The sequence below is a fragment of the Lytechinus pictus genome, chromosome 12, assembly GCF_037042905.1.
Source record: "Lytechinus pictus isolate F3 Inbred chromosome 12, Lp3.0, whole genome shotgun sequence".
NCBI classification, from domain to species: Eukaryota; Metazoa; Echinodermata; class Echinoidea; order Temnopleuroida; family Toxopneustidae; genus Lytechinus; species Lytechinus pictus.
In genome coordinates, this window is record NC_087256.1 from 21,625,213 (window position 1) to 21,697,301 (window position 72,089).

At 36.5% G+C, this 72,089-nt stretch overlaps 1 protein-coding gene and 1 long non-coding RNA gene across 2 annotated transcripts in view; both read left to right on the forward strand.

The window, feature by feature from the left end:
• Positions 1-20,664: 20,664 nt before the first annotated feature.
• LOC135156118 (transcription factor COE3-like) lies at positions 20,665-46,585 on the forward strand. Its single transcript, XM_064107423.1, has 4 exons — positions 20,665-24,580; positions 30,473-30,629; positions 38,732-38,795; positions 45,408-46,585. The coding sequence occupies exons 1-4, from the start codon at positions 24,447-24,449 to the stop codon at positions 45,467-45,469; spliced, it is 417 nt and encodes a 138-aa protein (XP_063963493.1). The 5' UTR covers positions 20,665-24,446; the 3' UTR covers positions 45,470-46,585.
• A 10,839-nt stretch (positions 46,586-57,424) lies between these two features.
• Positions 57,425-72,089, forward strand: part of LOC129273023 (uncharacterized) — a 17,132-nt gene continuing 2,467 nt past the window's right edge. The window contains exons 1-2 of the long non-coding RNA XR_008585788.2: positions 57,425-57,563; positions 66,700-66,773. This is a non-coding gene — a long non-coding RNA (uncharacterized LOC129273023). The remainder of the gene's footprint in view (positions 57,564-66,699; positions 66,774-72,089) is intronic.

Consider the following 72,089-nt stretch of genomic DNA (forward strand, 5'->3'; position numbering starts at 1 on the left):
GTAATTCAACATGTTCAGGAAGAAATAAAACTTTGTTTCACAGGACAAAGAGGAGAAAATTATAATATTTCATATTCCATATAATAAAATACAAAAGAAAAAGTGAGTGGGTGATGTCATCAGTTCCCTCATTTGCATACCGACCGGGATGTGCATATAACTATTATGTGAAATTAAGCGTGGCTTCAAAATGTCATAACTTTCTTATTTTACATCCGATTTTGATGAAATTTTCAGTGTTATGCTCATCGGATTTTCTCTTTTTATTCAAATTAACTTTTTGTTCGGGTGGACTTGTCCTTTAATAAATGAAATGAAATGAAATAGTCTCAAGTTTGAAAAAAAGGCGGAAAAATGTGTTGTATGTATGTAAATTACATAGCATTATGTAAAATGCAAATAAAAGGGATATGGGAAATTTTAAAAATGCCCCCTGACAGAATTTGCGTAAAAAATAGGGGATGATACGATTTAAAGATTGCAATAAAAAGAGAGAAAGAACTTGGCTTTGAAAAACGAATAAAAAGAGACAGGGAATGCAGCAAAAGGGAATGAGGGGGGGGGGGAGGGGCAGAGAAGGGGAGACACAGAGAGGAATAGCTGTGAGCCTGTGGAGAGAGAGTGTTTGAAATAGAAGTGTTTTTTACATTTATGAAGTCATACACAAGTTGTATCTTAAACATGTATTACAGCGAATGGCGACAAAGTCGGAGTCCATTTTCTGCCAAATGTTCTATTTTTTTCATGTATATAGTATATCGTATTACAGTGATTTAGAAACGATAGTTAATCTATCAACCCCACACCTCTAATTCTTGATATTTATAATTTTTAACCAACATTAATTGCAACCAATTTTATAGGCCGTGGAATTATAATTCATTATTAAGAAAATAATATTGTGTTATCTCAAGTGGATGTGAACATGGTGAAAATGTCTAAAAACAACATTTTTGTAGGATAATTGCCCAATCGTAACCTATAGTTCGTTTCCAGAATATCTAGTTAATAGCCGTTTCGAAAGCTTCGCAGCGATCACATCATCACGTATATCTTCAGCTTTCTCGTTTTCATAATCATTTTAATGAAGGCGTTGAGGCGAGGAGCACTTTAAAAGACATCGCATATTTTCTCCGTTTCTGCTTGCATGTCATGATGTATAACCCCATTTGCAACTCCTCCGCAGGTTCTCCAGCCGACATTAAGGCAGCCTAATTTCGTCATATTATTCCAGACTTTCTGGAGTTATCTTCGTTTGCCAAAGGATGCTTCGGGAAAAGGGTGGAGGGATGCTTTTAGGAAGAAATATAGCGACATATGGCGAACGTTCGCTCCCGTAACAGCAGGCCCGCGTGCGCACGCGTGTATAACACTGCGCGCTTTTTAAGATCACCATTTCACATAGCTACGTACTCCGTGCTATCTGACTATGAAGGATTACAATGATCGAAGCAGACGATTTTCGACCGAAGACAAAACAAGCATCTAGCGCGGGCTGAGCGACCGCGGCCTAAAACTCTCTCGTATAGTTGGGAGTACGCCTAAAAAACATAAAATGTGAAGCGAGTTGATTTTCGTGTAAAAATATTGATGACAGGGTGAGGTGGTCTCTTTAGTATTTGACCCCGCTTCTGAGGGACAGATATTATAATGGGCGTCATTTACAGGCGGTGAAGAGAATAAGGAAAATTTGTGTAAGTAATGACTGTAATTCAGAGTACCAACCTAAAAAGTGCATACAAAAGTTCTGGATAATTTTAATACAAGATAGCCATATTTTCAAATAGTTCAGAAGTCATTAACTGCACAATTTGCCACAGTTTGTGGAAAGGACCCTGGAAACTACTTTTTTTAACGGGGGTGCTCATTTAAATTTGACAAGCAAAAAAAAAATAATAATAATAATAAATGAATAAAGAAAAAGTAAGAATGTTTCACTGCAAAGTATAAATTCTTTTGGTTACATTTCTCTTTTTTTAACACCTACCAATTCCAGGGGTTGTTGCCTATGGAGGATAATAAACGCAGCACCCCCGCTTCCCGGGGCCATGCTTGTGGAAAATAGTTTTTGGAGTTGTTAATCCTATATCTTAAATTATGATGTTGACTTTGATAGCTGATATATATATGTAGCTGTTTCATATTCATGTTAATACATGCACTTCATTGAAAGAGATATTGCGGCACAGAGTCATGTTTTAAGTTTAACCACCCATTTTACAATTGTCATGTCCATTGCCCAGCTAATAGACTGACCTAATTTCACCCTTACGACAGACTTTGGTTATTCAAATATAGCTGTTTGATCAACACACATAGCTTCATTACAAGGTCCTTAATTTCGAGAAGGGGAATCGAAATAACACCACATATCCGATGTTAAAACGAGGAGCGCTTCTTTTGCATGTGCATGCACAAGAAATGAAATAAAAAAGAGTGATCGTGATCGTGATCGCGTTAACTTTCGCACCTCGCTCCCATTTATTACTGCACGCAACAGGCACGAGCGCTTCAGCTTTTCCGGTTTTATGTGTCTGCGTACCGCATCGCGAGGCATACCAACTCAGTCATCAACGCTCTGTTCGACGCCAAAATCACGGCCGAAGCGATCAGCTTTGGATGTGTGCGTCCACTAAAACCCGCCACACTTGTTAAGGTGAGTGGATTGATAGATAGTTGTGATGATGATGATGATGATGAAAAAGGATGTGATGGCAATGTTGTCCGCTGGTGTACTACTGGAAAAGAGGAAGAGAGAGAGACTATTTCCCAATTTCAAGCGCTTTCAAGAGCTGGTTTGAAGCCTTTTGAATGGAAAAGTGTAATGAGGATATATTTGAACATCGAAACTCGAAAAAGCAATGGATATCGGTTATTAGAACACGCGTAACTCTTACATTGCTTTGGCGCCAATTTGAGAGCAAGGGTATGAAACATCGACGGAGGCACGTTTCTATATAATTTTTATCTGTAGATTTTAATTTCTCAATTTTCGAAAGAACTCTGTGCTCGATATTGCAATATGATTTGGGTAGAAAATATTCGGGTGCGATATGGACGCCCTCACGAAGTTATGTTTAACGGACATGACTACGCTGAACAAATGATATTTCCTGTTATTGATTTTTCCTTATGAGCTGAGGCTTGGGAGTAATCATATCTTCGATTTGGACGAGGCGGGAAAGAAATGAAAATCGACATCCCTTTTTTTAAATACCACAAATTGGAATCGAATGCGATGTCAGGGATCGAGGACGGCGTTTAATGAAACGGAAATGACTGAGCAAAGAGAGCAGAATACACAAAATCACAGAAAATGAACAAAATGAAGAAAATTTAGCACCAGAGAGGTGTAAAAAAATCATAGAATTGACAATAATCTTGGTTAATTATAAAGTAATAACATATTCCTTGCACACCTGACTAGTGGGCTGATAATAATGTATATTAAGAGAGATAATAAAAGTGTTGTTATGATCTTTAAAAAAAATATTATTCTAAGTTAAATCATTATAATTTGTATTCATATTGTATATAATAGAGTGTAACTATAATCTATGGAGACAATATATACATTGAATCAAGTTGAAGAAAGTCGATGAAAAACAAACATGTTTGGCCTCCCTTCTCCCATGTCTCTTTATTTACTTATTCTTTACTACTTCTATACTCTTTCTCCCCTTTCCCTTTTCTTCCTCTAATTATGTTTTTTTCTCAATCTCTCTCTCATTTTCTATCTCTATCCCTCCTTCTCTTCATTACCTATCTGTCCCTGTCTCTTGTTCCCTTCATCTGTATGTTATACTATGTTCTTATCACATTAGCTCATTCTCTTGATTTCTTTCTCAACATTTTCCTCCTTTGCTTTCTTTAAAGATACCATACTCCCGCCTTGTATCACTCGCGTTACAGTATCGTATAATTCTTTCAACCTCTATTCTCCTACGCATTTTATTCATTTCCAATCCACCACGCATTCATACAATTTCCAACTATCCCCCCCAAAAAAATCTCCACCTCTGCCACTTTCCCCATCCCCTATACATTTAGTAACCTATTTCCCAGCGTCGGGGAGCGACAACACTGGGAATACAATATTCAATATTCGATTCAGAGAAAAATTAATGCTGAATCCCCCCCCCCCCCCCATACACACAAAAGTGCATCTCAAGGTGCGAAACCCAATCTTTACTTTCGATGACCAGTGAAACATGTACTCTGTTTTGTCGACTTTAGTCGTGAAATATATTTGATTTCAGTCAGGCCCCTTTCCAAGACCCGAATTGTATTTAATTTTGCCTTTTTTGTCCGCCCTTTGCAATTTCTGCAAGTGCCGGTATTGTCCCCTTTTAGACGTGTCTGTTGGTATTGACAATTACCTTCGTAACCCAGTTTCATTCTGTACAAAAAAAGTTACAAATGTCAAATCCAAAACAAGGACAATAAACGATATTGGTTAACTTTTCCCATTCGTTCGTTATCTAAAATCGTTGTGTACATGTAACTGAAGGGGGGAGAAGTGACCGCGAAAATTCATATAAATGGCTACAATAGTCGGATGAGCTAGAATGGGAGAAAATGGCAGAGAACAGGAAAGTTCAGGTACCTTTGAAAGACGGAAGACTACACTCTTTTTGGTGTGAGGTTTCATATCACATGAACAATATTCTTTTGTGGAACTTCCCCCCCCCCCCGCACCCAATAAAGAGGATGTTGAGATGATCTCTATCAGTGAATGTATGCACGTCGAAAGGGAGAAATGCTTCTTACTTTGAATTGAACATGGTGAAAATTATAAAAATGGTAAAATATCGGAACTATAATATACATGAATATCAGGAATAAGATTTTGTTTTGAAGGCAACAATTTGTTATGAAATTTCATCAATCGATTATTTATTTCGCTTGGCTGAAATATATGAGACTCTACACCCTGTTGTATGCATAATGCTTTCCGATCAGGTGTATATAGCAGAAGGATTGCGCTTTGGATATATAAGCGCGTTTTTGTTTTCATTTTATGGCACCGATGACCATTTAACATTGACGAATCGAACAGTCGACAGAAAATGGAGAATAAGTAGAAAGAAAGGTTGATGATCAATGAGACGGAAAATGGATGACCAAAAAAAAAGTTAAAGTAATTATACTTCAACTTTTTTTGTCATTGTTTTTTATCTTGTGCATTTATTTTTAATAGGAGGCTGCACCCTACAAGGTTCGCTTTTATAGCAGCCCCCTCCATTCCCGACCTGTTTGTATGATAATCTTGACTATATATCTCTTTTTTTGCGTAGAAATTTGATATATGTTTTATTGCTTATATCTCTATATCAAGCTGTACGAAACCTTATTGTAAATGCTGGAGATGGAAATAAACGAAATGAAATGAAAAAAATTAAGCAATATATGTAAAGAAAGGGAGAAAGAGAAAGAGAGAGAGAGGAAGTGGGGAGAGGGAAGATAGAGAGAAGAGAGAAAGGGGAAGGCAGGGAGAAAGAAAAAAAATGACAGAGAATAACAGAAATCTAAAAGAAGAATAGGTTAAAGACATTTTAGAGATGACGATTTGACAGCGATGGTGATAGTGATGACAGTGCATTACAAATACTTGATCATACCGTTAGCTTTACGATCCATGTGTCACATCCTCTGCGAATGACCTGACAAATTGCAAACAATTAACGGTAATACTTTCAGACTGGCAACAACTTCTTAATTCTGCTACATGACCTCTCTATTCATCTGCCGCGAACCGCAGACACTTCGTTTCCATGGCAACGTCATATTCACAATTCACACCGAATCACCTACATTGACCATTAGCTTATCCACCGTTTAATCCGTCGCTAAAATTTGTTATCATCTCGCGAGCAACTTTCAGAATTAAGGATATTCTGCATGCCGAATTAAAATTCAGAGAGAGAGAGAGTAGAAAGGAAGCAACACAAAGCAAATTATATGTGCGGGGGGGGGGGGGGGTTGCGAGTGTAGATGTGCGAGTTTGAGTATGTGAGCGAGTAAGATATAAAAATAAAAAAAATCATTTTCATGTGCCCCTCCTCCAAAAAAATAAAAATAAAACAATTAAAAAAACATGGGGTTTGTCCTTTACAGACTGAATAAAATACCGATTAAAGAAGAATGTTATCATTAATATGTAAATGCGCAAAGGTTTTTTGGTTTTTCTGTTTACTCGGAGGGGGGGGGGGCAATCCTGTCCTGTAGACTGCTATACAAAATTAGACGTTCAATGAAGGGGGGGGGGGGCACGTCCTCCTTCCCTCGAGATCGCCACCCAAGAGGTAAATCTGGAAGTGCGTGAAGTAAAAGAGTGCGTGGGAGAAGATAAACACACACATACACACACCCACCCTCATACACACACTCACACACGAAGAGGGTGGATTGGTGGAAATACACAAATCAGGAAGGAGATTAGCATGATAAAGAAATATATGTAAACTGAGTAATTTCATTTAAAAACAACAAACTCTTAACTTTAATTTCCTCCATTTATACTCACCTTTCTCTCTCCATCCCTCCCCCTCTATTTCTATCTCTCTGTCTCTCTACCTTTTCGAAAATAATTTTGACGAAGGCAAACAGAGAAAAAGCTTGACAAACTTGTGTTGGGTTTTTTCCCCATTTAAGAATTATATTTTTGCCAATAGGGCCCCGGTAGCTTCTGAAACGTTGGACGAAAATTTTCCTTTTCTGTTCTATACCTCACAGAGGGGCACATCAATCTACGAAATGAATATCACCATCATGGCTACCAAGTCAACAAGTAATCAAACGAGATTGTGATAATGAAAATTAGTGTATGGCTCAGAGAAATTTGGAGAGAGGGAGAATAGAGAAAGAAGTTCACGGCTAGCTCGGGGTTCTAATAAATACCACAATCCGCTAGTACCGATACAAAAGGGTTATACATTTCTACACACAAATCCTCACTCATCAGCTCATGTACTTTGCTTTGAGTAAAGTAGCAGTTAAAAGTGGATCGACAGGAAACGGTTTTCTTTTCTTTTTAATGTTACACTTATTTCGATTTCGTTTGAAAAGAAAGCTATGAATAGCGTTAATAAACTTCGCAGCGGTTTTTGAGCTTGAAGGCTTGATTTTCCCCCATCTCCTTCAAACTTGCTCTTTCTAGCTTTAATCCAATAAACATTGCATTAGAGTAATTACCCGTCTTGGGGAGAAATGGCGGACTATTGTTCGAGCCTTAGCAATTACTTGATACGCCACACTTATACGGAAGTATTCCCGTCCTTCTTTCATTCACCTACCTTCTTTTTCTTTTTGTCATTGTTAACCATCTTGATTTCTTTCGATTTTTGTTCATTCATTTATCGCCTTTGTCTATCACCCCTCAACAGAACTGTATATATTTTATAAATATATATATATATATATATATATATATATATATATATATATATATATATATGATCATTGCTCCTCTTCTCTCTCTTTCTCTCTCCTCCACAACAAGTCATTATTCTCCTCATATCCTATTAGTGTAGATTGTGCTTTGGTATTTTTGGTGTGCTTTGAAAAATCAATAAAGCATTTACCACTTTTTTGTAGTTTGTTCTGTGTTTTTTCTCTGGTTTACCTCTCTTTAAGTATTTTAATTTGTCTTTCTGTATTATCGTATATGTAATAATAGAGAAAGAAACTTGTAATTATTATCTCTCTATATTTATCTCCCCTCTCATGCTCTTTTCCCTTCCTGTCTCTCTATCTATCTATCTATCTATCTATCTATCTATCTATCTATCTATCTATCTATCTATCTATCTATCTATCTATCTATATATCTATCTATATGTCTGTCTGTCTGTCTATCTGTATGTCTATCCATCTATCTATCTATATATCTGTATATCTATCTATCCATCTATCTATCTATCTATCTATCTATCTATCTATCTATCTATCTATCTATCTATCTAAGTATCTGTCTGTCTATCCATCCATCTATCTATCTATCTATCTATCTATCTATCTATCTATCTATCTATCTATCTGTTTATCTATCTATCTATCTATCTATATATCTATCTATCTGTATGTCTGTCTATCCATCTATCTATCTATCTATCTATCTATCTATCTATCTATCTATCTATCTATCTATCCATCTATCTGTCTATCCATCTATCTATCTATATATCTATCTATCTATCTATCTATCTGTTTATCTATCTATCTCTATCTCTATCTCTCTATTCTTGTATTTTTGTCTCCCCCTCTCAATAAAACATATAATATCTATGTCTACCGTACACTAAGCAAAACACTTGTAATATCTCTCTTTGATACTTGTCTAAATCGCTCTGGTTCTCGCTACTCCTCTCGTTTTACGTTTAATCGGTAACAAAGTGTTCATGAAGATGACATTAATGGAAAATGAAAGTGTTATGCCGCGCGCAAAGCCGCGCTAATCTCTATTTTGCCTCTCCGTGTACCGCTGCGAGGAATGGAAGAATTTCAGTTAGCTTTTCTCTCCATTCCTGATTTGCTACTATGGACCCCCTAGCACGAAACGTCTACTTAACTCTCAATTACTTAATATCCATCGAATTGGATACACACGTTTGCAGGCGAAATAGGCAGAAAATAAGGAGATTTCCTCTCGGTTTTTTCTGCGATATTTGCCCAGCATTCATCGAAACCTAAAAACGGTTTTCAATATTCAGTATCAAACCTGACAAAATATTACAATAAGCGATATGAATTATATGCTTCCTAAAAGCTAAATATTGTTCTACTTTTATTTATGATAAGTAATAAAAAAAAGTGGGCATGCTGAGCCAGTTTCGGTCAAAAAGAAGGCATCACTTGTGAAATTATTGATATGGGGATTCTGATCCACACCAACATTTAACAGACAAAGTTATATGTTACAATTGGCGTTCAGTTGGGAAAAATCTCATATGAAATTTACAAAAAAGTAAATTCAGACCTGTTTCAGTAAAATTAGAGACACGGAAAATATATGTAACGTATTCTACGCAAAACTATATTAATTTGCATTTTTGCTATTTATATTAATGATTGTAAATAGCGCCATGCCTGACGGATGTGTGCGCTTTAATTATTATCATTATTATTATTATTATTACTATTGTTATTAATATATTAATACAGCGCTCAGTACTTGCCCTTTTAAACGTTTTGCACGTTATTATGATTACCCTACCATTGGATCCATTACTGTTCCACACATGAAGTGCACCATCTCCACTCCCCGGGGAGCAACCTATACCAGTGCACACATTATAATCTAACCCTATTGGATACCCATTGAAAACCTGGGTGAAGAGTAACTAACGTGGATAAGTGCTTTGCGAAGTGACAGCGCCGGGTGCATGCATGGGATTCGAACCGTCAACCCTAAGACTGAGAGCCAATCGACTGAACCACTACACCACGAAACTTCTAGTAGTAACAGAATTAAAGCTCTGAGGATGCTCCTGCTTCTGATTATCTGGTGGCCAGACAATCACTCTTTAGAAATGTTCCCATCTATGCTATTGCTTTATATGATGCTTTGATATTGTTAAAATGACATCACTACGTCTTGTCCGTGTTTGATGGAAGACCCTGGCGGAAAATAATAATGACAAAAAAGTGTCCATCCCAGTGTAATACATCGTAGCTTCATGGCGAGAACACTGTGCAGTGTGACGACAATGTGGATTTTTGCCGGTTTTCACGGTGTTGATAATTTGGAAGCAGTATATTTACAGTTTCACAGTGAGAACGCACTGTGGTCACAGTGTCACAGTCACTTCACACTGTATTCACACGGTGGGACACTGTATTTTTATCAATCTATTCACGTAAGTTCAGCATCTTTGAATGAGACCGCACAAACAGTTTGCTTCTTTCAAGAGCAGTAAAATAACTTCACAACCTCTACCAAGGTGTCCCACATGGATACTTATTAGACCCACCTATCTTCATTACCATGTCAATGACATCTTAAACTTAATCAACAATTCAAGTGCATTAAAAGCACATAGAAACCATGATAAATTTTTCAGATTTACACAGAAGAGATTCACTGAGTAAATGTATTCAAACATAAACAACTTAATTTGACAACTGATTAGGTTTTCAAGCATTTGATTTAGTAGTTGTCTTATCCTATTGTTTATAGACAGTGGCGGACCGTGACCCGGAGGAGACAAAGCATTGCAGGGGCACAGAATTGTTCACAAACAATACAGTGCCCCTCCAATGCTTTGTCTCATCCGTGTCACGGTCCGCCACTGTTTATAGATATTCATTAGAAGAAACACTATTAAACAGGAGCATTGCCACGTTTTAACAAAACTTTAACAATTGTATAATAAATAAAAAATAGTCGCAATATCTTACAACTGAAAAAAAGAAGACGGACTTTAAGTATCATCATATGCACCCATGTTGCATTCGATTTCGTTCACCGATTTATCATGACTATGCAACGAGGCTGCATCTTTGCCAATTCTCATCCAATTTAGATGAAACCTCTGTTCTACTCATTAATGGTCTCAATTTCATTCAAATATGTATCAGATTTCAAGATTGTTTACTTTTGTTGCACCTCCGAAAAGGTTTATTGTTATGGAGAAGTTACTTTAAATAATCCCATCATCGAAACATAATGTTTGAAAATAGCGTTTATTATTGAGATAAAGCGTTCCATGCACAACTTGGTGATATGCAAATGAGACAGTCGATGGTGTCCCTCACTCACTATTTCTGTTGTTTTTTATTGTTTGAATTATACAACATTTCATTTTTTACAGATTTGACAATAAGGACCAACTTCACTGAACCATTTAGTATTAGACAATGCTAATTCCACATGTTCAGGGAGGAATTATTCTTTGTTTCACTTGATAATGAGGAGAAGATTACAATATTTCATAATTCATAAAATAAAATACAAAAGAAATAGTAAGTGGGTGACGTCATCGGTCTCCTCATTTGCATACCGACCAGGATGTGCATATAACTGTTTTGTGTGAAATTAGGCGAAATTTTAAAATGTCATAACTTTCTTATTTTACATCCGATTTTGATCAGTGCTATGCTTTGTTGGGTTTTTTCACTTTTTATTCAAATCAACTTCTGGTTGGGGTGGACTTGTCCTTTAAGAATATATATATAAATGAATAACTGCTCTTCTGGGAAGAAGGGCTATGACTCTTCGGTCACTCATTATCATGTTGGTTTGACGATTTATTTACTGTAATTGTTTCAACTGATATGCTAGTCCTGGCTAGTATTTTATATAAACTTGCCCTGTTCTTTTTTTCCCCCTTCATTGTTTAGATACATTTTTTTCATGTATTTATGTCTATGTCACGGTGCACTCATCACAAGCTGTGCTTTCTGAGTTGCTACCTCCATTGTTTTGTTCAAGTTCTATGTATTAATGTATTAATGCATTTATCGTTGGAAATAAATGTAATTTCATCTCATCTCATCTCTTAAGTTGGTAAAACGCTATAGTAATAAATAACCTGTATTTGATTTATGCTGCAGCGATCAAGAGATTGAGGTTTTCTCCTCTTTTCTCGCTCTTTTTATTCAGTGATCATAAATGTATTAAATGTGTTTCCTTGCACTATTACATAGGTGAAATTTACCCGAAATTTGAATTGTGTGTTTTTTATGTGAAATGGAATGAAACAAACTTAATATTCACTGGCCTTGCCTTTTCATAACGCAGATTGACATTTATATAGGTAACCTCATCTATGAATTCGCCATATTATCCCTCCCTTCCCTTTCGAAATAATCATTACAAGCGAGAAAGGAAAAATAAAAGAAATCGGAAGAGTTTCATTGCTAAATTCTCACTTATTCACATTCGCCACTATTTTCATACTCCACATTCATGCATTCATGCTGTAGACAGCGCTACCCGTCTCGCTCCCTACCTTGCCTAGCGCCCACACACTCCTGCTCAACTCGACGACTCTCGTCGAAAACCCAGCTGCTTAACATAGCCCTTCTTCGCCATGCATCGCAGCCCGAGTCTCCCGCGGGACGAAAACCCGATCCTCGTTCGTCGCAACTCAGCGCATTCCCTGTGCGCTCCCTGATCGCCGTGATGTTATTATTATTGCTCAACTCTGCATCTTTTCGTCAAGAATGCTCACATATTTTACCAGCTTATATATTTTTTTCTGTGCCGTTTTCAACAGAGGTGACATCAATTGCTCTTGATGGGGGCAATGAGTCGTTTAAAAAAAATGTTCACTTGCGTTAAAATGGGACACAAATCGACATCGTATTAAGAGAAAGCGTAATAGTTTAAGATTAATAATTTTTAGGTATTTTTCATCACACATGCTTAAATTGAATTTCTTATCATAGATTTCTTGGCAATTCTTCTTAAAATACTGTGATATCAAATCAATAGTGAAATTAAAACCTTATTATCATGGTTTAGAAAGTGAAGTAATGAGCTAAGAGAAAAGTAAGCATGCATGAAGGTGATAATATCAACGAGTAAGAGGGTTAAAATACGAATGTTATTTCATAAAACATAAAAAATGCTATGGAATGAGCCCAAAAGTTAACAAATCACTGTTTAACAATCTATGAGTAGATAAAGCGATCCAAAAACGTTAATCACAACGATATGGGCATGATTATTGACTTTTAGTAAAAATGAAAATAAAATGACTGTGAGCAAAATCCATTCAAGTTTAATTCAAAATCGTGATATTATAATAGTTTTACAACTTTGTTTAATATTTTAGAATCATTTTTTTCGGGTAGTACTTTTTTTCTTTTTCCTTATTTCGTTTGTATGATATAAAAAACCGAATATTCCTCTTGCAATGAGTTCATTATATTTGTAAACTGTTTTCACAAATTGTATGAAATTAATCGTTGAGATATATCATATCACTGCTCAAGAACATGCAGTCAATTTAAAGAAAACTTAACGAAATAGGAGTAATCATATTTTTTAGAGTCATGCATGTATTTTAAAGTTGAGAAACTGAAGTCCTTGGCGGACACACAAGTAGGTCAATGCGAAAGATTTTGATTTGCTTTCACACTGTAAAAAATATTGGGTAAAATTTTAACCAGCACGAGGGTAGTTATGTGTCCAACCAATTTTGGGCAGTATTTTAGCAATGTGGGAAGTATATTGTCCAGTAAATTTAAAGAATATGCAGCAATTACTTTAAAATGGGCACAATTTTCATCACACTGGATAAATAAAAATGTCCAATGTTGGTTGGACACATAATTACCCTCATGGAGCATTTTTTACCCAATATTTTGTAGAGTGCTTGTGCTCTGACGAGCTCATATGCTACACTAAGACGTTAGATCTGAAGCATTGATTCTATCTCAATATTTTTTCATTTGATTTTTGTAGGAAAGTAAGTGGCATCCCTTAAATCATTCGAGTAATTGAAAACCAAGACGATATAAATATCAACCTGATCAATTAAGGTGCAACTAAACGTTTTTTTATTAATTTGAAATTCACCAATCATCGTTGTCAAAGTGAATTTAAAAAATCCTAAATATTACATTTTTGTTTTCAAAGTGAACATCAGGCTGTCCTTACACTATTAGAACATAATTTGAAAAATGCTCATGTAACAATTTATCAGGTAGCCCTTACTATCAGAGAGAGAGAGTCGGGGAAATTAAGAATCATATTGAATGTATTTTCCGCATTTGTCCTCTGCAAATTGATTAACTATTCCCCGAATTTGGGAATTAAATGTATATTTTCATTTGCAATTTCATCAAAATCATATCGATGCTTATCTGAAGATCGATTTAATGGTCACTTAACATGAAATACATAAAAGAAGAAATAATCAGAAAACTTAACAACTGTTCTATACATCAAATGGAATTTATAATTATTTCCAAAAGGAGTTTCATTATATAAATGCAGTCAGTAAATTTCATGCATCATTATCCTAAATAATAAAAGAAAATGACAAATTTTCGGTACATATGCGACTTTCCTATCTCCTTCCTTACACTAAGCCGCGTTTTGATAACGTATACATTCATATCATTCACGAGCGTCTTCAAAGTAAGATTCTTTGCCTCGCCCCCAAATCAAAAAATAAATAAAAAAATGACCCCACATGACTGTATGATTGGTCATCAATTTGACCCCTTTTCATGACTTTATAATGTCACAAGGTCAACAATTACTCGGGTGTTTTTAATTCTTCCGCCATCTTCCACAGTCCTTGCGAGCTCGAACTATTAAAAAGCGCCCGCCGACCAACTGCAATGAGAGAATTTTGTCTTGTCATGATGTGTTCCCTCCGAAAATAGGGTCAATTTTAGCACCCCAATTAGCGGATCCTCCCATCACCTTCTGTCAGGGTGCTCGGATTAATTTGTATCACCTTCTTGTTTGAAGAGGCGAGGCTAAATGAAGTCATTGACACAGGTAACTGTTACAAGATGGGGAAATTGTGATCGGTGTTTACGGTGGGTGTGGGTGGGAGATAGAGTGAGAGGGAGAAAAGGGGGTTGTGGGAGGAAGAGGGGTGATGTTGAAGGGGAGAGGGGAAAAAAGGGGGAATGGGAGTGAGAGCTTTTGTGTATGTCCAGGTATGACGGTGTGGGTGCTATGGAAGATTAGTTGATCGTGGTGATTGCTGTGGTGGGTGTGCGTGGGTGGGAGATAGAAAGAGAGGGATAGAGAGAGGAGGAGAAGGAGTGGATAATAAATGGGGGTGGGAGCTTGGGTGTGTTTGAGTGTGTTGGGTGATAGTTCGATACGGTGGGGGTGTGTGTGTGGGGTGGGTGTGAAATAAAGAGAGGGTGGTTGTGTGTGGGTGAGAGAAAGAGAGGGGAGAGGAGTGGATGTGATGGAGAAGAAGGCCTAAAGGTGAGGGCGAGGGGGGTGGGCGGGAGAAAAGAATGAATAGTGCAAAAGCTTGTGTTGGGTGTGTGTGGGTGTGGAAAGAGAGGATGATCATGGTGAAATGTAGGAGTGAGGGGGGGGGGAATAAATATAAAGGAAGGAATACTGAGGGAGAGAGAGGGAATGGAGTGTGGTATTGGCGGTAGTGTGTATAATATTTGTGCGTGTGTGTGTGTGGGTGTATGTATAGGAGTGAGGGTAACCTCAGGTGTGCGTGCGATTGTATGCTGCGTGCGAGTGTGGGAAGAGAGAAATAAGGGGGAAATAGCGCGGGTGTGGGAAAGAGAGGTAGGAGTTGAGACAATCGGGAAAGAGTTGTCGGATAGAAATGATAGAGTGTATGTATTGGGGGTGGGGTGAGGGTTGAGCCACTAGTTGAGTTTACACGCTGTAGTGGGTGTGTGTGCCATTTTATGTGTAAGAGTTTTTTCAGGGTGAGTAAAAGGGGGAAGGGTGTATGTGTTGAGGGTGTGTATAATAAGCCTATGAAAGTATGAAGGTGTATGGTTGGTGTGGGTGAGGGGAGGGGGGCGTGCAACAAGTGTCAAATCAAATAAGTGAGAAAAGAGAATGGGAATAGCCAAATATTATTGTATGTGACTGAAAGAGCTAGAAATGAGGACAAAACAAAGAAAAAGAGAAGTGAAGTGGTGAGACCAGGATGACAGGCAATAATAAAAATGGCGGAAGGATGATGATGACACACAGAATTGTGTCAAAGCCTTGCGTTGGTTGGCTGGAGTTGGAACCCGCAGAAAGTACATTTCGATGGTTATCGGCAAGAGCTATCGAACGTAAGCTGAAATGCGGTTTAGCTTCGTAACATTTCAGTTATAATTCGACATTGGGCGGTTCAACTTGGAATTGCTTTAACCAATAAAAAACGATTTTCTGCACATTCACTGAACAATACGATTAAAAGTAATTAAACTTCTCCTCGTGATGTGTACACGAACACACCCATTATTCCACATAAACCAATCAAACAGTTCGTTCCCTCATGAAACATGAAAAACCTAACATTCATACTTGCAAACTTAAAATGGTTGAATATTGAGTTATTTTGTAAATTATAGAAATCCTTAAAATAGTTTGATGATTTCGTGTATTATATCACTTCTCTCCTTTTCTCTTTCTTAAGTTCTCAATCCAGATAAATAGGACAATCACACCTGTAGAACAATTTTTTTCAGGCTAAAAGGAATAAAAATATTACAGTAATTAATAACTAGTTCTCACTCTGACAAACATCCTCCGGATAGTTTTAAGATTGCCACATAATACACCAAAAATTGATTTAGAAAAACAATGATAAATCTTTGCCATTGATAATAATAATAATATTCCGCATTTATATAGCGCTTAACACATCGGAACGACGTCTCTAAGCGCTTTACAGATATATCATTACCCCGGTCATCGGATCATTGCATGCCCGCATACAATGTATGCACCTTCTCCACTCCCTGGGGAGCATTCCAACAAGAGTTTCAAGACTCAATTGCTAGGCATACTACATAGGCTTTCGCATCCTACCGGGTACCCATTTAACACCTGGGTGGAGAGTGGCAAATTGTGGATTGACGCCTTGCCAAAGGACGCTAGGCCATGGTGGGATTCGAACACACGACCCTCTGATTACAAGGCGAGAGTCAGAACCGCTACACCATGGCGCTTCCATGGCGCTTGATGCTGGTGATAATCAAGTATATAGCAATACATAGAATAACAAACTTCAATGTGATATTGAAGCCATAATTTTATTGTTCAAGAAACAATTAAAGCTTTGATCGTTGAAACTTAATTTTCAAGAAATGTGACATGTGCCAATTTGTTTTAGGATCATCTGGAAAAAAAACAGGTTATGCTTTATAAAGAAATGAAAATACATTATTAAATATTTACATCAAACGTTTGAAAATTGGCGATAACTGGTCAAAATATAATGTTTCGTGATGTTGGCAATATTCAGAAAAGATATTATCATTGTTCTAAGATGTTGGATATTATGAAAATGAGTTGGTACGAATAAAACGACAGTTATTGTAACAATGTTGAATGTATACATGTATATATTACATAGTTATTATTAAGATGGTGGTAAAAAATCATAGGTATTGTGGAAGTTGTGAAACAAGGCCTGTAAAATTAATTTCTTAAATGAATTTTACACAAATTAAATAATATACAATTATCATAAATTTCCAACAATACCCCATACTTAATTAATCTAAATTTGACTCAATTTATCTTGGATGACATTTGACGAATTCAGGAAGAAAAATATTACAAAACATATTTTGAATTTTCACTTCTCATTTGAATTGATTTGTTTTATTATTCTCCACATCGAACATAGGAAAAAATGTTTATGTAATCATCACCTGTTACTGTTGATAAAAAGATCTCCAGCTATGTGTTCACAATATCTAAGTTTATAAAAGAGAGAATACACTGTAAATCAAGATCATTATCGAAGTTGAAACGTATCCTAAACCATGGATCTGTAAATTTTCTTTAAACAAACTCAGAGTTAAATCATGCCAGCTTTGGCTACTAGTAAACAACACAAACATGTATCGATGACTGTGGTTAGCGAGTAATCCTTTAACAGACGACCGCCCTCTCTCTATCCACTCGTGTTTCCACTTGAGTCATCTCTGTGGTCCACCTGTAAAAGATATTCTAATTCCAACTGATCTCCCTAAATCCTATCCCTTCTCTCTTTTCTGTTCGAAGATCAGCAAATTTTCACCGAATACCAACAAATAAGAGTGTATAAAATGGGATTTTAGACGTTAAAAATGAGGTAAACTTATCCATTCTTAAAGGCCAAAGGATGAAGTTTTAATTGGGGTCGCACTTGCTCCGGAACGTGGAAGCTTGTGTTGTTGTTGCTTCGTGGGTAGTAAATTTTGTTTTTGAATTGGTAAGTTCACCTTGCGACCACCGTAAGTTACTCCCGGTCATGTACTGATTTCTGCTTTTGCACCTCGGAATGTTCATAGCCTATATCGTGTCTTTCGCATTTGCCTTTTGTAGCCACTGTTTGATTTATCAAATATTCACCATATTATTTCGATTATTTGATAAAAATAGCTCCGTCAGGATACCAATCTTTGCATCTTTAGCATTGCATTCCGTATCAAATTTAATGAAACAGAAATATCTATCTCTGTATGCCAATGAACTTCTTGTTTCAAAGCTCATATCCAGAATGAGGAGAAAAGAGTGATCATTTTCACTTGTTATACGAGAGAAGTTATATTCTACCAGACTTAAATAAAGTTAGTGCATAGTTACTCGGTGGAAAATTGGCAGTATCCCATTCTAATTCCAGAAACGCACACGGTATCTATATATCGTATTGTCAAGATTATGAAGCTAATATTGTAAACCGCGGTAAAATACAATTGCGAGAATTCGCCGTTATTTCAAAGGGAAAGTGATATGATAATTTTACGGACTCGATCGCTCAATTTATCGGCGTTTTTCTCCATTTACGCGTCGTAATAACAATAATTGGACATTGATCGTAGGAAATTCAACCATATACCTTTTTGTTTTGCGCTGAAAATGCAACAGACGAAGACGACGCGATTCGAACCATTTAGCAGCCATTAAGAAAGGTAATAACGGTTTTCAAATGCAAACAAAGAAAATAAAGAAAATGATGTTGAAATATTTATTCTCCAGAGAGGGTTTCGAAATTAAAGTCCAGCTTTCTTCTCCCAGTGTAGAAAAATAGATGGTGTACTGTTTCGCAGACGAAGTTGGTCGGGTTGATAAGCTCGTGAATATTCATTAAAAAACTAGGATGTATTCCGATACCGCTATGAGTTTTATCGATTTTTGTCGAGGTATATCGCTATTTGAGGTGTAAGGAAAGAAAGGTGCAGTAATAATGTTATGGGAGTCAGGTAACAGGTTGAATCATTCATGTCATTTGGGGACTACAAACAATTATGCGGCATACTTCAACAATAATTTGTCGAGAATACATTTTACACATTCGATCAAAGCAAACCTAGTCACATTCAACTAGTAGTATTTAAGTGATACCCGCGCTGAAAATAATTATATCTGACAAACAGTATTAAAATTAAAATTTCATCCAAATCTGAAAACAAATAAGTAATGTTTATTGAACTTTAAAGTTAAGCAGTATTTTGTGAAAACAGCTATAATGCACGCCATCATGAATAATAGGTGAGCTGATGATGCCATATCCCCACTTTGCCTTTTCTTAGGTAATCATACTGTTTCATATTTTATAGGGAGTTACTCCCTGATATTTTCATAAAAACTGATAAATATGTGTATGGTTTGTTTCCCCTGTTACAGAATCAATTGCAGCAATGACTTTTTTTACACATTACATCAGTAGCCAATCAAATTTGTTTCATTTTTTGGAGGAAAACAATTGAATAAATGTAATTTTATATAATGAAATGCAAAATAATAAGAGGGGATATATATGACATTATCAGCTTCGTCGTTGCATATTCATGAAGACATGCATAGAACGGTTTCACCGAAATCATACAAAACTGTAGAACGTCGTAACTTTATCATTCTTTTACTGATTTTGATGAAGCTTTCATTTTTTTTGTCTGATTTTACTCTATCTGTCCAGGGGTCCGTTGCAGAAAGAGTTGCGTTTAGACGCAAGTCAAAAAATCAATCGCAAGTCCCAAATGCGCGCTCTTGATTGGTTGAAAATCAAGTTGCGCATGATTTTTAAAAGTTGCGATTGATTGCAACTCTTTCTGCAACGGACCCCAGGGGTCATAAAGCTGTTCGTAAGTTAAGAGCGACTTTAAGAACGACTGGTGATCCTTTCTTACGCGCTAAACCATCGCCAATGAACATTTTGGTATATACTCTTTACCACAAGAAATGATCACCAGTCGTTCTTAAAGTCGCTCTTAACTTACCAACAGCTTTATGAAACACCCACCTGGTCATACTATCTTCAGCCTGGAATAACCCTTCAAGAAAATTTACTTTCGACATCATATGCGAGCAGCTCCCTCATATAACATGTATGAATTCATATGATGAAACATTGTGAATTGAAATATTATTTCAGATAAAAGGCGAGATGCTCCTCCATATGTCGTGAGATATAAATTCTAAGAAATGCCATCTTGTCATTTTTTGTTTTTTAGGAAAAGTGATGGACTTAACATTAAATTTATCATTTCATATGGACTTAACATTAAATTTATCATTTCATATGATAAATGTAATGTTAAGTCCATCACTTTTCCCAAAAAACAAAAAATGACAAAATGGCATTTCTTAGAATTTATATCTCACGACATATGGAGGAGCATCTCGTCTGTGACGTCATACAATAAAAACATTCAAAATTCATGACTGTTATTCTTTGATGGATTTTCATCAAACCTTCATCAGTATTTCTGATTAATTCATTAGTTTTTATTAAAAAGAATTCATTGTCAGGGAGAAATTTCTTTTAAATCTGACCAATATGTGCATAAATCGGCAATTCAAAATTAGAATTATGATAACTTGATAGTTTTCCCTTAGTAATGGACAGTCTTTTGAATGCGAATGATAAAATCCTTTCGGATTCTAGATATTTCGCATCTCCTTACTCCTTGCTCCCCCATGTACTTTCAGTGTCCTATCTGTTTGTTTCCTACTATGGTGTCTTTCGAACCTTAAATTTCTTTTTTATTCTTTCCATTTTTATCCCCCATCTTTACATCCCGTTTTAGTATTTACACAGCGCCTCTCTCACTTCGGGGTTAAAACCCTCCGACTCCATGTCCCGTCATTATTTTCTATCCCATTCGCTTGGATCCCTGGCTTTTTTCATCGCTCGGCCTAAATATGAAATTGGCATAATTAGATAAAAGCACACCTAGCCGAGAAGAGCCCGTGAAATACTAAACTCTAAACATTCTCGCTCCCACCATCTTTCAAAGGGTTCACGGCTCCACTTACACCAACACAGTTATCTTCTTCTTCTCTCCCTTCTTATTCCTTTATGCCCTCGGTCACATCGGCGAAACCTATTCCAGACCGACCAACTCTACCACGTTATTTCCACAGACAATACAAACGGTCGAGTTTGTGTCCGCTTGGTTGATGTGACCGAAGCAAATTTTCTTGTTGTCAAACGGCGGGAATGGGACGGAGCTCTTATATACGATCACGAAGACGAAGCTGAAATTGAAGAGAGCTTAGAAATGGCGGGAAAGAATGAACGGAGTGGGCTATATAGCAACGTCCGAATAAATCTCATGTTGCGAAACTGAATAGGGTGAGGCGAGGGATCCCTTTTTATTCATTCAATCTTCCAATTTTATTTGAAGAGGATAGACGATAGAAATGCAGAAAATTTCATTCACGTTTTACTTCGCTATACCTATTGCTTTATCAGATACTGAAAAATGGTGAAGGAATACTATCTTTTTCATACTTAAAATGCATTGCCTACGTTAGGAAAATAACCAATGAATTGAAATGGCAAATTGCTTCATTTCTTTCTGTAAATATTATGATTAAATATCAGCTGTTTTTTAATTTTTATAATACTTCCTTGATGTCGGCGGTAGAGAAAGTTGCCTGCGCGTTGATTAACTAGCTTGACTCATTTATTGTTGCAACATTTACACGTTATCAATATCAATTCAACTTCACTTTGTTGAATTGAAATAAGAAACAATTCAAAATATTTTGATTTTCACGGTCCGTTTACTTGGACTCTAGAGATGATTCACACACACAAAAAAAACATTAGGCCCTAACATGATATTGCGAAGACAAAAATATCTTATTATCACGGCGCATGAATAATATTCGGTCAAAGGATTACAGAATAAAAGACAAGACAAGAGGGGGAGAGAGAGAAAATTATTATCTTCATTTTTTATAATTTCATTTAATCATTTCATGCTTTGCACATCATTGTTGAAATTAGGCTAACAGTAACTTGTTCAAATTAAGTTTTATTTCCTAGAGGCCTACATGCACGAATGTCAGATAGCACCAGAAATATATTTTTGGATATGCTAAAATAAATAAATCCATATCAACAGTTAATATTATTCAGTTGTGTCTATTAAGTCGTAAGGGGTTTTCACCAAAAAAATATAACAAGCATTTCTCTAACATTCACTAACAGTTCGCTGTAGACACAATAGAGTTAGGCAAGATTGAGGCTGGCTGAGAAGCTTACATCCCGGTCGACACCCCGCATGCCCCGCGTACACACACCGCCGAGCCAGCGCAGAATTCTATTACTTACAGCGACCTTATAGTACTTTCTTGGGCAAATATGGCCTAGATAGTTATTCAGTAGTAAATTAGGGCAGAAAAAGAGGGGGTTTGTCCAAGCGGCTGCAAAGGGAAACATATTCGGTAAAATGAGAGAAAAAAGAAGAAAGGGAATGCGATGAAAATGGTGCTGATGGTCTGATTATAGCTTTGCAAATGTTTAACGGGCTCACTAAAAAGTTTGTCTTCGTTTTGATTTATATTGTGAACGGCGTCCGAGAAGGCGGGCTGAAATTTAAGTAAATAATACAACTGATGCCATAAAAGCCGGCTTGGCAAACTGAGTAAATGAGTTTTCTTTCTAATTTTTAGTTTGGAAAGTGTTTTTTTATAAATAATTAAAGCCATTTTGATGGATTATTGTGTTATATGATTTTAGCAAAAATAAAACTCTGAACAATAAAAGAATATAATTAAAAATACAATAACATTGATGGAAATTAAATGCCTGTATCTGTCAATATCATTTGTCATTCTAACGCCAAGTCAAACTTAAGGCATATAAGATTAAAATTTAGATTCAGATATATTATTTCTCTCGTCGGCTAAAATGTCAAATAATATGTGTATTTAAACATTGCGGGATAAACAAGTGCGATAAGATGTTTTGTCTTGAATGTTTCACGGACTTTTCTGTATTGGAATGATGTTTAAATGCAGAGTCGCCTGGAAGCTCTGACTCGAATGAAATTTGTACTGGTTGATGAGCAAGGAACTGTTTAGAGATTTGGGGGGGAAAGCAGGGGGATATGTAACTTGCTAATTCGTGTTGAAAAATATATCCCAGAGAGAAAGGGGGTGTAGATAGAAGATAGAAAGAGGATAAGGAGGAGAGAGGGAGAGAGAGAAAGAGGGAGGAGAATCTTGAACAAAATAAGTGAGCATGGATTACGCGCGCCCGATTGGTTCCATTGAGATTCCGCGCATGCTATTTGCTATTATGCCAAATAAGGCAGAATTGGGCGGAGCTTGATATGCTGATGAGGCTTCGTGTGGGGGCAGTGAGGGGCCGCTGTGCACGCTGTGTGTATCGGGGAAGAAAGGAGGGATGCGCCGGGCGTGCATCCCCTGGGGAGTGGAGTTCCAGAGGGACGATTGCCAGCTCAGCAGCGGGCACTTGACGGGAACAAAAGGGAACCCCGGGAGATCAGGGAGAAGCAGAAGTCAGGGTAGTTGGGCTTAGGTAACACTCACCGGTACCGTTATCCTTGCACGTGAACTGTTGGCTATCCAGCGAGCCAGACACCGCAGAATATCTCCCGCATCATCTGATCAGGCTAAACATATACCTTTGACAATGACAGAAACACATTGACAGTGGCGATTCCAATACCTGTACCCAAAATACCCATCACAGCCGACGATCATTTATATAGTACTTTCTTTCTCCCTAGTCAGTTTTCTTTCCAGACCATCCATTGGTTGTCGATGGTTCTGAACAGGTTTTATTATTGAGAGCAGATAGAGGCTGAACGCCAGCGAGTTGATAAGGCACCGGTTCTGAATTCAGATTACCCAACAGAACTTTGCGGAGAGAATATATCAATTGCCGACACTCTAAACCACCGCGACTTTTAACCCAGCCGCCTGTTTCAGAGGCAAATCTTCTCTCAATCTGGGTTTTTTCCTCTTTACTTCTCACTTCATCGCTTAAACCAATCTGTACGATGAAGCAACAGACCGCTCGTCCCATGAGCCAGTAATCAGACAGCCGACAAGTGGCCGTGGAGTCTCCCTGAGCAGCCCGCTCGAGACCGCATGCTAGCTTGTAAGCATCCCGTACGGACCCACTTCAAGCGAAGCCAGCTTCAGCGAACGTACCAGGGCGCATCCAACTCTCCAAACGCTCACCTCTCACCACGCCCGCGGTTCACCGAGCCAAAAGGCCGCCGTACCCCCGCATCTCCCCGCAGACCCAATTGCTGATACAGTAAACGACACATCGGGGAGCAGACACTAGCGCTTCTCGCTTCATCATCTTCTTTTCAACCAAAACCACTCGGCATTAATTGCTCAGAATAATAATCACCAACTCCCTCAGCTACCATCTCTTTCTGATAAACTAGCGATTTTCTGCTTGCCTTATCCGTTCTCTTCTATATTTGTTTCCACTTTTAAAGGAACACTATACGTTTTAAACCTGGACTTGTTTTGGTGATCGTGGCTTGATCGGGAGATACTCTGTTTTGATAAACACATGTTCGGAATCCAGGATTCACTCACCAGGGGTTCGACCAACCTCAAAGAGGAACCAATAATCACGGCGCAGGTCGGATCGGCTGCCGTCAGAGCCGGCTGGATGCAGCCAACCATGGTCGATCAAAGTGCCAGGTAAATTTCCATTTCATTCTTTAAAATAACAAAACTTTTGCATTTCCCCCTTTAAGATTATCAAACCGTCATCCTCACAGTTTTTTTTACTATGTTTACAGCTGTCCTGTTAAAACTCGTATGTATTTTAGGGGTTATCATGAACCAGTTGTAATAATGTCAGGGTTTTTATATATCAGCAATCTCATTTCTGCCGGTAAATAGAAATTGCTATCTGCACGATTTGTTTGTAATGCCGTAGTGTATAGTTATATAACGCATAACGCATACCGGTACTATAATGGTCTTACTTTTTGCGGTGATAGTATGGTATTTATATTCAAACGAATAGCCAATCTGTGACATACTGTCTATCATATCATGTCTAATATTGTAGGCCTCTGATACCAGTGAACAACATTTCACTAACCTAGAAGATATGATATGTTCACCATAATCAGAATTTAATCTTATTTTCAGTGTGAAACATACGTTTTTTCTTGTAAATTTTAGTACATAATAATTCTACAAATATTATGAAGGCTTTCATTTTACTTTTATGACTTGGGGATTTAAAGCTACAGTTTGAAAGAAAAAAATTCAAATATTTTTCAGACCATAACTCTACCACCATTTATATAAATAATTCATAATCATTATCACAAAACTTACATGACTTAAGACCACTTCTATACCATCACTATTTTGTGTACTATAATACGAGTACACATATTCCTTGTCTTTTAAAACTTTGTGCTGTTTATTCCCTCCAGAATAAGCTATTATCTTTGAAATTAATTATAACGAACTTGCTCCTACTTTTCTTATTCGTTTTGGGGTTGTTCAAAACCAATTGCGCGTTTGATTGTTTTTAGAAGTACAATACTATACTCTGTAATATGTGCACAAACATTGAAGATTGGAAAAAATCGCTATATTTAAACATACATTCTGCATAAAAATAGACTAGGAGGCCATAAAATTATGAATGTAAATTTTGTACGGGTAAAAAGTTGTATGATAATTACGGTAACACATCCCAACGGGATGTTGGATGCATGATCTTTCATTTCCAAGAGAAAATGATAAATAAACCCACAATATTCCCTAATGAATTAGTATCAGTTTTACGATCATTCATTGAATATTCACAGCGCCGGCAGATGCTCCTGCAGTTGAATACCACTCGCTTTTTAAACTGTTCTGATGGAAATGTAGAGGGTTTTTATATTCTGATAATCCGAATTTTTAAAGCAACTTCTTTTATTATTCATAATTATGACACGAGATACATAACCGTATTGAAAGATAAACTTCAATGTTAAAATCATAGAAACATGGACGTGATACACTCTAAAAACACTGAGTAAAATGTTACCCAATATTGAGTAGAAAGGGAACATGCATGTTTACTGGGTTTTTTTAAACCCCATATTGGGCTAAAATGCCTGGTTTAAGGGTAAATTTCAACGCAACATTGCGTAGAATTTACAAAATATTTGGTATCTTTTTACCCAACCAACATGCATGTGTAAGGAATGCTGTTAATGGTTGTAGGTCTATTATATGCGCAGTTTACCACTTGGGGCCCCATACTCGAATACCATGAAAGTTGAAACGGCAAAAATCGAATTTATAATGAATAGAGCGAATGCTAATATATTCTGACACAATGGAGGAAAGAGGGTGAGGGACTAGGTATTTTTCTTTATTGGATTTTTATCCAGTCAAGGCGAAAACTCTTAGAACTCGAGGGCAAGGCGATAGCACCCCATTCATTTTACTTATCCACATCCCTCCTCGTAGTTTACGTTGGTTTTTATTTTCGGTTGAAAACGCCGATATTTCCGGATGGACTCTACACGGTCTGTCAAAGGCCCGAAACAAACACATTCGTAACATTAAAAATCCACCTGTTTAGGTCGGAGAGATTTATAGCTCAACTGCCTAACGAGTTCGAAACAAAGAGCAATGAGGTACAGGGGAGCTCCTCCGACCAGAAGATCGGAGAAAACAAACCAAAATGACAAACAACTTTTTTTCTTAAATATGCATTTCGAAACTACCCCAGATCCCGATGTAATGAAAAATTAACGTGTTGGATGTAGTTGTCGCATCGTTATCAAGTACAGCGTAGCATTACATTCCGGTCGGCTGATTGAGGGGGGGGGGGTGGTAATGCAGGCGGATTAACATTTGTAATTCTTTAAAATTAGCGAACCCTAATTGCTGTCCAGTGCCCCATCGGTATCTTATAGCAAAGAGGCAGTCATAGCTCACCGTAGGCCTACTTGCTCCATTCTCTATTGCATTACAATGCGTCAGGCGGTGCCATAGTCAATAATATTGCCCGATGTGCCTATGTGATAGTACGACTATATACTAAACAGCATCGTTCGCTCTGGGCTGTCGAGATGGAATAGCCGAGAGCTCGCGTGATAGATGAGAATAGAGAAACCCACGTCAAGGGTTCCATATTAATCAAAGCATCGATACCCAGGTGACTGTCGAACATAGGCTAGATTTCTTCCATTTTGAATAGCGCTTGAGAGTACACCCAATATAATACTCGTGAATGTCTACACGGCTATCTCGACGTCGTAGGATGGAGGAAAAATAGTTTTACGCGGGAAAAGGAAGAGTTCAAAAAGCGCAGACGACCAGGGTAAATAAGTGGATCGTGATCTGGCGCAATCGAATGACTATCGTATGGCAAGAGATTGATTGTGATCAGACCACTTCTTAGTATTACAAGTAACAGGCGATTCCGATGATTATTCGTTAATTCTCATTAACTTGGAATAGTGTCAATAGATATCACCAGCGAGTAAAAAGATTAAAATATTACTCGTGTGTTGGTATGAAACGAGACAGTGACCTGTTTGAATACGACCAGATTTTGCACAGTGGAGTTTTTATTTTACGAGTTCCCTTCCGCGGATTTCTATCGGCCAATATCCGGTATCGATCGGTGAATGCCATTCCTTTTCCTCTGTAATATTTATTTTGGTGAGTAGTATAATCGTAGATGAAAGACGATAAGATTGAATCACTTGTGGAATGAAAGTTTTTTCTATTGAGAGAAGTGGTTCACTACAAAATCGTACTTAATTGAATAATTGAAATACAAAACAATTTAACAGCGCAACCAGACCAGCATGACTAGCTAAATGATAAAAATAAAAGCCTTTGAAATAGCAAACAATATTTATATGTTCAGTCTTTTGTGAACCATATTTAGAGTTTAATTATGGTGACCAATTATTTTAAGGAAAGAAAAACATGAAGACAATGTACTTGAATTATTTATAGGCCGTACATAAAAAAATGAATAAATGTTAATACTACATTGGCATTTTTAAAAAGTCATTCCTTTTTGTAAAGCCATGATTTTGCAGATCTATTACACCTTGTCTCTTTAGATTATGATATGAGAAAATTGTATGTACAGTTTTGGTAGCCAAAATCGATAGAAACGCAATTGAAATAAATCAAAACGATTCTAGCAATTATATTAAGCAATTGAATCATAGGCCTATGCAATAATGTTTATTTATATTTAAACAAAGAAATAGCTTAAATACTGTAATGAATTATGGACGATATACTGTGTATCAGGTCTCTCTAGCATGAAAAAAATGAATGATTCAAACATGAATGATTGGTATATACTATACTATGTTGATTTATAGAGGGCAATGATTGGTTTTAGCACAAACCAGTCATCAGGATGCCTGATAAATATGTCCATAACCCAGATTCCTTTACTCACTGTTTACTTTTTCACATCACTCTTCAAACTACCGATATTTGCGCTTTTGGCAGAGAGCAAATCGCCCGACAATTGAACTAGAATTTACTCAGTATTTTCACTAACGATTCAAATGCCTTTGTTGTGTTTTTGATTTGGGGGCCTACCCCTACCCCCCCCCCCCCCGTGTACCACTACAATTCCGTTTTAAAGAGCTGTATATAGAATCTAGTCAATTCCGTCTCCCCCTTGTGTAAAATCATATATTATGGTATGAACGCACGGGAGCATTAAACAGACCATATCTCACTAACAATAACCCGGTATATACTAATGCATATAAACCTCATTTAATATGCAAAGACAGTGAACTGTGTTTTATTTTGTAATCCATATGAGAATGAATACTTATTTAGACCAGTATGAAAATGAGTGTAAGTGAAATTTATTTTTGATACCTGAACATATCTTGGCCATGATGTTAGGCGATTTCCAACGCGTTGTTGTTGATCCAGAGAGAGAAGGCACCCTTCTCGTATTACGGGCCCGGGACCGAGCCCCATTGCTTAAGCTCCTCACCGGTCCCCTGTGCGTCCGAAACTTGACATTGAATTCGCTCACATACTGTATTAAATATTTACAAGCAATTCTTCATTAATGACGGTTTGAATTAGAAAAAAAAATCCTATATACATACACGTATCATCATAGCACCTCTGTTGTATAGGCCTACATACATCGTTCCGAAATAAAGTTTCATGTAAAAGTTTGTGACTTTAGTTTCTGTCATTTCAACTAATATAAAGCATATCGCCTCATATAGCTTGGTCATTTATATTAGACCTAATTCATAGTAATGAATTCAGAATTATAATCAGGTGTATGTTGGTTAAAACGGGAGTAGGTCCAACAGTCTGGTGGTGATTTGATAGGGTGGGGGTGGTAATCATTCAAGCAATTCTATACTACAGCACTTATGTGAAAACCGCCGAGTATTGAAACCAAAATATATATACCAGTCTACCATATCTAATAGGGTTTTCAGTGCATGTCGTTGTATTTATAATTGATTGTCGGAAGCTATGATTTTTGTATCCACAAAAAGTAAAATGAGAGTAAATGGAACAATTCCCTTATATTTGGACTTTTGCTCGTATCATTCCCTTAGCCATGCTTGTATCATTAAGCACACCTTTATTCATATTCAAATTTATGAAATAATTAGGTCAGTATTTTCCATCGCAGGTATTAACGAAATTTTGTTATAGTTCAACACCAAATGTTACTACTCTGATGTAGGACTATACCTGATATTCATTTTATAGTAAACATAAAAGTTAAATGGTATACGTTATTAAAATGTTTAGTAGTTACTAGTTTATATCATTTGCAAAATCCAAAAGTAACAATTTTTTTACGATGCTCTTTGAGTGTTGAAAAAAAAAGAAAATCTGTATTTATTTCCCTTTAATTCATCTCGCTTTTATACCCCGATAGCCTAACTTGACATAAGCCTACATGTTTTAATATGTTCTGACATGAATTGGAATGTAATAACCGTTCCCTCTGGTCTTTTACGAATATTATTTAAGTCTTTGTCATTACAAGATCGTGTGATTATTATCAGAATCATTACCCAGATTAACGTATGAAGTGCCCTCTGAATATCCTCTTGAATCTGTATACTCTCTAGCCTCTTAGCACGCTTATCTCAACCATTTTGGTAACATTATATTGACGATCATCTAAGGTATCCTTAGCAGACCAGAAGGCAGAAGAATCTTTTTTTCCTTTCTCGCTTTTAGCTGATAAGGAGGGATGCATTTCATTTTCGCTGATGATGATAAGTGATGATCGCGGTATTTCATGATATTAACCATAATTTTGTTTTCATCTTTTGAGGTTAAGTGCTCGGGATATACTTGGATTCCCTTTCTTCTTAAAATAGACAATTATAAATATTCATGATGACCCGGCTGAATCGCTCATCTTTTTCGGGAGTTGTATGTTTCGTAAAATCAGCATAGTGTTCGTTAGACACTCTTAAATATTAAACTTTATTCATAAACATGATAACAATTTAATAAAATGTGACAATATTTTGGATACCAATTTCCATCGTCTTAACCTCATGTTTATTCAATATTTGTTTAATTTAACAGTTCGTGTGGGATGGCCCGTGCTCACTTCGAAAAGCAACCTCCAAGTAATTTACGAAAGAGTAATTTCTTCCATTTCGTCATCGCCCTTTACGACAGAGCCGGTCAACCCATCGAGGTCGAAAGGACAGCATTTGTCGACTTTATCGAAAAAGACAGGGTAGGTTTTCACAATATAATATTTTAATATTTTATCATCATAGTTTATTACGAAATCATATCTTGTTCTACTTATATAATATGGTGATTAGGCCATTATGGCCGGAGAAAATTTTAAAAGAAACATGCAATCACAGAGAGATTGACGAAGGCATTTGTAATGTTTTCTTTTTGCTCTATGATGATTGATATGATGATTGATACAATACGAGATTATATAAATGGATGTTTAAGATTGTGTATAAGCCTATAATGAGACACAGTAGAATCGTTTATTCATTAGCATGATAAATTAAATCATAAATTCTTAAAAGTAACGATAGTTATATTAATTTGATGTTGAATTGAATGATACTAAATAAGTAAACTAAAATTATGTAGTGATAGATGACATCGTTCATTATTACAAACAATAATAATAATTGTACACAACAAAAATTAACCTCGCACGACAACAATGAATTGAGCTCTAAACGTAAAAAAATATTTGGTGGTTTGACGGCTTATGAAAAGGATAAAAATGTCAGCAATCGAAACAGTTCTTTGCTACCGTAAATATTTATTGATCAGCGCGAGTAAAGAAAGTTTTATATGGGTCTATCGATCACAGACTTTTGTACCGGTATGAATGGTCGGTTGTATTATTTTAAGACATAATCCTTGATGCCATGTGGATACCTATACTAGGCCTTTGCTCGAGCATAGTGCTATGGCTCGCCTTAAACAGTTGGATGGACCAAGTGAGGAAGGGTTGAGAAGAGCAAAGAGGTGGGAACCGAATACTACACTTATGATTACACTTATGAATTATCATAAAACATGAAGATTTTTAATTTTTCAAAGAAGAATTATTGTTATAAAACTTTCACATGTTATCGACTCATTCTACTGCAATCAAAATGTCGATGTCGGCAACAAATGGCTAAAACTTCTCGATCTATATTTTCCGATTTTAGATCGTTTTTTTTTTCTTCAAATTTCTCATGTCAATATTTTTAAAAACATACTAGCACAAGTGATGTGCATGTAGCTTCACCAAGTAATGCCATATAAATAAATAGTAATGCATAAACTTTGAATAAAAATACGTTTACATGAGGAAAGGAAAAAATAGGAACTGTAACTGACAAGAAGCCAGGATTGTATAATATGAACTAAACTAAATATTTTTTTACATTTTAACATTATTCCAGTCGAGAAAATAAAGAATATTCGGAAAAATGTTGAAATAAATTGGACAATTACATTAAAAATGAATAAAGATATTAATAGGTAATGTGGCCCAGACCTCTAGGAACAAACTCACGGGAAGGTGAAAATAAACCTCTGACCAAGATGTTTGATTTTCGAAATAAAGGAGATTGTGTTCGAGTCCTTCCTGTTATTCAAAGTCACGGAGCGTTCATCTATATCGTTGTTAAGTTGAAATTAAGCTATAAATCACTAGACTCGTTAACTCACTGAATAATGGGAGATAGTTTGATACTAATGTTCCTCATTGGTAATGTTTGGTACCTATTTGGGTGTGTAAGTACTATTTCTGCTACTCCCCCGATTGTTCCTCGAAACCTTGAACACGTTTAATGCGCCATTATTGGGACCAAATTAATTTCGAGATCACTTTTGGTATCTATATTCTTCCTTATTTTAAAGAAATAATACATGCGTTGATGGCGACTGGTTGGTGATTGTCAGTTTGAGATGAAAACATGGAAAAGTTGAGTTATGGTGATGAGTCTGCCTAAGACTTTTTAATGTGAATCTTGTTTCCGTTCTCATGTAGTTTTTTGTTGTAAACACAAGTGTCCAAAGAGAAATGACATATTTAATCTTCATTATTTCTTCATCATTTGTATCGTTTATTCAACCTTACAAAGCAAAAGTGTAAAGGTGTTTCTTATATCTGTTTCCACGACGATGCAATGAGATCCATGATGATTAAGTCACTATTTTGTGTGAAATAGCATTATGTCGCTTGTATAAGATTAGATTGCGTCTAAAATGACAACAAAAATAGCAACAAAGTTATATTTTGGTAACGTCTTATACCAGTACTACCGATTTTACTTCTTAAATAGAAGTATGGGGGGGGGGGGGAGGAAATTTTTAAGTTAGTATGATGTAAACTCTTCAAAATGTAATGTTTATTGATAAACAGCTCCTCAGCATCGATGTCAAGTTGATACTCAAAATTATTAACATCTCATTTCTTATAATTTCAAAAAATATTTCGAATTTACATTGTCATCAGGATACCTTCCTTTTTGAGAGTCTTACAAAAATTGTTTTTAAACATTCAATATTTACATTCCTGTGTTAGTCATCAGAGCCTATATACGTTGTGAGTTATTGTAAGGATATTTACCGGTACTTAGCTTTCTTTTATCGCTGAGCCAAATATTATTTTCCCATCGCTGCTCCCGTATCCTTTATTTGCCGTCTCATTATCCCTTTAAATCCATTTGAGTGATGAGCACCGAATTACACATGATAATCACCATTTTCAGACGGGATACTTAATGAGTGGCGAGCGAACGGGAATATGACAGAATTAATTTATTTCAGACTTAACGCTTGTTCAACCGATGACTTTGCTAGTCCTCCGCGAATGACGATGTGCGTGTATTGCCGAGAATGGCCTCTGAATATCTTAAGTAAACAATATTAATCTTCCAGTTACTCTAGTTCATTTTTGTCACGTAATTGATAAACCACCCTTTAAAAATTAGTTCTTAAGAATGCAATTTTTCATACTTTTTTTACGCAAAACAATTACGGTTGAGTACCCGATGAACAAAATTATAGAAAATGTAACAGGGGATTATTATATACATAATGATGAAATACAATATTAATTGTAAACATATTTTTTGTGTTTATTCCAATACTTATTTACAAAGAGGTATAACTTGTAAAGTTTTAATATTGCCAACGTATTGAGTGAACTTAACTATACTATAGTTAAGTATCCTTAAATCAACTCAAGTCATAACTTATATTGTTTGCGAAGAGAAAATAAAAATAAAATCATTTACAGGTTCGCTGCAGTGCTGCGTGAAAATATCTGTACAAAATTAAATATAAATATAAACTTATTAATCTTTTGACAAATAACAAAATTGTTTTTAAAGTTGCGATGACTTCGTTAAATACCGAGAATGTTGATTTAATCAGATGTTTTTCCATCCCTAAAGAGAAGCATTTGAGAGGAGGAGGAGGAGGGGGGGGGGGGTACCTGGTAGACTCCTTAGTCGAGAAGCACACAGCTTTCCCCTTTTGACCTCCTACGTCGCCAGACAAGGCTTCGGAGAATGCTTCTCATTTGAATTTGAATGCAAATGAAAATAACAAAATAGCCATTTTTGCGAACGGGGCAGAGTGCTAAGGGTTAGTAGAATTTGAATTTTGGATTGGAAAGATGTATATGACCTTGAACAGAGTAGAATACAAGATAAATAATAACATAATAAGTAGACCAATATTGTTGTTATTTTGTTCCTTTCAGTTGATTCTATGTAATTTGTTTTTACAAAGAAACAACAGGTTTTCCATAAATCAAATAAGGTGGGGCTCAATTGAGTTAAGCATACACTTACATCAACGAAAAACATTCACCCTTCTTGAATTCACTATTTTTGAATCGGGTAAAATGAAACAAATTTTTTTATTATAATACTCAAAAGATTGTTGTCATCGAAATTTGTTTAAGAAATCTCATAATCTAAGAAATAAAGTGAGTTTTGGATTTTGACATTATGAATATTTAATCATAGAATTGACATTTTGACGTTATGAATATTTTTTTTTAAATATTTTTTTATATAAAATGTATAAAAAAATCTGAACTATCATTTTAAAGATCCAACATAATGCTATTTATCTTGGAGTCTCTTATTGTTAATTTGATTTAATTTGTGTCCCAGAAATTACTTTCTTGATTGTAAATTTGACTTGATTAGATGACGAAATGAAGGGAGCAAAATTATTAACAAAATTAAATCCTAATTATAATTTCGATTAATGAGTAAAAAAGAAAGATAGAACTTTTAATTAAAGCTGTTTTTGGAATGTGAAATAGCAAAGCTTGCCAGTTTGTGATTTATGAAAAACAGACACAGAGAAAACAATATGACTAGGCTTAGGATGAAAGCGTAGTATTAACTGTATAGGTGCATGAAGTGTGTGTGCGTATGATTAGTGTGCGTTCATGTGCGCGTGTGCGTTTTGCGCATGTGTTTGTATATAAAAGACGGCGATATCTGTGTTTTGTGTGTGTGGGTGTGTGTGTGGTGGAAATCATCTCCTATCTGGCTCAGGATCAGTATCTAACCCCTATGGCTAATTGAATGAAAAATTGGAACGCCCCCCGTGGGTTAGTGATTGAAATCAACTCTAATCACATATCATTTACATGATTATGGCGCCAATATGCACAGAGGTGCACGGGATGAATCTGTACTAGGAATATTACACGAAAGCAGCTATGATAATATTTTGAAGGTATGTTGGAGTATAGTAGAAACGTTACCAATGATTATAATACCAATTTAGTAAAATAAAAAAAAGATGATTGAAAATGTATTATGTTGCTAAAACGCCATGTATATCATATTAGTTTTTATATATACACAATGAAGTTAAATTAAGGGAAAAACACCACTACAGAAAATAAATTAATCTTGTGGTTGTCAAACTCATAATCACAAATGAATTATTGTTTAAACTTATTGTTCTTTTACTCTCTCCAAGGTTATATATTATACATTCTTATATTGATAGAGATTTTTTTTTAAACAAGTGCACATCAAGTTACCAATAATGCATATAGCATTTCCATTTATTTGAAAGCAGGATAAAAGAGCATTGTACATTAAATGCTTTGCTCACGGGCATAGGTTCTGCGGCCGGGGATCGAACCCCGGACTTTATATGTATAGCCAGGCGCCTTAGACCACTCGGGCACGGCACCTCCATGTAATAGTGTAAAAAGATATATACTCCAAATTTATGCCAACTAGAAAGATAGCTTCTCAATATTATCCGATGTAGTATAGATCTTCGTATCCATTCATTTACACAGGGAGTGTTTATCTTTTTAAATTGATTGTTATCGATTTTAGCTCGGTGAAAACCGTGCCGATCAAGGTAAGTGACGACACTAATCATTAACAGAATTCATAAAAGATCGTTTAAGTGAAACACCTCTCGTTACTCCATGAATATTGATGATATTCAAATTTTGTACAATGGAACTGTTCAAATAAATAAGTGGCGACGGCAAAGTCAGAACCATAAAAAAGATGGTTTAAGTGAAAGCTGATTTTTTTAAAATAAGTTACAAATGCTTATTAAAGTATATTTTAAATTACCAAAGAGAGGCGCCACTTAATAATTATTGGTCATGCTATTACTAAATATATTTTAAGTGAAATACCTTTTGTTAATTAGATGGAATTTATGTGTTGAGAATAGTTTAGTAATGTAAACACAAACACATACAAGCAACTCACACACACTCCCACTCACCCTCACACACACCCTCACACATGTACAAATGATACTGGGAGGTGCAACATTTATATTACATTATAGTTAAAATGTAAAAAATGAACAGAAATACGCACGAAGTGACGAAGGTCTAGCAAACCAACAAAAATATCATACATAGATTAATCAATTACATTATTGTAACTGGTAATTCGAATGAATGTTGTGCATGGCCGTGCAGTTCTGTTTGTCTTCGTAACACGCCATGTCTGTCGCATTGGAATGAAATAGGTTTTACACATGTACAAGAGATGGCGTTGCGTTAAGAGCTTATCTCGATCTCGGGCACTGATATATACCGTACTCGCTTTGGAACAATAGTGATACAAATCTATTATACTAGGTAGTTGAATTATAATCGGCAACCCGAGGCATTAGCCGCCGATGTTCGTGTATTCTTACTTTCTGTAGCTTCCAATGAGATGTAGGGGTTTTATCCTATATATATCACACCATTAAAAAAGCTTGTCTCTTTATGAAGAGAGGGAGAGAGAGAGGGGAGAGATAGAGAGGAGTGTATGTATGTGTGGGAGGGTGTGTGTGTGTGTGTGTGCGGGAGATGGGGAGAGAGGTTGGGCGATGAATTAAACTGGTGAGTGGATTCCATTAAGATTCTGAGGAAGCCCCTTCCCTTTTATTCCAAGAAAATGCCCGTTTTGTAAATTGTTTTGATAGGTCATTCTTTCAGAAAGACTCAATGTGAAGCGTTGTGGCTATAATATTGATTTTCTATGACCATAGAAATGAAGTCACAAAACACTAACTTGTCCCTTTTCATTTACTGTTTGTAAAGATGTCACACATTTTGTAACCTTATATTTAGTGCGATTCAATTCGTATTATGTTATTCTACGTTTCTTGAATGAAATACATATTAAAAACAGCAAAATATTGTGGAAAAAAAATACATGCAAACTAATATTAATTATTGAAAAAATGTAACTTGCAAGGCATCTTGACTTTTGTATAGCATCTTTGTTAATGCATTTATTAATTTTATTGATTTGGTGTATTATAGTTATGTAATAGTTGGCTTATATGGACGAAACTATTACATTGTTTTTAATATTCCAGCTTATCATGGTTATATGAAATCAAGATAATGATACAAATTTCCATACTAATGGGGTCTCAATTTAGTTGTTATATCAAAATCTTGAAGAAATTGTTTGTTATATATAATTATTTAATTATTTCTCTATAATTACTACCCTATATAATTATTACGATTTTCCTCATATAAGTATTCTATATTAATTGCCTTTTTATATATTTTTATATTCATTAAAAAATATTGAGTATCAAACAATTCATCATCACCAAATGGATGTGAAAATGAGAGAGAACGCCAAACACACAACACCTAACAAGATAAGACAGGCAATTGTTCTTTTTCATATTTTACTTGCCCCTGGCTCTAGGCTGTGATTGTCTGTCTGTGTGCCTTTCTTATAATAAATGAAGAAGAGAGGACAGTAATAGAGACATAAGTGGACAGATAGTGGATTTCATGAAGGGGAAAGACAAAAAAGAAGAAGACAGGAATGGGGGAGAGAGATGATTTTCAGGAAAGAACGCCCCAAGCGATTGCTGTGATGTAATGTAGCCGGTGTTCATGCCCGTAGGCAAGAGTACAACGCAGACATGTCCGACTCTATAAACTTCACCGCCGACGCGCCGGGGCGTTCGATCTTCCGCGCTCCGATGGCGTGCGGGCATGCGGCCAGCGTCGGATTTAACCACGCATTTTCGAACAATATTATGCCTCGTATTGGGAGCGTGTAATATGGGGCCGGAAGGCTGGCGGGTTACAACCCAGCTGAAGGTACACATACCTCTGAAATATCGATAAAATTTTCCCGCCCACTTCATATTTACAGTCTCACTCACACTCTGTCGTCTCGGATGGAAATGATTTGGAATGTGAGCCTTGCGAGAATTGGCGGGGAAAGTCGATTATTAATCAAAGGAGGAAAAAAGAAGGGGGAAAATGGGAAAAAATTAAAAATTGAAAACGTTGAAAATCTGATAAAAAGAAAAGAAATCTGGAATTCAGAAACCGTCTCATTTTGGAAAAATGAGACAAAAAATATTCATCAGTTATCAAACAAAATTGTGAAAAGTCAAAATCATTGTTTATTCAGCATTTTTGACACATGGGGGGAAAGGTCACCTATGAAATAATAAATAATTTATTGTTCGCATTCTTTCGTCCATAACCAATAAAGTGACTTTCTTGAAAGTGGCATCACTTATCAATCTAGGAATAAAGCATTCTAAATGTCCTGTCATTCCATTAAGAATATATTTATTTATGTTTAATGCTTTGCATTTGCAATGTGTCTAAGAAATGGAAAGAATAGTGTACAAATGTATCAATCAAGTTCGCTATATAGATAGTGTTAAGAAGAATTTCATTTCCTGATCAGTAATCGCAAACCTTCTCAATATCGTTATTTGAACGTCAAATCGTAATGTTTCTTCCAGGTCTGTAAATACCGATTCATTCATATATTATATTGAATATTTGTTTACATATTTATTTCTACTTTGCAGGAGCCGGATAACACAAAGACTAACAATGGCATTCATTACCGTATACAACTCTTATATCACAATGGTAAGTCACTTCTCAATTCGAATGAATTTATTTCATTTTATTCCTCACATTACTGACTCACATTACTGGGCACCTTTTAAAGCATGCTTCTTCCATAATTATGGATTGTCAGTAATGCCATTGAAAAGATGTCTGATAAGACATGTAAGATACATATAGAACCTATAAGCTAAGGAAATGAAAACAGTGGTCCAGCGGTTTATGCTCTTGGCCCTCAAATGTAAAGTTTGAGGTTCGATTCCCATCGTAGTTTTGGTAGGGCAACAAAAAAATCTAAAAAAAACAACAAAACAATTCACCCTTTTAAATTCTCTGTCAATGTATGTAATGTAATGGGTCTAGATAGTTAGGGGGGGCGTTGTTGCTGTTGTAATTACATTGGTTTGAGCCCGGGGAGAATATTGTCGCTGCTGAATAGGCTTCATGCAGTGCACGTAATGTTGAATGATGATTCAGTGGATATTATCTTTTTCCATATCTCTTTATCATACTTTGGTTTACATTCTAAATTTTGTCGGAGTGCATGGCAAAAGAAAATCAGTCAATCAATCAATCAATCACCCATTCGTGTAATGTGGCCGATTGAAGAGTGAAAGTTTTGCAAAAAAATACCTATCAATTATGCTGGCATTGTTTTTTCTTTAAAATGTTGAATTGCTCATCTAAAATTTTGTATCAAGACCCAACAAAGCAAACCAGAAGAAAGAAACACATATAAATGAATAACACCGCTAGAAAATTATAGTTCCTGAGAGTATACAGGTATAGGCCTACACCTCACAATATGTGTATTCAATATTCTTATCAATATGTATTTATATGAGTAAGATATTAACAAAAATCGAATGAGGTAATCAAAATGGCAATCAATGAATGGAAAATTTGAGGCATTTGCGCTTATTCACTTTAAAGCACTGTGAACCTATTACCCTCCGTTGTTTGAACTTGAAAGTGCGCCCTGTCACTTATTATATACGATTATAACAACGCTGATTTCTGAACGCTACACCAAACACCTCTCTCTTCCTCTCTCCCTATCTCTCTACCCTACCATCCCTTAGTTTTACATATATTCGCTCACCTCTTATGCCCCGATTAAGGTTTAAATCTCGCGATTAAATCCATCGTTTCACGCGCTCAAGAGTAAAATGCGCGCGAGAAAGAAAATAAATCGAACAGCATCTCGGAAATAAAGACTTCGCTCGGGAAAAAGAAGATGGGGAAAGAGGATGATGGTGAAAAAAGGCAGAAAAAGGAGAGGTTGGTTAGGACGATTTTAAGGTCGTTCTGACAATCCAATAAACTCCGGGCAGCTTGCAACGGCTTATGATTCAATTTGGTAGAGAAAGGGTCGAGAAAAAGCGAGCTTCAAAATGAGATTAGAATACAGCTATATACGCCGTGGAAGGGTATTCAATACGTGTTGAAGTGCGCACATTGCCGCTCTCCGGCTACACGACGAAGAATTGGAGAAAACCAATTCCACTGCTTTTTTAAGGCCACCGTAAATTTTCTCACCACGCTGCACTCTCATATTATTATTTTTTCTAATTTTCAAGACTTATATAAAAGAATTGATCATCCTGATAATCGACATCAAAGTTTAAAGACGTTATTCTATTTACTCTCTAAAGAAAAATATTGGGTAATAGTGCTCCATGAGGGTAATTATGTGTCCAATATTGGTTTTTTTTTTTTTTTTTTTTTTTTTTTTGGGGGGGGGGGGGGGCATTTTTATTTATCCAGTGTGATGAAAATTTTGCCCATTCTAAAGTAATTGCTGCTTGCTTTTTAACCTTACTGGACAAAATGCTTCCCGCATTGGGTAAAATACTGCCCAAAATTGGTTGGACACATAATGACCCTCGTGGTAGTAAAAATTCTAAAATTCTACCAATTATTTTATACAGTGTACTATCGACATAGATTATTATTATTGTCTGGTAAAACTCTTCAAAATTATACATTTATATACATACATTTATATATATATATATATATATATATATATATATATATATATATATATATATATCCACAAATACGATTTTGTGTACAATTTATGTTGTAACTAAAGCTGTCCAGTTTCCAGATGATGGTGAAGAAAAACAATTCTTTACTTATCATGCTTATTGTTCCATTTTCCAGACAGTATTCAATGATTTGTGTTTAAAATGAGCTGGTGAAGTAAATAAGTACTGTTAGATATAGATATTTACGTTACAATTTGCTATTTGCATTTGAGACCAGAGTTGAAATTAAACCCGATTTCAGAATATACGGGCCAACACGGGATCCCTTGCACTTCACGACTGTAACATACTCTTCCGCCTGGGCCCCAGACCACAACCGTTAATTCATGAGATTACTAGATGTCCAGACATTGTAGGGAGCTAATTCATTAGAGGGGACAGATAGAACGATAATCAATAGTTAATGAAATGAGGACCTTGCTGAGGCTCAACGTCTAACGCTCTAAGTGTTGGTATAACATAAGCACCAACTTGCAGTGCGCAAAGTGCGTACCGTTTTGATGTGTGTGTGGCGCCGCGGTGGACCATCTCATACTGCATTGTTTTCACGTGTTCTTGGTTCAAAATAAAATCTTCTCGAGACGACAGATTATGATGATTTAGGTTGTTGGTAGAACATTTCGTTGAATGCAACTAGTACTTCATGTAGAACCGGTTTCGTTATGCCTTTTCGTAAACCACCATGCACAGATGCAATTCTGCACGACATTTGTACAATATTTATTGTGGCGCCATTTAGAATAGTGCAGTTGTATGTTGCATGTTGGTTTGCGGTCTGTCCAGATATGTTACAGTATTTCATTCAACTGTTTTAACGTAGAGTTGTTTAATCGACAGTAAATTTATATAGACCGTTTTACCTTCAATAGGCTAAGCACCAATCAGATCAAACAACAGATGGCAAACTTTATCTCATGTTCACATACTAAATAATTGTACCAGATTGGTGCCATTTTTATATGAAGAAAACATTCATCCCCCATGAATATGTCTATAAACTTTTTTTTTCTGGAAAGGCGATAAAGGTTAAATGGTCAATAAATTAAGATGAAATCTAGTGCATGCCGTTTCGGAAGGTATGCACCGAGCCTGCTTTTCATGAACTTGATGAACTAAAGTTCTTTGTAAGCTGACAACACAGGTGTCATCGTTGGAATACAGAATGGTATGAGTTTGGATATTCCCGCTTTCTTTATCATAGAATACACATATGAAAAAGTTTATTATCTCTTTATATTGCCCACGACAAACAAATCAGGCAATCTAATATGTTTACCGTTGCAGACGCAAGTATTACATTCATCCGGTGTAGATAGAAACATACTTTTTTTATCATATAAAAATTGTTTGACGTGATAATAGTTAAGGAAGACAAACTTTCTGATTACTTTAAAAGTTAAGGGGTTGAATTTGGGTATATCATCTGGCATTTATACAAATTAAAAGAAAGATTCGTGAGGCCTTTGTGCATACCGCTCTTTGAAGGGGCCCGCTAGTTGCCGACCATTGAATACACGAATCTTAACACGCTCTGGCGTAGTTCAAACGCCTTTCTCAGTTGACATAACCGCTCGCAGTGCAAAGCACTCAGCGTACTCAATACGACAGAAAGTAAACGAGTTATTCATAATTTTGCTCTCTTTCCCCAGCTACTATTGGTTTAGCCGAGAAAACTCCGAGACATTGTTGATTGTTGAAGACCTATACTCATGAGCAAGAAAAGGGAGGGGAGAATTGAGAAATCAGTTTTTGATAATTGTAAAGAAATCGGAGTACAGACGAATATACTCATTTGTAAAGCTGCCTAGTCCCGTTCATATGATTTCGAGTTGTTCAAGCTTACACATGCCCCAATTTCAACACAGATGCCTGAATGAGCGCATGAAATAGTGTTTTCTGATGTATAATGACATAGCGGTGTATGTGATTGGTTGGTGTAGGTGTATGATAGGACAAGCTTTCCGTCAATTTCAAGTGCAAACTTTCGCAGCTCCGCAGCAAAAAGATATTTGACACCAACTAGATTGCATATCAGCATGGTAAAGTCTGCATTAAGCCCGAGCTGATGATGAACTTTCTTAATCGGGTTCACGTCTGAAAATTTCATTTACCTCCTTACTCTCACCTCGATCACAATTATTGAGAGAGGAATGATAAAAAGCACCTCTGAAGCAATCATATCTTTTATCTTATACCGATTACAATGGAAGTTGATTGGCTCCCGTATTTTCCACTTGTGCACGTACGTAGTTAATTTTGATTGTTGAACAGATCGGTTTGAGTCAGAAAATGTTGAACAATAAGGAGCGAGGGTCCATGAAAAATATAACGAATTGAAAAGAAACCTTCCAAAAGTATTAGAGTGGTATTATTATTATTAATATTATTATTATAATTACTGTTATTATTATTATTGTTATTATAATAATTATTATTATTATCATCACCATCAATATTATTATTGTTATTTTTGTTACTTTATTCGTATTCATAACAAATGGCTTTTTAAAGATTATTGACAAAGAGAAAATTAGCCCTGGAAAATAAAACACCTTTACACTATTAGAATTTCAAAAAAGGTGTTTGGCGAGAGGTATTCGCACGGAAGGATTGAGATTTCGATAATCGCCATCTAAACTTGACAAGCGAGACGGTTTTGTGACGACCTAATAAGATTATTATCAGTCGCTTTGTCAAATCAATAGAACAAACAATAGTAGGAACAAGAGACTTGGTACAGGCAATCTACTACCTTAAACAGGATTAGAAGGTGAGGAGATATAGAGGAAGAAGAAAAATCGAAGACTGGGGCTTCTTCGGGTCACGCGTCAACTCCCCTGCATGCCGAACTTCCTATACGAGCACGCATGCACGGTGGTTTGACCGTTGCAACACAACAAAAATCAATGGATAATCATCGCCCGATAGCTGTCTACAGGCGACGAAATGGAGAACGATCGTGATCCCTAAATATACTTCTGATAAGATTCCTATTCCTTTTTTTTAGAAGGAAGTAGCCAGAACCATGTAACATTAGTAATGTATTTTAATTTAAATGAAAACTGAGGAAAGTTTTAGGCCCATTAAGCAAGTGAAAAGAAAGGAATGTGATGAGGAAGAGACCCTGACTAAAACAATATTTGATTATAAAGTTCTGAAATCGTTTTATGATTTTACACAAGTTTAATTCGAGTGTGTGCGTACGAATATACCATTTGCATGATTGTGTTAACTATACGTACGTATAATCATTCGTGTGTTGAAACAGCACTGGATCAAAATATTGTTAAATCTGTAGCCTTCTATGGTGTCAATAAACCTTTGCATTGAGTGAAGTGATATTAACGTTGAACAGGATAATTTACATACACAGGTGTCTGTTGAAATCATCGCGTATAACCAGAGGTTAAACAAATCAAGGAAATTATTGTGTTTAAATAGAAAAAAAAACTCAAGCACATCACTTGATGTGTTAACTTATTTTCTGTCGATGTTCTGTTCAGTCTGTAGCACTAGCGCGTATAACCCCTTTGCGGAACTTCATTACACGGTCCCTGAGGTGAGGTTACAAATAATTCAACTCACCGCGCTCGGGCTAACTTCAATAGGATGAGGGCTTCTGTTGGATTTATACACGCTTCATATCCTCTTCTAAAAAAAAAATAAAAAGGGAATGAAAAAAGAAAACGAAATTTCGGAATGAAGACACGTACGTAGGCTCTCACACCCTCCCACCCACACTCGCCCTTTCCTACGACGTCAACATACACTTCTACTGTTCTTGTAATGGAAATGTTTAGAAATTGTAATGGCAAGGACGGGGGGGGGGGGTTGGGGCATCCGTGAACCCAACTGTTAATGTAGGACAGTATTTAAGTCAGAAGAAGGTCATACACACATCAAAAGAGCAAACGGGAAATAACTGAAATCTGCAGGTAGTTATTAAGTTCACGTGTTTATATTTTGTTGTAAATTCGTGAAATGCATTGTCAAGATTGTTATGAACTATTCTGGACTCATCATGTGCTTTAGAAATAAAACGAATCCGTATTATTTGAAGAGGAAGGTGACAATTAGAAAGTTGGAATAATCAATCATCAACCGTTATTATTTATTTGTTTCAGTTCAGAGAAACCATGAATAATACTCATGTGTATATTATTGATTGGGGGTACACTACGACAGTGGCCCGGGCCGTGGGGGGGGGGGGGGGGGCTTTAGGGCACTTCACCCGACCCAAAAAAAATCCAAGGGCAAGAACAGAAATTAAAAGGAAGAAGCAAAGAATGACAATGATAAGAAAACAGGGCGAATTACGATATTCTATCAGAATATAAAGTCACTATCTAAAAATTAGATTTTCGTTTTAAAGAGCTATTTTTCTTTCTCATTACACCACTGCATTTACAAACCACTTGGACATTATATAATTTCCTACTTTTATCATTGAATCTAACCCGTTTCTGAGTTTAAGTAATAATTAACTTCTAACTGAATCTTTACAACATGACACCATTTTATCGATGAAGCTGTGTTCCTTATTTTAATTCATATTTTTGTTATTTTCTTTAATCTCCAGGAGTACGAACTGAGCAGGATCTATATGTGCGACTTATCGACTCCATGACTAAACAGGTATGATATCAAAAAAAAAAAATCAAATCTCAATCGCTAGTTGTATAGATTTATATTAAATCACTCCAATATCCAGCTTTTTTTGCCTTTGGGGTGTCGCAATGAACATGCGTTTACCTTTCATTGCAAATCAAACTCAATCAATGGAAAAGGGTTATTGCAAGAAAGTAAACTTGCAAACGAACGCAAATCAACTATAATTTGCCCGTGACCAAGAGAAAGGGGTATAATGTTGGATCTAATATGCGTGATTAGGAATGGAACATAAGTTTCTTGCAATGCCCCGTTACGTAGTCTCATGTGTATTCGACGGACATTGAACGTTAGTGATGAATTAAAAATCATATATGGAAGCATAAATGATAAAGACATTTCTAGAAAGATGAAACCGCATCGAAAGCGATGTGAGCCTATACAACTTCTTCTTTCCTATATCATGGGTGTATAATATTATCTCGTGTTGCTGGACTGCAGTACAAAAAAAGTCGGGTGTATTTACATGTCTCATCCCATTGTTAGCTTCTTCGCATCGATTAGATGGCACAAAGAGGGGGAAATTGGATTGAAGTCACTTAAAATGCCAATGAAAGTGATCCCCATCGCCACCTGTTTCATATTCCAAATTTAATACCAGCATCTTGGTGGAGTCGGTGGCAGTTATTGTCCAGGGGAGTCTTCCACCAAGCATCTTGTCAGTGAATTTTTCTCTGACTAACTCGCTCTGGGCCAATCAGTTTCAAGGATTTCAGTAGCTTTTAACAAATATTAAGCGAAGCTGGTAAAACTTTTGTCCGACAATCTATAGTCTCTTTCATCATGGATCTTGTCCATAATGGTGGACCTGCTAGATGAGATGATGAAAGAACTCCATCTTGTCTTTTCTTTGTCTTAAGATACCAGATTTTTTTGTCTCATAAGAGGTTATCTAGAGAACAAGTGTCTTGCCTGTATTGAAAAACTTTGATCATATTCCTTTAAACAAACTCGAATTGTTTATAGTCCTCGAATATAAAAGGTTGGCAACAAGTTCGAGATTGGAACAAACAATGGTACATGCCGCCAGAAAATACATGTAGCACAAGTGTTAGCCGAGCTTGGCCCACTTTATTAAAAATGTAAAGTAAAAAAGAACAAAAACAAAACAAAATCCAATCGAACTGTTCCGCTTGTAGAGGATTATCACAGTTTCAAAACCAACTTAATTACAATTATGTATATACACTTTAGGGTAGATTATGTCATTATATTAACAAATAACTTTTTAAAGAATTCCTAAATCATTTTCTTGATTTCTGAAAATGAACAATGACATATCACTGCTTTGTTATTTATAGATATATTCTCAAATGGAGTAAGCTGTGCACATCGAAGTAATATTCCATCACATGTTAAACTGAAGAGTTATCTTTCGTATGGGAAAGGGTTAATTGATTAACGGGGTCACGTTATATGGGGGTGCAACGGCTCTTTTGCCAAATTCACCGACTTAATTAGAAATGTAGCCGCTGTAGATTCATTTATGCCGCGTGTTCATGGTGTTGGTGTGCGTGTGTAAACGGCACCATCTTCTTACTTTAGATTATGACTTTTTTCCGTAGACATTTTTTTTCTCACATATCGGTTGTGAAAATTACACTGTCACTGTGGTCTTGGCTAAATTGTCTATTATAATATACTTGGAGGTAAACCTCCAGGGTGAGCATTGAGAATAAATTATGGAGTCCAAATACTTTTATTTATTTATTTAATTGTTTGTTTATTTATTATCATTATTATTTTTTTTGTTTGGCGTCACCTGTGCCTGGGAGGCGAAAAGCTAACTGAATCACTATGACCCGCAGGTCTCTCCTCCCGATATAACTGATTGGGGGAATGCAGGTGGACCACTACACCGGGGTTTCCCCCTACTCTTATATAAATATATTAATTTTTTTATCATTTATTATTCACTCATTTATCGATCCTTATTTGGGGCTACTTTTGTCCTTTTTTTTTTTCACAAATCTGTTGTGGTCTAGTCTAACTTGTCTGTTATAGACTCATACTGACAGCATTGGAATGGTTTGAATACGGTTAAACTTGTTAATTTGACCCCAGAAGTTATTGTTAAACGTTCTCTAAAACGATTGTTGCGACTGGTGAATGCTCTGCGTAGTGTTCATATCAGACACATTTAATAACAAAAGAAACAAAAGAATCAATGCACAAAGCATTCAATTATAATTTATATTATTTGCAAAAGGGGGAAATGATCTATAATTCTTTAACAAGTATTGGATATAATATATGACATGCTATCATATCACGCAGCCTGCTGACCGGCGTCGCGGCGCACACGACAAAAACCGCTGCTTGTCTTGTGTGTCACTCGATAGAAACATAGACAGATAAACAGCGAAGGCAAACTGGCGAGAATTAAATATGAATAAATGAATATGGCATCCACACCATTTCCCATCAGCTTCCGTATATCTGTTTGTGAGCCAACTTGATATTCCATAGATTTCATATTATGGGGCATTGTTTTAGCCGTCACACGCACTGAACACGGTTTATGTCTGTTAGATTGAGACAGTCACTACGTTTGCTGGATGTCATGTTGAGTAATATTACAATAATGCTCTACTGATAGAGTCGAATTTCCAGGATTTGCAAACCATGGTTTTGAATTCGTTATTTCCAGACACCCCTAAAGGAGGGATAAATGCTAACCATGTTTCCCATGCATTTAAATGTTGTTCCTCAGTCGGTAATTGGATTTCGAGGCATCCGGCGTATCTATGTAAAGCGAAAACGCCATAATTACCAAGAAAATAAGATCTTTATTGATTTCGTGGTGATAGAAAAATATGTTTGACGGATTGATTGTCTTTTTAAACATGAAATATCTAGTTCAAAATGATGAGAGGATAATTTATTTTAGTTATTGCATGACTCTTCTTGATTGCGTATTGAACTTGGGGAAGTCTTTGGAAAATGATTGAAAAATCAACGGGAGAAAAAACATGTTTAAGGAAGGGTAAGGAGAACAGAACGATATATATTTCAAATAAACTAAAATCGGAAGAATAGGCAACAGTAGTTTACCTCTTTTGTATCTTGGTGTCTGGAAGTGAGATGAAAAAAAAAGAGAACCCGAGAATGGATTTTTTTTATCTCAGTGATGGACAACAGTAGAAACTGAGCCGTCCTTTCGCCGAGAAATCTTATCTGGGAAGAATTGGCGCGAAGAGCATCCATGAGAGGCGCGGATCTGATAACACCCTCATTGAACCAATTGGAGGTGTTAAAATCGGCGATTATCGCCAGCTAGAACGTCATCGAAACCGGTTTGGATTCAAAAGAGACGGATATCGATGACGGGTAACGTGACCCCATGCATGAATATTCATGACATCGTCGATCCGACGTGTATTGGGGGACGGGGAGAATGCAAATGACGATGATGACGAGGAGGATGATGGGGGTGATGAAGAGGGGTTAGGTGGTGGCTGATGGTGATGACAAGGCGGAGGGGATAAGAACACCGGGCCATTATGAAGCCGCAATGGATGGCAGCTGAAATTATCAAAAGATGGTGGTTGTGGTCGTGGGGGCGATTGTCGGTGGGGGCACTGAGAAAGGTGTGTGTGTGTGTGGGGGGGGGGGGGGGTGATTAAAACCATAACATTCATCGTCGCTGTGGTAGAAGTGACGGTGATTGGTGAAAGTGGTGGTGAACAGAAATATCAGGTTTTGTGCACGAAACATAGATGACGTAAGCGACGGATAAGCAACAGTTTGCCATACATCTTGCTGTAAGACTCAATCATTTTGATGTATACTGTATCTGATAATACGTATGTATCATCAAACTCATAATTCAAAATCAAGACATCCGCAGCATCTCGCGACGTCCAACCATCCTTGCAACTGTTACCCTCTTCTCACTCAGAAGGTGCTCATCTATTCCTACCAATATCCTTGCAACATCCCCATGTAATTCAAGGTCCAGGTATATTCTCCAACGTTAGAAAATAAAAATTGAATCTGAAATACGCGTTTCTGATTGGTTGAAAACGAATTGCGATTGATTTTAGTCAGTTGCGCTTGAATCCAACTCTCTCTACATCGGATCCCTGCGGAAGGCATCCTTATGATATTGTGGGGATGCGGTGTAACCTCTGGTAACCAAATCGTCCAAGCAGGATCAACCTGTTTGGAGGCGGAGGGATGACCGTATCACCGGGAGCTTTATTTAGTCTGGATCTCAGACACGACTGTTTATCTTTCTGATTTGGCTATCGCTTAAATATTATTAAAGTCAGTGGAAAATGCCCCTTGCTGGCATAACAATAATGTGCCTTTAACAAATTCGTAAGAAATTATGTTGAATAGTATTATATGATAAAGAGTAAGCAAATATTGTACAAACCGCCCAGAGAACGCCACAGAAAGAATTTCATGGGTCAAATAATTATCAAGAACATTAATAAGTATAAAGTGCAAGGGAGTAGAAACACGGGCCTTTATTTTGCGACATTCCACCAGCTGAATTCATGTTTTTCTTGGCCAGTGATTGTTTTATTAAACGTGAGTGATAGCCAGCTCAAAGGTCTGGAAATGTAATCATTTAATATCGAAATGTGATTGATATACAATCGGGCAAAATCCCATTCAGATCGAATACGCCCCCATGGGTGTTTGAAGAAATCTAAGTGTGTCGAGCTATCATTATTCCTAATTACAATAGTGAATAGTAACAACTATAACCACAACATCAAATTCTTCTCCGATTTGTGCTCAATTATTCCGTTGATGTTTATCGCTGTACGCGGGTGTTATGTAGAACTTCTTTTTATTCTGTTGTAATTTCATTCACAATGTCCCATTTAGCCCCTTCCGGGGGACAGTTCCTCGGATCTGCTGCACCATATCCAGCTTGTTATCATTATGGAGATAGAGCAGGCCCTTGAGGAACCCACCTTTAAAGGTAACACCATGCCTCTGAGATATTCATTGCCATCGATTCAAGGCTTGAATATCACACAAACGATGCACTTCAATTTGCGCAGAGCCTCCCTTCTTCTGACTGTCCGTCATTTTGAAAATCTTCATTCCCATCAAAATCATATCGATTCAGACAATTATATGGAATAAATTTTATAGCAGAGGTTTTGTTTACAGGGTAGTGGAGGTGCAATGAAGAATCATATCTATTCCCTTCTCTCTGTAATATCGTAAAGAGGCAAGATTTTGAGGGGCTTAGTTTTGGGTACGGAGCACCCCCCCAAAAAAAATACTCGCGAGCAGAATCGATTGTCATTTTTGTATATATACTTTTTGAAGAAAAAAATCCGTCAATGATTTGGCGTGTTACATGCAAAATCGGGCAGATATATTCAAAAGAATTTATGGATATTATGACAACTGCAATACTTTTGCTTCAATAAATGGCTATAAAAAGTCATATTTTTGCGGATGTTAAAGGGGAGGGGCTCCAGCCCCCGATACGCCAGTGAGCCTTTCATGTAACAAAATAACAAACTGTAATAGATGGGCAAGTATCCTTGTTATTTTAATAAGAGTCTCTTTTATTGATTAAACAAGTAATTCAAGTAATTTATGTTTTAAAAGTCCTGATTATTGAAATGCTAATGGTGATACTGGTACAATGAAAATAGAGGAGAGTGGTATCATACATTGTTTCTCCCAAATGGTTGTTGACCATTATTTCGATATTATGTCTAAATTATTTTTTTTTAATAAAGCAGAAAGCAAGCAGAAAACCAGCCGAATCCCTATGTTCAATTATTACATACATCACCCTTTAAGGATTGTTTATTTTGTAAAAAAAAATGATAAAAAAGAGGGGGGGGGGGGTGAAAATAAAGTAAACTACGTATCCTCGTAGTGCAAACATAATTCAAAACAATCTCTTAAATATAATAGCTCTCAAATTGAAATAATATGTCATGATGAAAATAATTAACCAAACATTTAGTGTTGATAACTGGAAATTATGCATCTTCGCTGTCATATTCGCCTAAATCATAATAAATTATCAGCTCCTTAAATCCCAGCGGGGAATGGAAGGGGTTAAGTTGTCTGGTGAAAGGCATGAGTGGGATGCCTCTCATTTCATGAGTTGGATACCTTTTTTTCACGAGCGTTCTTTCATCAGCAGCAGTAGCATCAACGAAGGAGAGAGGTGGATTGCGGGGGAGCGCATCGGCATGGTTAACGAGTGATGAATGGCTCGGCGGTGACGGAAAATGCATGCACTGGCGCGCACGGCTCACACCTGTTTGCGACTCCCATCATTTTTTGGCGCCATTATTTCAAGAAGCAGACGATGTGTACAGTGGCCGTTCTGTTTTATTACCTCACCGCTGACAGCGGCATAAACCACCGGGGTTATTGATTTCATAGATACATATTTCATCTGTTTCGAGATATGGTAATCTCCCTTTTCAAGTGACTAATAAAACACTCAAAATTCGATGAAGCCAAAAAGCATAAAGGACTATTCTAAATGTGGAAATATACCAAGTATTGATTAGAGAGAAAAACAAAAGATACATCAGTTCAGATGTTTGAAGTATGGAGATATTTAAACTATAAGAATATAGGTGTGATAATTTACATAATAAAAAGTATATGTATATCCGAAAACACATAATACTGGTCCATAATGTACCCAGTGCTGTATACTGTTACTCTTCTTGTCAATTCACAAGCTTCCTGGAATAGCTTAGAATATAATAAAAGCATTGTGGGGCTGCACGACTTCTATGTGACTGAATATTTTACAATGGAGAGTGAAAAATGGTGTAAGTTCATAAGCTCTCTGTGTTCTATATAAATTCTTTTATGGCTGTACTTCCCATCTTTTTTCTCATAGTCGCTGCGAAATTTATCCTCAAATCTCTTCGTCGCTCGGAGATAATAATGGATGAAAACCAAACGTCAGCATTGGATACGTGTCATTATCATTATTCTCTCCTTTTCTACCTTTCTCTTTTCTTCACCCCTCCATCCTCCCTGGCTTTATAAGTACGGGATTCATTAGGGACCGCTCGTTCATGGTGTATGTATTCTTCGAGAGATAGCAGGAGCCGGGTCCGTTGGGCCCAATTGTGAGCGCGATATTTAGGCGCGAAAATGAGGTTTCCCGCCATCTTTAACAAGTCCGCCGAGAGTTTAAACCTTTATTCGGTGATGTGAGCGCGCGCGGACGCGAGGAGGAGATATATCTCGATCAAGCCCCGTACAGATATGTACACACAATATACTCACGTAGAAATATATTTATATGTATATAATCATTCTGGCGTTGGATACCTTGCTTTGGGTTGCGTCATGGCGAGATGGTTACCAATTAGGCTTGCATCCGAGTACTCCATTCAAGGCCCTATGCCTGATACAAGATCATTAGGTATACTCAAAGGACTAGTTCTTCAACGTCTCGCGGGGTTATGTTAACGCGCACGTGAAAACATAATTGTACCTGTTAGTAGGCGATGATGCTGTTTTAAATGGGATGCTTTTGTTAACCTCGGCTACAAATTGTGTTTTTCTCGCATCTTCAGCCCAATCCTAATTATGATATTATACATGGATGATGATGGTTATGATAGCAGATACTGTGACGAAATTATAGCTGATAAGTAGTTTGAATGGTTTTTAGGAGCTCGATAATTTGGGGGAATAGTATTTAGGAAATTGATGTAATGTGTTTTGTTGTTTGAATGTACGTGAATGTATTCTTGTAAAAAGGTTTAGACTTGAATATTTACTACTTTTACTTGTGTTTCTATATCTTTCAACGAAATGTTAATCGCATGTAAGGTAAATAAAAATAATACTCGACAAGAACTGTGCCGTATTTAGAGGGAAATGCTATTAGAAGGGCATTTGTAAACTTCATATAAACATTTATTTTTTCTCATGCAAAACTTTATTTTCTTCCATTTCACAAATTTCGTCATTAAATATTTCATAACACATTCATACAAATATAACAGATTTCATGACATTCAAAACGTACTCTATTAAGGCAATGCTATTTTATGGACATTATTATTAACTTTTCAATGATGATGATGATGATCAACATAATAGTAGTAGTAGTAGTAGTAGTAGTAGTAGTAGTAGTAGTAGTAGTAGTAGTAGTAATAAAATGATAATGATATAATAATAATGATTATGATAATAATGATAATGATGATGATAATAAAAGTGATAATAGTAATAATAATAAGAATGACAATAATAATAATAATGATAATAATGAAAATAGTAATAATAAAATTGATGATGCTGATGATGATAATGATTGTGATTGATAGGTCTAATATTGTTGTTGAAAATAACGATAATTGGAGAGGGAATTAAATAATGTAATAGATAATAATTATTTTATGGAGATGATTTTAATAAAGGGGTAACATGTTTGTGTTTACAAATAATGTTTATACTCACATTTGGTTGTATTTGAACTTTTATTCGCATTGATAGCTATTTCCCCCAGCAATAAAATAATGTTCCTATAAACTCACTCTAAGACATCAGACTTGGCGCAAGTCTTTCAGTAATGCCCCCAAGCTCCACGAGGGATGAAGGTAAACATCGTCCCGGTTTATTCAAGCTCTCGAGGCATCACACTAAAAACCCAGTCGACGTCGTACTCTTATATCGGTTAGGAAGTCGTGTACACACTCGACGACCAGCCTTTCTGGTGATTATTGATGTATCGCGGTTAGAACTGTTTTAACTGAACTGATTATTACCGACTATAGACGGGGTATGTCGACAACGAGCCTGCTTCCCCAACAGTAACCTTTACCTCGTTTTTATTATTTTTTGGTGAAAATGTCAACAGGCATCGCTTTGAATTCGAGCAGCATTTCGGAGGCGGGGGGGGGGGGGGAGGGATGATGGTGCGAAGAAGAAGAAGAATACAACAACGTCACGACATTGCTTTGGTTGCGAATCCTTGATAAATCTTTCGAGATGTTGCAAATGTTCAAGCTAGGCCGTAATTGGCAATGAACTTAAAGAGCTGAGTTGGTGTAGAGTGAAGGTAGTTTAAGGGAAGTGTGTGGGAGGATAATAGTGCAACACAAGGAGCTTTTGGTTTCATGAACTTGGAGAAAAAAATCGTGTACAAAATAACGAGTTTTAATTACACCTATACTCATTGGCCCGTATTCTGAACTCGGGTTTAAATTAAACCCTGGTTTAAAGTTGTGGTTTAAGTATGGAGAGCCAATTGGAGCACAAATTCCTAACAGTAAACGTTCAATCTATTAACTCATATGACACCCAAATTGTTCACAATTGTCTGGGAATGACAACTAAAGTGTTTTTCTTCATTATGAAAGCAAAAGGAAACATAATAGTAAACATAAGAAATATACAATATAAACAGAATTTTTGAATATTTGGCTCCCCATAATTTTAGCACAGAGTTAGACCATGGTCTAAGTTAAACCTGACATCAGAATACGGGCCATTGGATTTGCCCTCTCTTTCAGAATCGTATCATCATGGAAGATTTTAAAAAAATAACGGAAAGGGCCATTTCAAGGCTACATACCAATATAAGAATTTAACGATAACCAATCAAGAAGGCAACTGATACATTCAACTTTTATGAACAGACGAGATAAGTTGAGATTTGCTACATCATATTGTTTAATAGGTGCATTTTATGTTAGAATTGTTCTTTTGCTCTTCAAAGGAGCAATTATTAGACTGCTATTCATGCTTTTGGATCTATTGAAATGTCTATACATTTTTTAAGCAAAAATTATTTCACACTGAATATTGCCAAAAGTTTGAGTGGTGGAAAAAGAACAACTAAACACACACACACATATACACATTGCATTATCTCATTCGAGAAAAGGAATGTCATACTTTTTTAAATATTGCACTTAATTTCATACATTTATTAATTGTGGCATAGTGCGTGTTGACAGTTTTATCTATTTTCAATATTATGTTTTATTTGCATGTAAGGTCGTTACACTGAAGAATCTGAGCATATACACACACGTTTAAAACAAATACTTAAAAAACGGCGCCTTCACCGAGGCGCCACTTTTCACAGTGCGGGTTTACTCCTGCACAAGATCGCAACAAGCAAGAAAGCAAGCAAGCATCCCACGTCTTGTATATAGCCCCGGGTCTGATGACTCGGCTAATTAGATTGCATCGTTATCACTGAGTTGATAATTAGATTCATCGGAGATGGGGGGTTATCCTCTCCCCTTTATATCCAACACCAAGGAGAAGACAACCATCGAAGCCTGGCCGGTCAGACTCGCCAGCTCTCCCGCTCGTTCTAGCGACAGACAAGGCGTGAATTGCGCTAATTGTGACAGTACAAGCTCGTAGTAATACCACAAAGGGTATCCGCTTGCATTCCATTTTAAGGAGCGGAGGTGGGCATTCCGGTTCGTAGGGTAAAGGGAGGAGGGGGGGGGGGGCTTATTGAGTTCTGATTTGTAGACACATTGTACATTGGCAATTAATGTGCTCTTCTAGCACGATGAACTTACTTCAGCAACGCAAAGATGGTGCTAAATAAAATATCCAACTTATTCAAATAATATTTTGAAATACTGGGTTATTGGGCGGGGTGGGGGTTACCTGGATTCCCTTGCTCACTGTCTCGGATGGGCTTCATAATTGTCAATCCACAAAGACGATCTCGGACACGCTAGTTCAGGTTACAAATTATAACCCGGCTGTCTCTTCCGTCATATTCATTTTTTTTCTTCGCAAACTTCCATATCACACAACATGCTGCACTGGAGAGGAATTATCTTTATAATGTTATGTGGATATTTAGGGCTACCTTTTCTGCATGACAGAGTAAATATTATTCTAATAGCTTATGAAATAAAATAAAAGCATCTCGAGAATATATGATAAGTCAGAATAACTAAACTGATTTATGCAGTCCTATCTTATAGATAGAGCTGTCTAGTATAATAACAATCGAAGCAATACACCAGTTGCATTTTATATATGTATATGTGCGTTTGCTTTTGGATTCGACTGAGCATAAATTATAGCAGGATCTTGATAAAAAAAAGTCATCGAGATTAAGAAAAAGAATAGGGTCTAAATATATAACTAAATTTAAATCTTTAATTAATGAATAGTAAAGGAATAAATGGAGGGAAAGGAAATAAATGAATAGGTAAATACATGTATGAAATATATAAATCAATAAAGAAAGTAAAATGTACAGAAGTGCATAAATTATTAAATTGTTATTGATTAAGGGACCAGGCCCGCAAGAGTTTAATGACACATATATATATTCATGTTGTGGACAGCGGAGACCATTAATAAATCAATAAAGGATAAAATGCTAATAAAATAAAACCCACTTGCATGAAACAAAACCCACTTGCATGAAACGTAATGACTGCAAAGTGGACCGATGCTTACTGCCTATACTTTAGCCCAAGGAACGGGGGTGTCATTTATTTCAGGGCAGATGGTTGAGACCTAACAAATGTTTCTCTAAAATTTATAGTGTATATTAAAGTATACCTTAGTTTTAATACTTTATACACATACAGCATTTGTATTCTCCCAACGTCTTACCCTTTAATAACAGGTGTAATGATGATTATGATTGGATGAAAGTTTAATTGGATTGCGCATGCGCATTGAGGTCTGTGGTTTACGAAGTCCTTGTGGCTTGTAAACATGTATACATACGAGTACTTTTAAAACTAAAAGGGAATTTTAATGCAATATTGGTACCGTACTCATGGTACTAGTACCAAGCAGTCAGCATTGATTTTCTCGTCTCGTTTTGGCACAATTTTATCATTGTATGGGTCGACAGGATGGTTGTTCCTCAAATTTGGAGAGATTATGAGGGAAGGGGCTGGGGAAAGTTCACTTGAGGTCATGAACGATGTCAGCTGATCGAGTGTCAAAGTTCAACGTGCGAGATCCGTGCTCGAAGAATTTTTTCTGAAGAAAATGACGGCAAAAATAGATCTGAAATGGCGAGAAAGTTGCAAGGAAGATATGGGGTTTATCATGGTCGATGACTTCATGATGACTCGCAGCAAAAGCAGTAGATCTAGTAAGTTTGATATCCAATTTTTTTGGGTAAAACGGTAGTTTGCTCCCTTCTTATTGTAATATGCCAGATGAAAGTTGTGTGTGGTTTCCGTATCGAACACTGGTCGGAATTTGACGGGGGCGTGGTGGGTGGAAAAACAGGACCATCTCGTATTGGCTGTAATTGGGTGGGGGTGCTTGCAGTTGCATGCGATTGTTGTCTATGCCTATGCCCGAGTTGGCATAGCCTATGGACACACATTCGTTGGGGAATGAAAATGAAGTCAATTACTTCTAAGGATAATCAGAATTTCAAAGAGCACTTATAAAATGCTTTTAATGATGAACCCCTGTTTTTGTGAGTTACAAGAAAAAACGATGAATGAAATAAATTAAAAAGTCTTCCTCACTACCTCAGTCTCAGAATAGTAAAATTGTGTTGTCTACGTAGGTCGTAGCCCTTTTTAAAGTTTTTATTTTGTTTATTTACTCCAATGAGTGATGAGACAAGATTCATCATATTCAGTTTTTTGTGTCTATATATGTTCAAAGAGCATTTATAAAATGCTTTTAATGATGAACCCCTGTTTTTGTGAGATTCAAGAAAAAAAACGATAAATGATTTACACTGTACTAATGCTTCCTCAGAATAGCAAAATAAATTTTGGACAACAGTTTGCATCCTTCCAAAAATAATCCATGTCTTTTCGAAAAAAAAACATCCCTGCTTGGATTCTTCTTTCCAGTTCCTTCAGATGTTAATTGTTCCAAGACCCCTGAGACGTTAAGGAATATACTCTGGGATACTGTAGAAGAAGGAATAGACCTATATGTAATTAGCATAGTCCCTACACTATCAAACTGCAAAGAGGCAGGACTTGAGTAAAAAATGTACTAAAAATAATGTTGTGCTCTCTCTACCATTAATATTCTTATTGGTCACCAATATCCACTTGATGATTAGGACCAGGAACTAAACAGATTCAGATTCAGTTTGAAAGCTGAAGGAACAGACCTTCATTGAATTGTGGATCTATTTTGAATTCAGACTGCCACGTAGTACCAGTTTTATCTGACCGGTTATAGCCTAGCCTAGGCCTATATACAGATGTAGGCCTTGTGGGAAGTGTTATTCGTAAGCCCTTTGCCTGTGATGTATGACCATCATTATGTCTCATCTGTATGGATAAACCTAGTGGTATATTTGCATTACAATTATTGTCAAGGGAGTTCTTTCCTTCACAGGGCCCAAGTGGAGTGTCTTCAAAAATTTACAGGCAATTATATCACTTGCTTCTGTCAGTCGAGAGGCATGTCAGTCGAGAGTCGGTGGTATTGTTATGGAGAGGGGGAATGGATGGAAAGAAGATGGTATTGATGGAGAAGGATTGAAGAATGGAAGGAAGAAAACAATGAAAGAAATAGAGTGTGGATTGGGTGTGTTAAGATCTTTAAGTGTGCATTGTACTAAAAGATGCCAAGGGAAACACCACAATATGAATTACAAAAAAAAAATTGCAATAAAGATTGACCATTGAAATGACACAAGGAAAGTGTGTAAATGCTATTTTTTTTTAATTAAGGGTTAAACAAGACACGGAATTAGAAAGTGTTTGAAATAAAAATGAAACTGAATATCATCATTAATGAACTTTGATTGTGCATCGTCCTCAAAATGTAATTAAGCTGGATATAGCTTTCTGTATTTGACTGTTTTTACTCCACAATTCAGTTGTTTGAAATTGAATAATGGAAAGTAATTTTGTTTTTGAAAAATCATTTTTAATTTTAATATATTTTCACTTTTTTCACTTCAAAATTATGAAATTAATAAGATGCTTGCATGCTCTTTACAATAAGGGCATACTCATATGGAGCAGCAGCTTCCGTGAGCAATTTCCATACAAGTGCAGTAATTAGCATAATTTTTAAAGCCTTTTGTGTGGAGAGTGTGTCATGTTTGATCAAGATTTCATTTTTTCTTCTGAATTCTGTCAGGCAGTACTTGATACAAGCACCCATTGGTAGTCTCTGTATCCAGGCTCAAATTATTATTTAGTTCCAGAATATCTTGGTGAATGTGTAAATTATATTGTGCAAAACTCAATTTACATGTAGGAAATGGAAGGTTTTCTTTTCATACTCTACTCCCTCCATATCTTATTTTTATTAATTGAATTATTCAAGGATTTTTTTTTTATTCCTATTTTTGTGTGGATTTATGTTGCAATATTTCTTTGTGTAAAGTAAATAAGTAAAAGATAATTGAAATGAATTGACTGATGTTATATTTCAGGTGTTAAATTTTTGTTGTTAATTGTTAGCAACAGAATATTTGCCATATTTGCCCATTTCATTGCATTCATATATCAAACTTCTTCTAGATTGGTGAATAATTAGGTTTTTGTCATCACAAAATGATGATAGATTGTGAATCCTCAGGACTGTATTTACGTTACTTGTAGTTGGCCATATTTGAGGTAAAGGCAACATTCAAAGGTGTCCTACATGTCGTACTGTCATGACTGCTAAACAAATCATTTGAGGATGATTGCTATCTGTGTCCATTGCTTGTTTAATATTAACACAACAGAAGCATCTAATGCATTCATGATTTGACACTAATACCTTGGTCACATTTGCTCTACGGCGGCCGTACGGCGAGTCGAAAACAGCCGTTTTATTAATTCTAATGCAAACCACCTATATATAGTTGGAACAAAAAATGTTAAAACGGCTGTTTTTGACTCGCCGTACGGCCGCCGTAGAGCAAATGTGACCAAGGTATAAGGAAAGATGTAAAATTAAGAAGCAAGCCTTGCAGCAAGCCTACCATTTCTGAGTCACAGAGAAGGAGAGAACCATGGAATGGCAATTTTATGCAGAGTTTTGTGTGTTCATTGGGCCATGCAAGTCAATGTCCCAAGCCTTTCAAGCTCATAATTTATTTTTTTCTTACTGTCATTTCCTCATCTTGGGGATCTCAGAGAATGGAAACGAAGTATGGGAAGGGTTTCACGAAGAGTTCTGTCAGGGATTTTAATTGAGTAATTAGCTCTCAGCCAATTGGATGCAAGGATTTCAGTAGCTTATAACAGCTTTGGTGAAAATGACTATTTGTTTCATGAAATGCTTCAAACAAGACAGAAGTAACACTAGAGGAAATATTCTTATAAAAAGAATGGAAATACTAGATGGCACATGGAATTAAGAAATATTGTTTGATTTTGAATTCATGAATTCACAATTTTAGAGATGTCTTTGGTCTATAAACAGCATTGGATTTTCAAAAGCTAGAAAAGGAGATCACATTGAAAATCAATCTAAGTAATAGAAATATATTAAACTAAGAGTGCAAACTATTCTCAGTTAATCTCACATTACAATATAGGTTCAAGAGTAAGTTTTATATCACCCCCCTTATCACTTTCATCCATATAGATATTTTTTATTTTATCAAATAATCATGACTTATTTATTTGTATTTTAATGAATCATTAAAATGCAGTGATCATGATCACCAAAGTATTTTTCCACATTCACATTGAAGGGTACCATTGAATAAGATGCAACTACCATCCCTATTTAGAGAGTTACAATGAGAAATGATGACTGTTAATAATCTCCAGTCTTGATTTGAGCAAATAAATTAAGCTTATGAAATATAGATGATGTCAAAAACGTCCACGCTTGGTAAACTAACCTTGACTAGAGATAGTTCTGTCTACTGAAGCGAGCGTTGCAGAAAGAAGGAGAAAGAAATCTTGAATAGCCTGACTATCCTGGCATTGCTAATTACCCTACAGGGGCTGCTAAAATACCTGCCAAATTTGTAATTGGTTCTCTTTATCTCGCCTAGCCTCCACGCGCGACCATCCTCCCAATATTATTATACTGTAAGACAACAGTAATGAGGTGTAGACTAGCCACCAAGGGGAAGGATTTAGGAGAGATGGCTGACAAAAAAATGAATAGATGGGCACCTGAGGGACCTATTATCTTCTAAAACTTCTTGACACATTTATTCATGTTTACATATTTTACAGCATTTAGTTCTGGAATCATCAGGGGACATCAGTCTATCTGGATTGTTTTTCATTGTATTCCGAAGAAATGGAATGAAACTATGATGTTTCTTGCTGCTAGTATATAGTGAAAATGTTGGGTAAAATGGAATGGGTGAATTTAACACGTCGACTATTGGAATAGGGTGGTCCCTCTACAAAGCCTTGAGGGATTACAGGTATCAGTATGCATAGATTTTATAATCAATTGATTAATATTGTGGAGACAAATAGTGGTAACTGTAATATAAATTAAAGTAATTTTATGGTAAACTTGTCTTCTTAAAAGTCTTATGGCATTTTATCATCTCTTAATGTAATTTTATGATTTTTTTTCCCATATCGATTTGGCCTGTTAGGCTGTACTTAGAAAAGCTCATTCTAGACTAGAATATTTCCAATTTTTTGAGAGAGCTGTCTTTGTCAGCTTGTTAGAAAGTATCTGTTGCAAGGCCAGTGCCGATGTTCACAAGATGTGATTTTAAGATGCTATCTTGTTGTACTTAGGGATAAGGAGGAAGAGGTGAAGATGGGGAACAAAGAAAAACAAAGGTGAGTAAGGGTGTGCAAGATGAGGGATGAGGGAGAAGGGGGTGTGGGGGGGGGGGGGCTGGCTGATAGAGCTTGAGGTGTAATCTGGTATTAGGGAAAGGCAGTTGGGGTGGGAAGGGGGGGGGGAGGAAGATGGGTAACAAAAAAAGGGTGAAAGGGTGTACAAGAGGAGAGAGAAGGGGGTGTAGGGGGGGTGGGCTGGCTAATAGAGCTTGAGGTGTAATCTGGTATAAGGGAAAGGCAGTTGGGATGGGAAGGGGGGGGGGGGAGGAAGATGGGTAACAAAGAAAAACAAAGGTGTGTTAGGGTGTGCAACAGAAGAGAGAAGGGGGTGTGGGAGGAGGGGGGGGGGGGCTGATGGAGCTTGAGGTGTAATCTGGTATTAAGGAAAAGGACTCTTAGAATGGGGAGATATAGAGAGAGATTTGGATAGAGACAGAGAAGGAAGGGGAGAGGGATGGGGATAGAGGAGAGAGAGAGTGAGTGAGATTGAGGGAGAGGGGATAGGGGGCATTGTGGGGGGGGGGGGTGGTCTCGAAATTTTTTTGGGGGGGATGACAACTCACACAAGTCACATTGATGTGAGTAGCCCATACAAACCAAACAAACTCCCACATATGTTAATAGTTAAAATGATGATAGAAAAAAAGGAGAAAATGAAGAAGAAACTTGGAAGCTTCAGTGAGTGAAGCTGGAACAGGATGTACATGTAATTCGATGATTCACCTTGACCTAGGTAGGCATCATGAAAGTAAAATCATAGCCATGTCTGCAGAATCTCAAAGCAGAATGAAAGAAAGAAAATGGGGGCCATCTTGAAGAGGGAAGATGGGCACAGAATGGTTGGTTAAATCGTGGAGGTAGATTCTTTCTACCTCCATGGTTAAATAATTAAACCAAGGAGTTACCATAATAGGCCTCTTTGTTCCCAGTAGAATTTGTGGATATCTGTACACCTTTTTAGAACTTCATGAGATTATGTTATGTATTTAAGGCGAATTCTAATGTACCCCTTAGAAAGAGCACATCAAGTCTGCAGGCACAGATCCTGATTGAAACTTTGATCAACAAGTGGGTCTGTACACAAGACTAGCACATATAAAACTTGCCTTTTTAAAATTTCTGAGCAGGAGTACCCACGACATTGTAGGCTTTGTATTCAGACCACTTACCTCGAGTAAAGGGTTTGTCGAGCAGACTGATCGCTATCCCTTGTAATAAACCCACATGTACATTTAACATAAGCAGATCAATTGATCAGAGAGCTGATTCTTTCGTACAACTCAATATGAAAATCATCAATTACCAAGCTTGGTATCATCAGGCCCCCTCTTCATAATAGGTTATTAGCCATTATCACATTCAGAGACTTCTGTAACATAAAGTTTAGCAATTGAACAAAAGGCTTATTTTGTAATTAAATCGCATCAAAGTCATTGAGTACAATTCAATATGAAAATCATCTCTACGATCAATAACTAAGTGTGGTGTCAAACTGACACAGTGTCCCTCTTCATAATAAGTTATTAGCCAGTACCACATTCAGAGGCTATTGTAACAAAGTTTAGCAATTGATCAAAAGGCTGATACTTGTAATCAATTGCATCAAGGTCCTTGTGTACAATTCAAACTAAAAATCATCTCAACGATCAATTACTAATCCTGGTGTCAGAGGGCCCCTCTTCATAATAAGTTATTAGCCAGTATCACATTCAGATACTCTTGATTACTGTTGACTGATTACAACCCCTGTTAATTAGAAACGGGCTGTCTTAATAACTCACCTCTCTCTGAACCGAAGAGAAGGTCTTCTTCTCTTTCTCCTTTTTCCCATCTCCTTGTCATTGTCTTTTCATCTTTCAACCGTCCTGTAGCAAAAAGTGCAAAAGCTAATGGAGTGCATATTGTGTGCAAAACACTTTCATTTCAACTTGTGGCTTGTCTTCAAAATCACGCTATAAAACTGGTAATTATTCATTGACAGACACGATTCTGGTTGGATTGAGAATTTTGTTGAGTCAAAATGAAATTATTGTTATCCCATACTCTGTATTCATATTACATTTTATTGCAAGTTATTTGTAATAAATTTCAATTGCACTAAGATATAAAGGAATGTATATAAAGCCTCTTACCGATGGTACTACCGCGTTCAAGATTCAGTGTGACCAGACCAATATCGTTTCTTAATTAGATGGTCAAGACAAGTGCATAATATTAGCCTTTAATAGTTAGGGGTGTACCGAAAGAGAAGGTTCACTACTAATCAAATACTTTGCCCTATCTAGGTACCCCTTTCCTCCTTAATTTTCTAATATATAATTTCATATTAAAACTAGTATGGATGGTTTTGCCTTTAAAGATGTTGGCTTGATGTAGTTATTGATGGGTCATTTGAACCACCTGACCCAGCATTTACTTCCAGGTCACTAGGGGAGCGTTTCATGAACTAAATAAATAGTGATTTTCACTGAAAACTGTTACAAGCTACTGAAATTCTTGCATTTGATTGGCTCATGGCAAATTTGTCGGTGAAAATCAATGAATAGCTAGGCCCTATTTGTTTCATTTAATTTACACACCCCTGGGCATTAGAACTCAGAAATTGCTAAACACCAAAAATATGATAAATGTATGTATAGAGGAACATGATGGTTGGTACTTACTAAAAGCTAAAAAGGAATATTATTTACAAGCCAAACATTGCCATCAACCTTATAAATAATACATGCATCAATATTGTAAATTCCACGACAGACAGTATATCATGAAGACATGAACACAAGTTAGAATCGTGACCAGACACTAACTGCGCCCGACCTGTATGGTACGTGTATGTACGGGGATTCGAGCAGCGAAGAAAAATTGGGGAATGGGAAGAAGTTGCATTAGCGTGCATTATTTATGAATGGAAGGTTACGTGTAGATAGGTCTTATTAATCTTAAAGACGGTCCTGTCAATGGGGGCCATGGGACATTAGTGAAGCGTTAACATTTATGATTATCAGTGATGTACTCCACACTATGCTGGGATGGAGAAGAGTAAGGCTGTGAATCGCGTCTTGGTCTAGTTCTGTTTGCATTTCGAACTCATCCCACTTTGGCGAATGCCATTTTTCAAACGACCAGTTTATGAAATGTCTGGTCTATTTCCCATCCTTTTCTCTTTGATCTATTCAATTTGAGTTACAACTCGTATGTCAAATTATCAACTATAGTCGATTAAGACAGTTACAAATGACTTCTATTAATATGGCTGCTGTTGCTACATGTACTTCTACTACTTGTACTGCTTCTGCTGCTGCTGCTATTACTACTAATCTACTACTACTACTACTACTACTACTACTACTGCTACTACTACTACTACTACTACTACTACTACTACTACTACTACTACTACTACTACTACTACTACTACTACTACTACTTCTACTACTACTACTACAACTTCTATAACTATATTTAATACTACATGTCTACTGCTTCCACGGTTTCTTTTCTACTGGTGCCATTGTTTCTTCTTTAGATCATAATTTTTCTGTTTTTGTGTGAATATAAATGAGTTTACCCAGGACGTCTCTTAAACCGTGTGATGAATTCCAACTGGCACTTCTGTACTTCTCATAATTGAACATCAAGCACTATTCTTGCCTTCAGGGGGGGGGGGGGGGTGGGGGGGGGGGCTGGCTTACATATATTGAAAAAGGAGTTACAGGAGAGACAAGGGGAAGATGAGTCGATGTCATGGATGGTTACATGCCTGGCTTGTAACATGGCATGATCATCATCTACACACCACACAAGCGGCAAGCCAGGCCTGCCCCTTTCTAATGAGCGCTCTTCAGGCATGAAATCAAATTTGGCAAATGAGCCGATGATGTGTATTTACATTCTGACCCAGTCTCTTCCGACTATGACCGACTCGTCATGCATTAACCCATAGCATCAAATGCAAGTTTGCACCACATTATGTATTTTCGTTGAAAGAATGAGATAACCATGAAGTAACTGACCGGTAGAGTATAGAGTGCATACAACGTGCAGGAGGTTTTGAGTTTGAACTCTGCATCATTGTCAAGTTGTTTGTTTCAATGATTATAGGTCTACATACATGAATAATATAAGACAAGGTTGCAAATGCAATCTTTCCTGTACCATATATTCTTGTATCTTGGTTAGTTGGTTTATATATCTACCAAACTTAAGGTTTTTGCTTACTATTGTAGCAATGTATGCTATATTGATTGATACATTTTTAGTTTAGATAGGCCTATATATTGTACATCTATCAGAGAGTTCATAAATAGAAGCAATGAGATAAAATTCCTATGAACTTTTATCGGAATTAGGCCTACTAAATATGCTAATTTTGGATAACAACATTTGGGCTTTGATGATTAATAGTTGTATGCGTTTAATGCATTGAGTTGCAAATGCTGTATAAATTCTAATTTTTTCATTAGAAATGCATAGTATGAACAAGACACATTTAATACATTTTTCCTATTAATTCTTGTTTTTGTTTTTTCATTTTTACAGGCCATAATTTATGAAGGACAAGACAAGAATCCAGAGATGTGTCGTGTGCTACTCACCCACGAAATCATGTGCAGGTAATTAGCAGATTCACCATCGGAAATATACCCAGGGCGATCACCCTCAGCGCTGCACAAACAGCCCTCCTTAAAATGCCAGAAAACCCTTTGCTATCTCTTTTTTTTTTTTTTTTTTTTTTTTTCATGATCGGGTAATATGAACCACATCTTTGGATAACCCATGATGGAAGCGGTAAAGTGTTTGAATGATGGCATCGTAAGATGTAAAGTTTTGCTCTTTTCGGCTTTTCTGATAGTGGGTTTTCAGTTTTGTTCAGGAGAAGGGGAGTTGATATAAGGAAGTTTTAATTTCAAGGAAAAGTGCAGGAAATAAACATTCAAATGTCACTTTGAATCTGGTTTATAAATCACTAAGCATTTTATGAAAGAAGATGGGAGACTGGAGGAGGGGGGGGGGGGGGGATTACCATCATACAGTGCAAGGACATCTGAGGTGAGAAAGTCATCTTTTTGAGCAGGTTGTCTTCATTAATACCAGGCAGGGCCATTTAATTCTCCCTTTTTTAAATATATGTCAATGGGGAATTCTAGTCAATGGAAAACAATTTTTTGGTCTTTATAGACAGGTAGATGCATTTAAAAGCAGGTTTGACTGGATAGTTCATTCAGGATGTCTATACTCTCCAGAGTGGGTGGTCTCTAATCTGACAAACACTAAAGTGTTTTCTACAGGGTTCCCAGCCCATCAGGGAAATCAGGAAAAAATATTTTACCTTTTTCCAGTCAGGGGAAAATCAGGAAATATAAAAAATACCTCAAATCAGGGAAAATGCCTTTAATGAGGGAAAAATCAGGGGGAAATGCCTCTAATGAGGGAAAAATCAGGGAATTTTGATCAGCCCAAGAGTCAAAAACACGGTAGTCAGTCAGACTCTGTTATATATCTTTTGTGCATATTAAAACAACATCCATTTAATGACTGGTTATGGTGGTACTAATTAGTTTTACACTATTGTTTTTATACTGAAAATACATGTAATTCACTGCAACAACTTAGAAAACATGCGAAACTAGGAATGGGTTTAAATAATTATCAGGGAATTTTAAAACTTCATCAGGGAAAAATCAGGGGAATTTTGTTTTCTTTAAAAGCTGGGAACCCTGTTCTACATTTGGTACAGTAATACCTTGACTATATGGACTGTGGATCTAATCATCAATTTATTTTTCTCCACTAATCATTTGAAGAGAAAAAAACTGTTGATGTGATATATGAACATAATTGAATTGGCCCATCATGAGATCGACATTGAAATGGAAATGTGTCAGTTGTAATTTGAATATATACAGGCCATCTTCATCTTGTTAGCTAAATTTAGAATTTATTCATTTAATTGAATTCATTCATTTCCAGAAAATAGAGATATTGATATCTGGTTTTATTGCTGATAAAAAAAGTCACTTGTTGAAACCAGGAAATTGTTAGTGAGAATAACCTGTTGAAACATTATACCTATCATTTTACTATCTCGCATGTGAGCTTGATAATTACTGGCTTTGCCTTGAATTGTGAAAGTTAGAAATTCAAAATAAATGTATAACAGAAAACAATTAGAAAAACGTTCTATTTAGGTTGATCAGGAAACTCAACACCACCTTATTGATTTGTGTAGGCCCACTTTTCAGATCTGAAAACAATATCCTGAGTCCTTTTGAGTTATTGAACAGAAGGCTATCAGTCAGACACGTGGACATGCCATTACGGAGCAGATTTGGACAGCAATGACATGCCAGTGTGTGATCCGATATGGTAGCCCCACATACTGTCTTGATTAGCCTATCTTTTTAGAGGTTAAACAGTCTAGTTCCTTTGATTAAATGCATCGTATCAATATCTAGCTAGAGATAACGAACACATGATCGGGTAATATGAACCACATCTTTGGATAACCCATGATGGAAGCGGTAAAGTGTTTGAATGATGGCATCGTAAGATGTAAAGTTTTGCTCTTTTCGGCTTTTCTGATAGTGGGTTTTCAGTTTTGTTCAGGAGAAGGGGAGTTGATATAAGAAAGTTTTAATTTCAAGGAAAAGTGCAGGAAATGAACATTCAAATGTCACTTTGAATCTGGTTTATAAATCACTAAGCATTTTATGAAAGAAGATGGGAGACTGGAGGAGGGGGGGGGGGGGGAAATGCACTTGTGTTCCACAGACCAGAATACTTCCTGTTTTCCAATTTTCGCTGTTCCTTTAACCCAACTTATTTCTGTGTAAAATCTACCATTGATACAATTGTAACTCATTACTTGAAGGAAATCCAAATTTACTCAATTCCAGAAAAATGCATATAAGATATCATTATGCAAGTTGACAAACAAAAGACATATTTGAAATTTGAATTTTGAACTTAATGGAAGATCCCCCAGTTTGCATTATTTTTTTAATTCTTTTGCACCTAAAGCATCCTGTTGGTAAATTTTGCCCAAATACAGCAAATATTAGCCATTTTATGCAATTTAAATTAATAGTGATTAAAGACCCCCCTTCACCCCTTCTTTAGAATATTAGTTGTGGGTGATAGTGGGCATTGGCCCAAAGGCAAATACTATTCTGATATGACTTCATATATTGATACACTTCTCATTATATAAAATTTGGTACTTCTAAAAGCAAGTCTTGTGGCGTAAGAATCCATATTTAAGCAGACAATAGTAGGAGGAGGGGTTCCTGGTAGAACACAATTTAATAATTGGGAGGTATCTTAGTTAGAAGCGGAGGTCTTCGAACTTGTGTGGATGAGTCGAGCAGCGAACATGTTTGTACCAGGTCAATAGCAAATAATTCATCATATGTTCGGAGAGGCGCACCACTTTGCCGAAAAACACTTGACCCCTAAGAAGACTCGCTTGACCCCCAGGAGGAGCGGGCTCTCTGTGATCAATCAGTACCAGGGGTGAAGAATGGGCCGTGGGGAGGGCAGGTGGGGTTGGGGGAGGTTAAGGTGGTGGTGGAGGGGGCAGGGGGATTGTAGAGTTATTGGGTTTTAAAGATCAACAATGCGTTATGTAAATGGTTTGTAGGTAATGAATAATTGATAATTCAGGACTGTGTATATTTGAAATACAGGATTGAAATGAATCGAGAAAGTTCAAAATTTGAGATGGAAAAAAAAAAATAATATTAAGAATGGGGAGGGCAGGTGGGTTTGTGAAAGGGAAAGGGGTGGTAGAGTAACATGTTTTCAAAATCAACATTGTAATTAGTTTGTAGATAATGGATAGTTTTTATAGGCCTAATTAAGGACAGTTTGTATGATATAAATAGGCCTATAGATATCATATGATTGAAAGGAAGAAATTGTAAAAGTAGAGATAAGCTAAAATGATATGTTTATGTTGTGGTCATAACTCATATTAAAGTGAAACTTATCAACTCTAAAAATGTGTCAATTTTTTTTTAGGCTCTTGGCCCGATTTCTTTATGCCCTACAGTAATTATGTTACAAGTAAATATCAACTTTAATGTTGTAGTGGAATGCATTAATTTTGATGTAAATCTTGACATGATGCTTTTGTATACTGTAGGTTAGAAGCACTGTATATAAAGTGTAGAAAGAAAAAAAATCATAGTTTTTCTTTAGGTAAATTACTTAAACTTCTCGAAGAAAATTGTGAGTGGGAGGGGGGAAAGGGAGAGCGATAGATAAACTAAGTGGATTGAGTGGAGGGCAGAGCAACAGGCCGTTCACTCGCTCCTTTACGCCAACTCTCCAAACTGTTTGATGTGGGTGGAGTAGGCACTTGAGCCCCGTTTCCCCTAACTGTTGCTTCATGCGCTAATGGAACAAACGCCGAAGATGGGCAATGTGTGCGCTTGTTTCAAGTGCCCTGTCTGTGATCATCCTGCCTCTCTCATCGACTCTTTGAGTTGGCAATCTTGAGATGTAAGGGAGACATTTAGAATTTAGAGTACATTGGTGTGATTGCTTCTTAAAAGAGATCAATAATGCTTTCTGTGATTAAAAGATCCTATAGATTCTACATGTAGAGGCAATGTTGGATAGTTCATCAGGATTAAGAGGCATTTTTCTCGCAGTTTTCTTTAAAAAATGATTCATTTGAATTTCTTAAAATACCCATGGCTTTCGATATGTATTTTTTTTATAAGTGGCTTGTTGAAATTTATCTAACTTTTAAAAGGGAGACAATAATGTTCTGTGAATATCATTGTTTAATCTGAACTTTTTTTAAGTTAGCATAAAAATATGTACATTAGTATGATATAAAAATTAGTACCACTGAATAATGAAACATATGATAAATCTTTAGTTTTGTAATGTCCTTGATATAGCTTTTAATGATAAAAAAGGCAATTCATTTCATTTTTCTCTCACTGTCATTGTACACCAGTATTGTTGATGTCTTATTTTTGTTCATATTGTTGAATGAAACATATCGCTTTAGAGGGCTGTCTGTATTTTGACATTCCAATAAACACCCCATCAAATAAAAAATAAACACGATTATCCCCAAGTTGTATGTTCAAGTCGAGAAATGTTATCGTTCAAAAGAGAGGAAAACTAAGTTATTTTTGGCTTCTTGTAACTTCAGAAACATTCAGTAATTTGCCAACAGCGAGGCCAGGAGCTTTCTCTACCTCCACTCTCGTAAAAACTCAGTTTCAATCAAAGTTACGGACATGTATCGAAGCCTGCTGATTGGCTCTTGTACACGCTCATCATGATTGGAGACGGTATCGAGTTCCAGTTAATTTTATAAATAATAGCTAGTAGCAATGACGCTTCTTCTAATTTCAAACGAAAGCCTCCTTTTACTCTCCCTGTCAAAGAAGAGCAAGAGTGAAAATTGGATGAAAGGATAACAGCGAAATTTTTCTCTCATCCGCCAACAAAATATTAAAAAGAAAACAGAAATTGTCTTCACCCCAGATTTGCCCCCAAACCTGACCAAGCGGAGTTCGAGTTACTTGAACGGCTGTGAGAAGAAGAAGGGGGGGGGGGGGAGGAGAGTGAATTGAGCGGCGTGGCTGTATCTAATGACAACTTATCTCTCTTTGTGTTGGGCCGTAATATGAAAGCAATATTTTCCTGGGGCGCCCAGCTACGGAGGGTTGCCATTCATGATGTCTTCCACCTGTCTCTTCCCTTCTCTCATTTTATCCTCATTTTTTTATCATTTCATATTTTCTTTTCCTGAAGCCATAAGCAACCAGCATGCAGACTTACAAGTTGTGTCTTGTTTTGATTAAACAGGGGGTATACTTTACGCACATCAGAAATCAATAAACATTGTGTTTTTCGAAAGAATAATTGCATATTTTAGTGGTTTGTTTGGTCCAAAAACAATTGGT

Coding starts and splice junctions, on each gene's coding strand:
- LOC135156118 (XM_064107423.1), top strand. CDS start 24,447: ATGTTCGGAATCCAGGATTCACTCACCAGGGGTTCGACCAACCTCAAA. Junction 30,630..38,731: donor ACTTTATCGAAAAAGACAGG/GTAGGTTTTCAC, acceptor TCTACTTTGCAG/GAGCCGGATAACACAAAGAC. Junction 38,796..45,407: donor ACAACTCTTATATCACAATG/GTAAGTCACTTC, acceptor TTTAATCTCCAG/GAGTACGAACTGAGCAGGAT.